This window comes from Phragmites australis, chromosome 12, assembly GCF_958298935.1.
Source record: "Phragmites australis chromosome 12, lpPhrAust1.1, whole genome shotgun sequence".
NCBI classification, from domain to species: domain Eukaryota; kingdom Viridiplantae; phylum Streptophyta; class Magnoliopsida; order Poales; family Poaceae; genus Phragmites; species Phragmites australis.
Genome location: NC_084932.1, coordinates 26,841,872 through 26,913,658, shown reverse-complemented (window position 1 = coordinate 26,913,658; position 71,787 = coordinate 26,841,872). Strand labels below are relative to the sequence as shown.

General features: G+C 45.3%; 4 protein-coding genes, 1 non-coding gene and 2 pseudogenes across 5 annotated transcripts; 3 read left to right on the top strand and 4 right to left on the bottom strand.

The window, feature by feature from the left end:
• Positions 1 to 16,515: 16,515 nt before the first annotated feature.
• Positions 16,516 to 22,717, top strand: LOC133886725 (CRM-domain containing factor CFM3, chloroplastic/mitochondrial-like; the record flags this gene model as incomplete). Its single annotated transcript, XM_062326518.1, has 9 exons — positions 16,516 to 17,217; positions 18,025 to 18,508; positions 18,598 to 18,728; positions 20,016 to 20,363; positions 20,788 to 20,944; positions 21,509 to 21,801; positions 21,947 to 22,006; positions 22,101 to 22,190; positions 22,295 to 22,717. Coding segments are annotated over 9 exons (2,622 nt in total), but the record flags the coding sequence as incomplete, so codon positions are not given.
• A 2,015-nt stretch (positions 22,718 to 24,732) lies between these two features.
• LOC133886458 (uncharacterized mitochondrial protein AtMg00810-like) lies at positions 24,733 to 26,482 on the bottom strand. Its single transcript, XM_062326158.1, has 3 exons — positions 26,165 to 26,482; positions 25,136 to 26,074; positions 24,733 to 24,744 (listed from the first exon to the last, which is right to left on the bottom strand). Exons 1-3 carry the CDS (start codon positions 26,480 to 26,482, stop codon positions 24,733 to 24,735), a joined length of 1,269 nt encoding a protein of 422 aa, XP_062182142.1.
• Positions 26,483 to 30,736: 4,254 nt separating this feature from the next.
• Positions 30,737 to 33,962, top strand: LOC133886030 (probable galacturonosyltransferase 4). The gene is made up of 7 exons (XM_062325747.1): positions 30,737 to 31,137; positions 31,295 to 31,359; positions 31,468 to 31,512; positions 31,731 to 31,966; positions 32,084 to 32,441; positions 32,821 to 33,339; positions 33,470 to 33,962. The coding sequence occupies exons 1-7, from the start codon at positions 30,999 to 31,001 to the stop codon at positions 33,740 to 33,742; spliced, it is 1,635 nt and encodes a 544-aa protein (XP_062181731.1). The 5' UTR covers positions 30,737 to 30,998; the 3' UTR covers positions 33,743 to 33,962.
• Positions 33,963 to 36,927: 2,965 nt separating this feature from the next.
• On the bottom strand, positions 36,928 to 38,042 carry LOC133886457 (barwin-like; annotated as a pseudogene).
• Positions 38,043 to 49,457: 11,415 nt separating this feature from the next.
• LOC133887011 (DJ-1 protein homolog E-like) lies at positions 49,458 to 51,352 on the bottom strand. The gene is made up of 3 exons (XM_062326919.1): positions 50,941 to 51,352; positions 50,398 to 50,847; positions 49,458 to 50,293 (listed from the first exon to the last, which is right to left on the bottom strand). The coding sequence occupies exons 1-3, from the start codon at positions 51,112 to 51,114 to the stop codon at positions 49,748 to 49,750; spliced, it is 1,170 nt and encodes a 389-aa protein (XP_062182903.1). The 5' UTR covers positions 51,115 to 51,352; the 3' UTR covers positions 49,458 to 49,747.
• Positions 51,353 to 63,440: 12,088 nt separating this feature from the next.
• On the bottom strand, positions 63,441 to 63,579 carry LOC133887570 (small nucleolar RNA Z247). Its single transcript, XR_009903607.1, has one exon. It is a non-coding gene; the product is annotated as a small nucleolar RNA Z247 (small nucleolar RNA).
• Positions 63,580 to 64,061: 482 nt separating this feature from the next.
• Positions 64,062 to 68,716, top strand: LOC133886456 (3-ketoacyl-CoA synthase 20-like; annotated as a pseudogene).
• Positions 68,717 to 71,787: the final 3,071 nt, after the last annotated feature.

The following is a 71,787-nucleotide window of genomic DNA, read 5'->3' as shown; positions in this document are numbered from 1 at the left end:
AACAAACGATTACGAGCACAAGTCCTTCCCGACCTCAAAATCAGTTCACGCAACACTACACACACGAGTATATTACATCATCTCCCGACCTCAAAATCAGTTCACGCAACACTACACACACGAGTATATTACATCATCTCTATGCTAATGTCATTATGCTCATGAACATTATCCTAATGTCATTATGCTCATAAACATTATCCTAATGTCATTAGTATATTACACAAGCGTATAAACATATCTAAGTAGAATCTTAGTAACTCATGAACATTATCCTAATATCATTATGCTAAGTCACTTTACTCTTTTATTATTCAAACTAATTTTTCATCACATGATCTTACAATCTTCCCCTTAATGAAAACATTGGCTAGCAACCTCTTAACATCCATGATTTGATTTTAAAATAAAACGCAAAGTAAAACCAAAAGACCAAAAAAATCAAGAAAAATTTCTGACACAGAAAATCTCTCCCCCTTTGAGAAAAAAAAATTTTCTCCCAAAATAAGCAACTCTCTCCCACTTTATCAATGATTTCATAAAAAATTCAAAAGAGAGAAGCAAATCTTTTTATTGTTTTTATCAATAATGAGCATAATAGATCAGCCACATATATAACAAATACTCAACCAAGCAACACTATCAAGAATATCTACACCAGCTCGTCTACACATGTAAAAATATAGTGTGAGCATAACTTATCAAATATCTTATTAATGATTTATTTGCAAGGCATGGTCTTACAATCTCAACTACTGAAATCCTCAATTTATATGCTATCAAAAATATAGATATTAAAAATATGTTACTGTTTTGGTTAAAATCACATATAACAAGATACCCATTGTGATGTCAAAAACATCTTGTATTCTTTTGCAAGGAATTATGCACCATCAGCCTTATTCTATCTAGCCATACCAAGCCTATGTCAAAAAGACAATCAGAAGCTTAAGATAATGGTTACGGTCATACACGACTTCTTTCAAGTTCATATCAAAGTGCAATGATAAGAAGTCTCGTAAAAAAGAAGTATGACAGTACATACTTACTTGATCTTTTACCTATCAACTATTATTCAACACTTTTTCATTTCTCTGAGTCTTTCACATATAGCATTTTTACCAGAGATCAAAGTAATCAAGAGAGTTTAACCATGATAAGATTTAATTTAAGTTGTGATTCGATTTAGAAAGTCATGGCAAAAACTATACCCTACATATATATACATATGAAGGTGCAAAAGCTCCCATGTAGCATAAGCATTGAATTTAAAAGTCACATATGTATCAGATATGATGCTCATCATATTTTATTGTTTTCTCATTTTTAAACTCTAACAAGTTCCAAGATATAAGAACTCCCCTCAAAACAATCCTATGGGATGAATAACGCCAAGTTCTCCCCGAAGAAAAACAAAACAAGAAGAATCCAACGGTCTTGTGAAAATGTCAACCAATTGGTATGCAGTATCCACACGAACAAGTTCAATGTTCTCTTCTTCAACATTGTCTAAAAGAAAATGAAATCTGATGTCAATGTGTTTAGTCTGAGAATGTTGCATAGGATTTTTAGTAACACTTATAGCACTAGTGTTATCACTGAAAAGTGAAATATTCTCTAAATTAACCTTATAATTTTTAAGTGTAATAACTATCCAAAGAGTTTGTGAATAACAACTAGTAGCAGCTACATATTCAGATTCAGGAATATATTGTGTAACAGAGAACTATTTTCTAGATAACCATGCAACAAGAGAATTACCTAAGAAATAGCATGTACCAGATGTACTTTTTCTATCAATTCTAGAACCTCCAAACTCAGCATTAAAAAAAAGCACTTAAGCTAATAGATGAAGAAGCATAAAGCCAAATGTCAAAATCTTAAGTGTCATGAAGATACCTGAGAATCCGTTTGACAGCTTGTCGATGTGAAACATGTGGAGAAGATTGAAATCATGCACACAAACATACATTATATTGTATGTCTGGCTTTGAAGCGGTGAGATACAAAAGTGATCTAATCATACTTCTATACTCTTTTTGATCAACTGGCTCACCATCTTTATTAGGATCAAGTGTCGTTGTTGCTCCAATGAATGTCATGATTTGTTTGTTGTTTTCCACCCAAAACGTACTTATTTTGATAAACAAAAGTACCTTCTTTGGTTTGTTTGACTTGAAGACCCAAAAAGTACGTTAGTTCTCCCATCATACTCATCTCAAATTCCCTACTTATCATTTCTGAAAACTGGGATGCCAAAGTATGAGAAGAACAACCAAAAATGATATCATATATATAAATCTGAATAAATAGTTGATCATTACCATACTTGAACACAAACAATATCTTGTTCACTTTTCCCATTAGAAAATCTTTTTCAAGTAAGAAAGTTTTTAACCTATCATACCACACTCGAAGAGCTTGATTTAAGCCGTACAAAGCTTTAGACAACTTGTATACATTGTCTGGATATTTAGGATTTTCAAAACTAGATGGTTGCTTAACATAAATCTTTTCATTAATACAGCCATTTAGAAAAGCACTTTTGACATCTATTTGATATAATCTAAAGCCTTTAGATGTAGCAAAAGCTAAAAAAATTCTAATAGCTTCTAGTCTAGCAAACGGAGCAAATATTTTCTCAAAATCTAGCCTTTCTACCTGTGTAAAACCATGAGCTACACGTCTAGCTTTGTTTCTAACAACAACATTATTCTAACTTTGTTTATTTTTAAAAACCCATCTAGTACCGATAAGGGTATGACCCGGAGGAGGTGCAACTAGTTTCCAGACTTTATTGCTTTCAAAATTTTCAAGTTTCTCATGCATGGCATTGATCTGAGATTCATCAATTAATGCATGTGAAACATTTTTGAATTCAATAAAAGAAGCAACAAAAGTTAAAAAGAGCAAGAGAATTAGAATCAATAAACCTGAACCGTGTGACTCGTTCGTGCAAATATCCAATCATCTGATAAGGTGGATGACACTGTTGAATGTGTAAAGGAGCATTGACTCCAGAAACAATCTCTTCTTTTCCTTCAACATGCACAGATGATGTAGTAGCTTGAGAATGTCCAAATGTAGCCGAAGTAATCGAAGGTGTCAAGGGATCTACAACTGATTGTGTCATCAGAATTAAGATCTCATCCTCCTCCTCATCATCATCCACAAATATGCTCTCAGACTCCCCCTAAATATATGTACCTGTACCTGCATCACTTGATTTAGTTTCAGGACTAGCCTCATCGAAAGTAACCTCACAGGTTTCAATAATTTTGTTAGTCTCCAAAACAAGCACATGATAGCCATGAGTATGAGCGGAATATCCAAGAAAAATACAATCAGTTGATCTAAACTCAAACTTATCTAAATTTCCATATTTCAGCACAAAGCACTTACAGCCAAAAACTCTAAAATGAGATACACTAGGCTTATGTCTAAACCGTAGCTCTTATGAAGTTTTACCAAATTTAGATCTCAAGAAAACACAGTTTAAAACATAACAAGCAGTAGATATAGCTTCAGCCCAAAATTTTCTAGGAGTAGAAAATTTATTTAACATGGTTCTAGCCATCTCCAACAGAGTCCTATTCTTTCTTTCAACCACACTATTTTGTTGAGGTACTCTAGGTGATAAAAATTGATGTTTAATTCCTTTTTCAGTACAAAAATGATAAAAAAGAATTCTTAAATTTAGTTCCATTATCACTTCTAATTACTCTCAAGGATCCTAGGAGATCAACACACAATCTAAAAACTGAACTTCTAAAATAAACAAAAGCTTTATTCTTAGATGCCATAAAGTAAATGCAAGAATATATAAAGTAGTCATCAACAATAACAAGCACATACCATTTACCTCTAACAGATTGAACTCTAGAAGGTCCAACAATACCAAGGTGTAAAAGTTGACCTAACGTAGTAGTCATCAACAATAACAAGCACATACCATTTACCTCCAAAAGATTGAACTCTAGAAGGTCCGACAGTATCAAGGTGTAAAAGTTAACTTGACGTATTTGTCATAACCATGGCAGTAGGTGGATGTGAATCTGAATGCATTTTAACATGTCTATAAGAATAGCAAACTAACTCGCTATCACCCTTAAGCTTAGGCAAACCACGAATAAGATACTAATGATATTAGGATAATATTCATGAGCATAATGACATTAGGAGTTGCTAACACCAGTGTATAAACATATCTAAGCAGCATCTTAGCAACTCATGAACATTATCCTAATGTTATTATGCTAAGTCACTTTACTTTGCCAATTTCATTATTCAAACTAATTTTTCATCACATGATTTCACAATCTTCCTCTTAATGAAAACATTGGTTAGCAACCTCTAAATCAAACGCAAAGTAAATCCAAAAGACCAAAAAAATCCAGAAAAATTTCCGACACAGAAAATCTCTCCCCCTTTGAGGAAAAAAAAATGTCTCCCAACATAAGTAACTCTCTCCCACTTTAGCAATGATTTCATAAAATATTCAAAAGAGAGAATCAAATATTTTTATTGTTTTTATCTATAATAAGCATAATAGATCAGCCACATAAATAACAAATACTCGACCAAGCAATACTATCAAGAATATCTACACCAGCCCGTCTACACGTGTAAAAATATAGTGTGAGCATAACTTATCAAGTATCTTATTAATGATTTATTTGTAAGGCATGGTCTTACAATCTCAACTACTCGAATCTTCAATTTCTATACTATCAAAAATATGGATATTAAAAATATGTTATTGTTTTGGTTAAAATCACATATAACAAGATACCCATTGTGATGTCAAAAACATCTTATATTCTTTTGCAAGGAATTATGTACCATCAGCTTTATTCTATCCAACCATATCAAGCCTATGTCAAAAAGACAATCAGAAGCTTAAGATAATAGTTACGGTCATACACGACTTCTTTCAAGTTTATATCAAAGTGCAATGATAAGCAGTCTTATAAAAAAGAAGTGTGACAGTATATACTTACTTGATCTTTTACCTATCAACTATTATACATCACTTTTTCATTTTTTTGAGTCTTTCACATATAGCATTTTTACCAAAGATCAAAGCAAACAAGCGCTTCTTTTTCTCCTTCTCCTCGTTTGATGTGTTCTTTGCAAGCTTAGGACAATTAGAATGAATATGTTTGAGATCACCACATTCATAGCATTTTTGAGGACCTTCATTTTCTCACTTCCTCATACGCATATTCTGCAATGGTCTTTAATGGTAGATGAACCTTCATGATAATCACATAGTATTTTCCATATCTCGTACGTTGATTTGAGATGTATCACTCGGTCCATGTCGCTCCTTCCCATACCTTGGATGATCAAGTTCCTTGCCTTATTATTTGCCTCGACGACTGACATATTATGTGCCGTCACTTCATTATTCACCGGAATCACATATGGCTTGTAGACATTCTCCTAAATTGCAAAGCCATATACTTGTATGTAGGCCTTCATCTTTTCTTTTCAAAACTAAAATTCAACTCTATTAAAAACACAAGGTTTTGTGGAATATGTATCTGAAGCCATATTTCTAATTACTGATTAAGATCAATTAGAAACGATTAAGTCTCTGATACTAATTATAGGATCGAATATGCGTAAAATACATAATCAGAGGAAGATGAATATTTGTAAAAACCAAATTCAAAGATTAACTCACCTAAATCGAAAATCGATTTAGACTCGGTATTCCACTCAAAATAGATTGTACATGCTATAGTAAAAACGATGTAGAAAAAAATATATTGGTTCGATTGCCCTTAATTTTAGACAGCATAAACTAGATTCAAATATGAAACTATTCTCATAAGAATCAAGCTAATCGAATATGTGGATCAAGAATTATACCTAGTTGAAAAAGACCATATCAACCAGAATCGAGTGAATCAAAACCTAGTCAAGTTTTGCTCTACCAATTTCATTATTCAAACTAATTTTTCATCTTATGATCTTACAATATTATATCTTTTGGACAGGGTTGTAGAAAAGAACAATATATTACAATGTTTTGGATAAGCTCTGAACGTATAACCAACCAAAATATGACTGTTCTCAAGGAGAGTTAAAACATTTCGACATGAATATACCTCTAGGTTGACTCGGCATTGCAAAGGTCTAGCAAATCATAAATTTGCCTAGTAGAATTAATGAAAACTCACAGGCAGCTAGTGGTAATCTTTGTAAATATTATATCTAGAAACTCATATTAGTCTATTACACTGAAAATGTGTAAATTGGAAACAAATTTAAGGCTGACGAATGACTTCATCCGTCGCCGAGACATCTGTATTATTTCCATGTACTTGCAAATTTGTGTAGTGCTGCTTAGGAATTTGCTCCATTATATCTCTATAACAATCATGCATATCGTCGTGGCAAATTTATTCTCTATTTATAATTTAATAAAGAATTTGAAGGAAAATAAGGTAGAGCATTGTACGTTCTAGATGCATGGTCTATTTGATTGTCAATATATACATATATGTATATTCTGCAGATATACTCACTGTAGTTTATATCTGTGCACACTCCACAAGTTGTAATTTACAGTGTTAGCTTCTCGTGTTGCAATTATGTATTTATAGACGTGAAATTGTAACTAGTCTACCTAACAAGTTGTAACTCACAGTGTTTCGAGTTGTAACTGGAAGATGTGCGCAATGCGAATAACAAGTTGCAACTCACAGTGTTAGCTTCTCGTGTTGCAATTATGCATTTCTGAACGTGAAGTTGTAACTGATCTACCTAACAAGTTGTAACTTACAGTGTTTCGAGTTGTAACCGGGGATGTGCGCAATGTAAATAGTAACTACGTATAGGCACAGAATAGCCTTGCCGTATATATATAGTGTCACGATATGTAACACGTAGCACTTTAAATAAGTATTTAACATGTTGGTCAACCCAACCTCGTCGAATCAGCCTGCGACTATGCTTGCTCTGGGGTTTCATGGCTTCTTAGATTTGTAGGCGTGAGTTGATTTAAGGCTAGTGCTCTTATGAATTGGTGTGTCCTTACTCTCATTTTATAGTTGGGGTAACTCGTGTATACTCTACCCGGACTCTTCCAGGTGTAATCTTTTTAAATTTATTGATCTTCGATCTAGGAGACCCTTCCCGAATAGCGATATCTAGGAGACATTTCTGGAATAGATAATAGCTTTACTATTTGATACGATTACCATTCTTTATTTTATCTCTATATCTTTCTCCGTGACGGTTACGATATACATCAGATTGAATAAGATATACAAAATCATCGTATAAGGATTACCATTCTTTATAAAATATATAATAATTATAAAATATATAATAATTATTATATATCCTCGTCATTTGCGCTCCCTGCATGGCTGTGCATCCTTTCATCGCACGGCTGACCAATGTTACATATCACGCCGTTGATCCATTCCTGGCTCTGCCACTGTGCACCAAAAGTATTGTTTTCTTTTTGGCGGCGCATTCTCTTGTATTTCATTTGAACTCAACTTTGATGCAGAGAATAAAGACTTTATGTTGGTAGACTAATAAGTATCTAGCAAGATTAGGATGATGAGGCCCATGCTTTCCTTTCCGCCTTTCTTGTTCACTACAATAAACAAGATTGTTCGTAGAATTAGGTTTTCATAGGGAACAGAAGGTAGCATAAGCTCTCACTAGCTCTTTCGTGGTCGATCATTTGGTTCACACGAAAAGGGAAAAGGATCAAACAAGACACGGGTGGGTAATCTTACGACCAACACTTCGGTTGAACTCAAAATTAAGCATCAGACAACACAAATTGTGGCCATAGCTATTATGGAGACCACTACCTAGTTTGCACGGCTAACCTGTGCCTAGGATGGGCATGAAAGCATGCAGATGCGTCTATGTGTCTGTTTAGACTTTTAGTGTAGGGAGTGTAAGAAAGGTATTTAACATCTGACCAAACGACACCTAGCTTGTGATATACTCTACTGGACAAATTTTCTCAAAAGGCAAATGAAAACGGATTTAAATGTCATAAATATGGATGTAAAATGTTAATTTTTTATATAATTAAGCATGCATGAACTACCCAAAAAAGGCTAATCCGCGACAACTATTTGTATCCGTTAATCAGGTCACTCTTAGTGCTAGTTTCTTAGGTATTAATTAGGCATCCACATAGGACAAAATATGATGTGGCAGAGTAGTTGAAGGAGAGAGAGGACGAATTAGGGTGCGTTGGTTGGAGGATAATATTGCATATGATATGTTTATCATGTGTTTGTTGGATAGGGTGATCCAATTTTTTGTTTGGTAGTATGGATAATGCGATCAAATTTCTTGTTTTGTTAGACCGATAGAACTTGGATGGAGTTAACCAAAATTTTATAAGACCTGTTTGTCATATATTTAGTTTTTTTATCAAAATATAATCATGTAAGATCTTGTTTTGTTGATTTAATTGCAATGAATACAATAGTCCAATTAGATTGCAAATCAGATAAATGGTTTAGGAGATAAAAACCTAGAATATGCTAACCAACCAGAACATGAATATGCTACATCAGCAATGATAAAACTCATCCAGAATATGAATGGTTTCATCCTGCCAATTTTATAGGATGGACTCATCCAACATATAAAGAGAATATTCTCTTTAGGTGGTCATCTCATCCAGTTTACCCTCCAACACACCTAAAAAACTAGATGATCATCTCCAATCCAAGGATATCCCTTCAACCAAGCATACCCCTAGTTTCTTCAGGAAGAAACAAGTTAGGCACAATATCTAAGAGCTAGAAACCAACAAATATTGATCCGTGAAAATCTAGTGTCCTTGAAGTGTGTTATCCTATTTAACAATTGGTCATGAGAAGTCACATAGATATGACACATCAACATTATGCATTGAGGTATTGTTTGTACACACTAATTGATGCACTCTCTTACCTCTAAGAAATAAACATAGACAATATGCACTTGGAATGGCATTAAGAACCAACACATATAATATTATCTACATTGTTTTAAGTGCTACAACCAGTCACATATGGCGTGGGAGCCAAGAACTGACACGGATAAGTCATTGGTTCATGAACCAAAACTGGTAATCCTGTATCATCAGTGACAGTGTATCAATATCGGGTCATTATGAACCGGTATCGAAGCGGTATTTCATTGTAGTGAACTAGTGATGCATTAGATATTTCAAAAAAAAAAAGATGAACCGGCACTAAAGTGATATTGCCTTATAGGGTGTGTTTGGTTGCTTGCTTAGGCCTAGCTTAGCTTATGGGATACATGTTCAACTTGTTTGGATGCCCGAACAAGCCTGTAAGCCAGGCCTAGCTAATGCAAAAACGGCCTCCAGGCCAGGCTCCATGAGAACAAAAAAAAAATTGTTCCCCATTGGCTTGGCCACGACTATGCAGGCGCGATGCAGCCGTGGGTGCAGGTGCGATGCTTCTGCTCACCTCCCTCTCCCATTCGCCTCTATAAGATACGAGAGAGCTCCAGGAAACGAGAGATCGCAACACTGCAATTGTATTGATCATGGATGTGCTTATATACATGTACACAAGCTAACTAACTCTCCTATGTGCTAGGCTAATGCTGAAGTAAGTGGATCACCAAGGACAAGGTACACGAAAGCATGCATCAACGGTTGCTTATAGCCCCTCGCATCCCCTCTCTTTTCCTCGCCTTGAGCTCAGCTAGCCTCATCCCCTCGCCTTCCCCTTCTTCAGCGGCGATGAGAGGCTCGGTGGAGCTTGGCCGGTCCCGGTGGAGCCCCTCGAAGCCGCCGCCATTAGATCTGACGGAACCCCTGAAGCCACCACCGCCAGATCCGATGGCCACGAGCTCACGACCACTGGATCGAGCCACCACGACGTTGGCGAGCGGCGGGGTGGGATGAGGGGCAGGAAACGAGCTCCACGAACACAAAGCTGACTTTCCTTTTCTTTGTTTTTTTTTCTTTTTTCACCGGTTTTATGAAGCTCCACAAACAAGAAGCGGTGGGGTGCCGAACTGATCTTGAAGATCAAAGCTTTGGTCCTCACTTGGTGATGATCGATCCGTCCATAGCACAACACAATGCAAACCCATCGTTAATGCAGCCAACTAAATACAATCCAAAGCAATACAACTGAGCTTATGCAGGCAAACCAAACACAACGTGGTTGTATTGCACTGGCTTGGCTTGGGCTGGCCTGGGTTACCTCTAGCCTGACCACTGCTTAGCAGGCAATCAAACACACCTGTAGTGAACTAGTGATGCATTAGATATTTCAAAAAAGACAAAACAATGTAAATTGGATTCCCTTTCTTACGTGTAGAAGTCAAAAATATAAGAGCAATGCCAAACGCATGCTTTTTAATTATTAAAGGTCTACACATAGACTATATAGTCCATTAGTCCAATTGGACATGATTATAAGATTTCAACCATACATTCGTACTCAGAATGATTAACATAAAAAAAATTAATCAAACCCATGATGTCTCGTAGACAAACAAATGTAAGTCAAATGCACGTGTGTGTGATTGTCATCATACGTGCCGGTCTTCAATTGTTGTACCTCCAAAACGAATCAGAAGAAATCAAGAGGAAATTGAAACAAGATTATAAGAATAATATTGCGTCACCAATCACACCATATATAATTTTCAGTGCTGAATATATATACGCGTCCCGTCGATCTCATCGTCATGGCCAATCATCACCTACTGAATGAATTAATGAACAAAATCATGTCTCTACACTGTGCTTGTGATTACGCAAGACCCAAACCACACCATGACTTGCTACCAACTCCATAGACACACATCATCACCTATAATTTGAACTTGATCGCCCAATTCATGAGCTAATATTTTTCTGGTACATTGAAATTCCTAGTCTTTTTTTTTATTTCAGTTTATTGATGATCGAGGGGGCATCGATCGGATCAACAGTCCCATCTCTGAAAGCTGCAACGGGTCTACAATGCACATTGCTGGTCCTTTCTCTCTCTCTCTCGAGTAACAATTCAACAGCATACCTTTTTCCTCTCTTTTCCTTTTTGAAACCAACCTTTTTCTTTTCTTGCAGAAGGTAGGTAATGCTGAAACATGAGTTTGGAAAGTGTACGTTAAAGGGAATTGAGATACCAGCTTTCATAATAATAAACACACGCAACCGATGGCTGGAGGGGCCGTTGGTCTGTAGACTGAAAGGTGGCTGACAATGGTGAGCTGAGCTACCTAGGTAAAGTAGTTGGCTAGGGCTTCGATCCATATCTTGGCCGGTGCCGGTGCCGGTGCATGCCCATTGGAGCCAAGAGTGCGAGCTAGGATATAAAAAATAGCAGTGATGCTTGCACGTGTGGAAGGCGTGCTTTTTTCTTGATAAATTTTAGAATTGTGGCTGACATGATGTCCATTAATTTTTAAGACTGCAAACTGGACAATTAAGACTAAAAGCTAGGGGTGTAAATAGGAAGGATATTTTCCGAGCCCGATTGTCCTAAGGAGTTCAAAGTAAATATAGGATGATTGGTATCTGTGTCTGATACTGTTTGACACTATTTGTATCCGACTCCAGATCTGAGAAAAATATAGGATATGATACAGGATGACTGGTATCCATCCGAAGTATTCAAATATTATATGTTACGAGAAAACATGTTATGATTTTACTTAAAAGCGTGATAATATATAGATAGATTGTCACACATCCATAGACAATTAATATTGAATGCTCTTGTTTTCATATCTCACCGACCACTCTTGTAAGGAACGGTGACGTCATGAGAGATGGGTGAATTAGGATATTTAGAAACCTAAAATAAATTGATTTCAAAAACTTCACAAGATAAACCTATATCAATTTGTATCTAAATGTACTCTAGATTTATCTAGTGTGTCTACTCTACCACTCAAGAGGATTGCAACCTACTTTAGCAAGGTAAATTACAAGTATGTAAATATGAAAATGTAAATAAGGTAGAGAGACAAACTTGGCACAAGAAATTTTTATCATGTGGTATCGATAACATGAATGCACTCATAATCTATATTAGAGCTCCACAAAGGATATGCTCTCGATCGCCAAATCTCTTCTGGTCATAACTTTTGAACTACTAAGTCACCAAAACAAGATCTCAAGCACAATGAGCCACCAAGACAATATCTCACCATTGATCTCTCTTCTGGTCACTTATCGCCGTAATCACTTCAGAGCTTAAGCCACCAAGGCAAGGATCTTCATGTCCTCATACATGTGTCTTGCTACCGCTCTACACTAAGTCAGAGTAGGCCCGGCCCTGACATTTCGGTAGCCCGGGGCGAGATTAAAAATGAGGCTCCATTATTAAATATAAATCGTACAGATCTATTTTTTCAGTTTTTTTAGACTAATATACACAGTATACATATACATATGGGGTCTGAGTTTTAGGGGCCCGGGCGGCCGCCCCGCTCGACCCACCCCCCCAGGGCCGACCCTGAGTCAAAGGATCAACAAGCTTGAGCCACCAAGACCCAAGATACCAGCGAGTCACTAAACTCTAAGTGCCAGCGTACCTCTCGGTACAAGCTAGGATCACTCATTGATCCTTTATTCAAATTGCAACACCTAGCTACAACTCACTCTAGGCCTATAAGCACTAAATACTCTCTAATCTTGTGTTTAATTACCTTGGATAATCACTTTAAGTACTTTGGTGGCTTGTATGTCTTCTTAAATGTATATGAGCTTCCTCTAGACTCCAGCAGTATGCCACACCTTTAAATGACTGAATGGAGGGGTATTTATAGCCTCAAACCTGCCAACTAGCTATTTTTCCAATGGCTCAGAAAAGCTGTTAACACTGAATGATCCGATGAGAACAGTAGTACTAACAACAGATCATCCGGTGAGTACAAACTCAGAAACTAGCCATTAGAACTCCACTCACAGTCTCTGTGAACACCGAACACTCCAGTGTGCCTTCAAATCCATCACCGGACCTTCAGGTGAGTTATCTTGAGTCATCCGAGCGTTTACAACTTCTCTGTGTAAAATGCTCTAGTACATTCATCTAATGTTCATTTCATTCATATCGGACCATCTGGTGAGTTAAATATTCAATTCTTTTCCATAGAAATACTTCGGTGAAACTATCTTTGTGATCACTGAACTATCCAGTGAATTGATCTTCATTCTTCAGCACTTGCAGTCGCCTCTATAAAAAATACTCCGGTGAAATACACCGGTGTGCACAAACCAAACATCGAACCATCCAGTGGGTTGATCTTTAATCTTTTGCACTTGCATTCTTCTATGCAAAAAATGATTTGGTGTTACCCTATACAGATCATCAAACTATCCGATGAGGTCCGCAGCATTCTTCCACTTTGTCAGAAATACTCTGATGAGTTCAACACATAGAGCACCAAACTATCCGATAAAGCTATCAGTCTCTGTACACAATGTTTCGATGAGTACAAACTCCTCTGCACCATCGATAATCTCCATGTGTACATGACACCATGATACATACGACGGTACGGGCATGTTAATCGCTAAATACTCCAAAGCTCCGGCCTCCTATATATTTCGACCATCTGATCAATTTACTATTAGCTTCATTTCATCTTCACAAAAGATGTAAAACAAGTTTTTTTTTTCGAAAGATCGTCGTCCATGTGCATGCACTACAGTAGATCGCACGACAAGTAATAATATAATAAAATAACAAAGGCATATTTACGCTTCATATGAGACTCCTAGGTATAACGTAACCATGTTACTAGTCGTGACATGGCACCTTCTTGAGCTGATCTCGGGTGAGAATATTTGCACCCGGCCGGCTGGTTTTAAGAGAGAAGTAAGGTCGATGACCAGCCCTCTAGGAATGTAGCCAGCACGATCGATGGATCCAGGCAAACTAACCCAACATGACGAGTTCACGTCCTTTGATTCCTATGATCATAGGCTAACCTAGCTAGGCAAATCAATCTTCACTATCGATTTTGCTTTCTATAGTAAATACTTAAAAATTGAGTGCTATCACTACCGATTATAAATCTGATAATAAAATTATTTTCTAGAAAAGAAAATTTTGACCTTGAGTTGGCGCTCAAGCCGAAGCCACTCGAGCCTGCCACCATGTCGCTCATCGTTGTGGAGCTCGGATCGCCGTTATGGACCTCGCTGAACACACCGTGCCGCATGAACCCCGCCGCTACCCACACAACTTGATATCCCACACAAGCATATCTTAGATGCGGAAACACGGAGATCATCGCCACAGAACATATTATGCCCCTAGCTCGTCGTCCGCTCTCGGCCCCAGCTCGACGGCGTGTATTTAGTATAGGAAGCAAAACCGCCGGTTCTGTAGTGCTTGCGGTACAGTCACAGAGCTGCGCAACCGCCGGGTGCATGCGCCATGACACATCGATCGACCGGCCGGCGCCTGGCAAGCGACCGATCGACCGATCGAGCCGCCATTAACGAGCCCTGCCGTACTAGCTACCTAGCTAGCTGACCGTGTAGACCGCGCTCGACGCCATAGCGGCAAGCGCGCAGCAACCCCTGCGCGCACGTTGCTCTTGGCGGTTGGCGCTTGCCGGCCGGAGCCGGATCGGATAGGCGCGTGCGGTTGCCGCGGTGCTTTCACGGGGCCGTTCCCGCTGCGCGGCGCACGTAAGCTAGCTAGCTAGTTGGTGCTGTAGCGGCAACCGTTCGGCCGCCCGACCGCGCGCGCGCGCCCGTGCTGGGGAAGGAAGGCGCCCGCCGAGGACCCGCGCGAGCAGGGCGCGCTCGTGATGGGGCCGAGAAAGGGAGAGAGGGGGCGGGCGAGTGAGTGAGAGCTACGCGCGCGCGGTCGTTGACGTTGAGAGCTACGCCTGTGCTTCGGCCCCGCCGACGAGCGTATGCGTCTCAATCGCCGGGCGGTTGGGTGTGGGTTCGGTTGATGTTGTTGCGTTAGGGTGCAGGGGTCGGCGACGTTATAGTGCATCTCACTGCAGAGATGTTGCTGTGTTGGTATTACAAAATAACATGATGGGTTACATAGCTTTTTATAAAAAATAGATGACGGTTTAATATTAGATTATAAATCGATGATTCACGTTTATGTGATCTTTTACGTTTTTATTGTCTTTCAATATTGAGCTTGATAATATAATAATGAATCAGAATTATACACTCATTCCATATAAAAGGCCAGAACTTTTTTATTGTCAAAAAATTACAAAATAGCTAGTAGTATTTGACAGTGGTACAGTACGAGGGATTAATCAGTGAATAGCTGACCGATCAGATCAGCTAGGCTCTCAGGTACAGCTAGATAGCCAGCCAAAGGGATGGTGCCGGCCGGTGCTATGCTGCAGCACGCACGGTTTAATATTAGATTATATGATCAATAATTTATATTGATATGGTCCATGATTCACATTTATGGCAACCTAGCGTTGGTTCGCTCGTGGCCGACAGTCGTTGGCGTGCGGATCGCGCCGGCGATTCAGTGGTCGATCATCGATGCTCGTGCCGCGCATGCAACGTCGGGGCGCCTCTTAAAGCGCTTCACTTCCACTCAAATCCGATCTGCGCTTTCATATCCAGCCCAAATCGGCGGTTGTAAAGTGCAAAGGCCGGCCTTGTGTGATGAGTTCAGCCCAAGTAATGTATCGGCCCATGAAGAAAGACCACTCCAGTTCATCCTCCTCCGATCCTCCCACATATAACGTATCCACGGTGTACATGGGTTCAAGGGCGGGCTCAGTAAGGATTATGTGTATACATGTACATCTAATTTTTTTTTTTAAAAACTAGTATATATCAAAATAACCAAGCCTAACAGCTCAAATGACCAAGCCTAAGACATTTTGGATGCAATACAACTCTTCTGTGTACTAACATCAAACAACTCAAAGGAATACACTATTCCATTATTTTTTAAACACACTTCTTAATCTTCGGACGCCTGAAATCACATGTTCAATTTCAGACGACCGTATGAACGTCGGTGAGTTTAGAGGAGATGTTGGGATTTAGGTTTCGAAGCTTACCGGTGATTTCGGGGGTAAAAGGAGACTGAGGTGACGATCGGCAGTGGGCTATAGCGTGGCAATGGCGCCGTCGAAGCCACAGACGATAGGCATGCGGTGGGAAGCTCAAAAATAGATTAATTAGCAAGGGAGGAACGGTAACAGCGGAGAAGCCACCAAAAACGGTGAAAAAAGAGACAGAGCAGGGAAGCGAGTCACATGAAGCAAGCAGTCATAAGGAGTAGAGAAACAAAATAGCCGATACGAGAGGAAGAAAAAGATTGAACATTTGTCAGATGCAAACCGAACGGCTGACAACATCTATAAAAAAAAGAAAACATACAAATGAAGAATAACACGACCCTTTAAAAAAAATCAAACAACTCAACTCTCATAAGCGTCGTCCGTTCCCGATCGGACGGTCTTGGATGACCGAAACATGAATCAGTCGGACAAAAATATCCCCAATCCCCTTAAACCCCTTCCTCTCCACTGCCCCATCCACCACAGGCGGTCATGGCCTCCTCCCCGGCCTTCCACCTCCGCCACCCCCCTCGCCTCCGCCTCCTCCTCCTCTCCTCCAAGCCGCTCTCCACCTCCTCCCCCTTACCATGGCTCGCCGCCTGGTCCCACCCCCGCCAACGCCGCCGCCTCCGCGCGCTCGACCTCCGCCCGGAGCCCTCCCCCTCCTCCGACTCCGACGACGAGGAATCCGTCGGCACCAGCCGCTCCACGGGCCACTCCACCATGTCCCTCATCCTCCACCGCCTCCAGCGCGCGGGCTACTCCGTGGAGGAGCCCCAGGCCGCTCCCCCGCACCCGCCGCGGGGCTCCGTGGAGGACGTGTTCCGCGCGGACGACGGCGTGCTGCCCAACGTGCGCGGGGGGTTCGACGACGACGCGGGTCAGACGCTCGGGGACGCGCGGTTCCCGTGGGAGCGCCCGATGCCGCCTCCGGAGGCGGCGCCGCGGGCGGCGCGGTCGCCGACTTGGATGGCGGAGCTGACGCTGCCCGCCGCGGAGCTCAGGAGGCTCCGGCATGCGGCCATGAGGGTCAAGTCGAGGATCAAGGTGGGGGGCGCCGGGGTCACGCGGGAGGTCGTGGAGAAGATCAGGGAGAAGTGGAGGACGGAGGAGGTGGTCAGGGTCAAGGTCTCCGGCACGCCCGCGCTCAACATGCGCCTCTTCCACGAGATACTCGAGGTGCGTCGCGGATTCTGCCGGAATTGTGTTTGCGTAGCTTGCATTGATGTGTATAAACTAGAAAGCAACACCAGCTGCAACATGCGTCTGTTCCGAAGAATTCTTAAGTATTTCATGGCTTGTTAGCATTACATAGCTTTCATGTATGCCTAGGAGATGCATGATTACTGGGGTCGCAGCATTTCTTTTCGAGAATACCCAAGATGATTGCACACCTTTGTATTAAACGGCTATGCGTTTTGTTCCTTCCATCTTAGGTGTTTGCAGCTTTGTCAAATTGTCCATTAGTTGCCCCTGAGCTATACTATAGTGTACCAAATAGCTTGTAAATCCCAGTTGAGGGACAGGAGAAGGATGGACCGCATCTTCGAGTGTCTGCAATCTTTAAAGGATTGATGTTTATAATATTAATTATCAAGACTGTTGCTTCACTTATTATGGTTCTGTACTGTAGTATTGAGTGAAAAATGAGCACTCAGCATCCTATTGCTATTATTAAGCCTAGTTTAGAAAAGATACTACCAAAACTGCATCAAATGTTGATAATATCATGGAAAATTTAGATAAAAATAGTACACTATATGAATGACACACAGTTGATGAGTTTGGTGTAAAATCAGATCTGAAGAAGGCTACCATGCTTTTCCAATCTCTGTTGCCTCCTTTATAAATTGAGTTGTTTGCCAAAGAAAAACTGAATATAGAGGCTAGCTGACTGATTGTCAACTTAATTCTGTTCAAATATCTTGAAGTACTTGTCATCTGACATCTTATTTTCCTTTTTTGTCTGTTGTTGGTGGTGATTAGAGAAAAACAGGAGGTTTGGTAATATGGAGGTCAGGGACTTCTGTTTCTCTATACAAGGGAGTAGATTATGATGAACCTGAACCCACTAAGGGGATAAACAAGAATTCACAGGCTCTTGGTATGAAGTCCTCAATTAAAGGGTCTCTTAGTCCTTCCTTGCTACCTACTGAGAAAGCGAACAGCACACAAGATAGCAATGGAGCTTTAGTTTCGAATACTGGGAAAGATGAAATAGTTGAACAAGCACCAGAAATCAAATATGAAGATGAAATTGACAAGCTATTGGATGAACTTGGCCCAAGATACAGTGACTGGCCTGGAGCTAATCCACTACCAGTAGATGCAGATTTGCTTCCTGCAACTGTACCAGATTACAAACCCCCTTTCAGAGTTCTGCCATATGGCGTTCGGCCATCTCTTAGCCGAAGGGATACTACCAATTTACGCCGTCTTGCTCGGGGACTGCCTCCTCATTTCGCTCTTGGTACCTTCTCTGTTGCTTTAGTTAACTTTTAACTTTTATGAATGATTTTCCTATCTTGTAGTGATTTTTCCCTTATCGATATATGTTAGGACGAAGCAGACAACTCCAAGGTTTAGCAAATGCTATGGTCAAGTTGTGGGAGAAAAGTTCTATTGCTAAAGTTGCTTTGAAGAGAGGAGTACAGCTTACTACCAGTGAGAGGATGGCTGAAGATATCAAAGTAAGTATAAAAAGTTTCTCTTATTAGAAAATTTACAATTCACGAAACATATGCAGCTTCAGAGCTTAGATAATTAGCAACGGCACATTGTGGATTCATATGTGCAACTAAAGTGCTTCTAGTTTTTTCTTTCACAGCTGTCATACTCAACCCTTTGTGCACCCTGACGTTTGTATTTCATTTCTTAGCATTCCTATATGAATATCACATGCTATATGTGTACTCACTTGTGCTGCTGAGCAATGAAAAGTTTGACTGATTTTGCAAGAAGAGGAACCATAGATTGCTCCCATGTACTAAATTGATGACAGTCATGGTCCTCCATGGAATATGGAACCAAAGTATTAGTCTTTACATTTAGGTTCCGAGTCAGAGAACAATCTTTTTGGCCTAGAATGTTAGGACAATCCTTGTGAGTTACTGTTTGCAACAGTAACACGGTCACGGTATCGGAAGTACCTCGAGTACTGTATGAACAGCACGTCGGTTACTGTAGCAAACTGACGTATTGTATCTGCAGTAGACCGGTTGCTAGCCTATAAATATGGGGTGAACCCCTCCCCCCTTAAGGTGTGCTGTCTACTCCCGGATGGAAACTTGGGATGATCTTCATCCGATTAGAGGCTATCAGCAGCTATAGGCTTTTGAATGTTGGAATAAACATCAGAAGCTGCTGGCAGCAAGAAAAGTACCGAATGTGCTCTGTCGGATGGAAGCACCGAATGTGCTCCGTCGGATGGAAACACCGAATGTGCTTCATCTGATGTAATCCGTTAAAAGCTGTTAGCAGCTATAGGCTTTTAGGTGTTTGAATAAACATCAGAAGTTGCTGACAGAGAGAAAAATTTATGTGTTCAGTGTGTGCTCGCGTGTGTGTTCTATCAACCCACCTCTTGCAGGATCCGAGTCCAACATAGAAGACCCGGAGAAATGCCTTTTTGGTAATTAAATCATGTGATCCTACAATTTAATGTGTGCAGATGGCGCATAAAACTGAACTGTACATCTTAGTTGTATAAATAAAAACTACAGGTGCTACATCGCACATCTTCATCAAGGTCTGGCTCAAACTTGGCTTCGTGTGCGGCAGCATTGGAGTTGCTCTCTTTTGTTTGAATTGGAATATATTATTTAGGTAGTCCTGCATAACATATTCCTTTGTGTGTGTGTGGGGGGGGGGGGGTTGTTTTGCTTCTGTTTTTTTTCACCTTTCCATATCTTCTTATTTTTGGTTGGTCTTCTAGTGAACTAATGATTCAAAGCTATCATTGTTTTGGTCCACATCAGAAATTAACAGGTGGTGTAATGCTTTCAAGGAACAATGACTTTATAGTCTTCTATAGAGGGAAGGATTTCTTGTCCTCAGAACTTGCAGAGGTGCTGCTAGAGAGAGAAAGATTAGCAATGTCCCTACAAGACGAAGAGCAAGCGCGCCTAAATTCAGCGTCTTCTTTTTCTTCAAACAGTGAGGCATATGTACAGTCCACTGTAGCTGGTACTCTTGGAGAGACTCTTGAGGCTAACTCTAAATATGGAAATAAACTGGATGAGAATCATGTGGAGAAGATGACAAGAACTGTAGAAGCTGCAAGGCATGCTGACCTTGTAAGAAAGCTAGAGTGGAAGCTCTCACTTGTAAGTGACCGAGTTTGAATAGTCCGAGTTCACTTTTTTAGATGCTATCTTACCAGTGATCTATTTCTATAAACAAGATGGTGTTTTTCCGTCTATCATAGTTTCCAGATAAAATTATCACAATATGAAGCATGGACTGCACCCTAAACTCGAAACAAATTACTATATTACGATACTAATTCAATAATATTTGATAAGGCATTATATAACTTGAGAAGTGAGACCTTGTAGGGAAGTCAACCTAGTTCTCATACTTTTTTTTCTTTCTGCAAAGTGCAGATGCACAATTTTAGTGGCAGGCAACTGTATACATGCTCCAACTGAGCTAATGTGGTTTAAATGTTTTGCATGCATCATATGGAATGCACTGAAGATGCAAGTTATGCAGTTTGAACTGAACTTATTTCTCTTTATTTATGTACAGGCACAGAAAAAGATGGAGAAAGCTGAAAGGGTGCTAGGAAAAGTTGAGACAGCCCTGAAGCCAACTGAAGATACCAAGCCACCTGAAACAATAACAGATGAAGAGAGGTTCATGTTTCGGAAACTTGGTCTAAGGATGAAGGCGTTTCTGCTGCTTGGTACTTCATTCATTCTTTTTTATTTGTTGTGTTGGACCTTTGCACACTTTATAAGAAAAAGGCACGAGATGACCATGTCCCTATAAATTTGTCTCTTGCTATCTCAACTGTTTGTGTCTTCAACCATTCCTTTTTAATCTTAGTAGCGAAAGAACAAAAGATTGAGTTTTATAGATATAGCATACACTTATGGACATTTTAGGAGATGTAAAATATGTCTATTATCAACCTCCTGTAACATCAAATAGAAAGTACACTTCTGCATCCCTAATACATCAAATAGAAATTCGTTTCAAAAACTATCAAATAGAAAGGAACAGTCTCTAGCAACATTCTCAGGGTCATTCAGTCCCTTTCCATTCTATAGTGATGTCGAAGGTATTTGGATCTCAGTTATATTATTTCCTTGCGATTCCTTTCCTTTTCTTGGAAGGACCAGCATGCCTTATGTTCAAATCTGACCAGCTCTTTTACTCGCACGAAATATGGTCTCCTTAAACAGTTCCTATACCACATTTTAGCTTAATTTACTTTCTAAAGTTTTATTCTTCTCACCACTTTCAGGTAGAAGAGGAGTTTTTGATGGCACAATTGAAAATATGCACTTGCACTGGAAATACAGGGAACTGGTGAAGATTCTGGTGAAAGCAAAGTCTTTTGCAGACGTCAAGAGGATAGCATTGTCACTTGAAGCTGAAAGTGGCGGTATTTTAGTTTCTGTGGACAAAGTCTCCAAAGGTTATGCCATTGTTGTGTTTCGTGGGAAGAACTACAGGCGTCCGTCTACACTCAGACCAAAAAATCTCTTATCAAAGCGGAAGGCTCTAGCTAGATCCATTGAACTCCAGAGACATCAGGTACTGTTTTGTTTTTGCCAGTGTTTACTCAAAATCCAACTTGTGTCAGGTGCTAAAAAAGAAAGGAACAAGTTCAGTTTTAATTGACATCGGTCATCAGGGAAGCAAATTTTCACTTATACCATTCCTTGTAACTCTGCGACAGGCCCTCAGTCGTCATGTTGCAAAGTTAAACAAAAAAGCGGAACAGCTTAAAGCAGAACTGGTACGCATGGCAGCCAACCGATTTACTCGAAACAAAAGATTTGTTATGCTAGATACATGCCATGATGCCATGCTATACCTTGATTCTTTTTCAGGTTCAGATGGAAGCCGTGAAAGACCAAGGAGACGAGGAGTTGTACGCCAAACTAGATTCTGCGTATTCGAGTGACGAGGAAGACGTGGAGGTGAGTATCGTGCTGGATCCATGGCCATGCTCGAGCCCGACTCAACGGTGAACGGACCGTTACTGATGGATTTTTTTGTTACTGTTCGCGGTTTTGCCGTGTAGGATGAGGACGATGAGGCCTACCTCAAGAGGTTTGACAATGTGGTTGCTGGTGGCACCGCTGAGGATGGAACCTCCCTTGATGGCAGCAACTCCTTGTATGATGAGGATGGTGATTACTCTGAAGAAGATGATGCTAACGATTACGCTGAAGAGGACGATGGCAGCGACGGCGATGAAGATGAGGCGAGAACCAGAACTTCCGACGCTGATTTCCACGGCGAAATAGATCTAGATCTTTCTGGTAGAGAAAATTACAAGTTAGAAGACAGTGACCCGGACGGAAATGGAAGTGGAAAGTGTAACGAGGCAAGTGACAATAGAAGCTCGTACAGTGAGCTGCCATCTGAACTCTTGTAGCTAGAAGCTCTGTAGTCTGTACCGTACAGCGAGTAACAAATGATGAGAGCACCAATCGTTTGATCTTGGTCTTGCAGTTAGAACTTCCAATGGAACGTGGCAGGATATGGTTGGCTCTCTTCATGCTGTTTGCCGTTCTCTGTTGCAGCGGATCCGGCGGGGTGGTGCCCTGCCACGCGTGCGGATGCTCTGCGGCTCGTCAGCTCACAGGCGGATGCTCTGCTCTGTGGCGCATCGCCTGACGTCCTCGTACTCCGGCCCACCGCGTCGGGAGCACGAGTAAATAAATCCGAGCACCTCTGTATTCCGACCACAGCGCTCGATCCGATGTGTGAAATTGCAAGCTGTGCCCCGCACGACGCATCCCCCGGAAAATGCTCTGCCCTCAGGACACGCCGTACGCAATCTTCCGGCCAGGGATTCTGCCTCTGGAGCACAGCGCTCGATCCTATGTGTGATTTTTTTTTTTCACCCTAGTGCTGGTGCATCATACAAACTACATCTAGTTCTGCCTCTGCTTCTGGCCGGAATAGAGTAAAATTGCCAGATTCGTGCCAGTTCAAGTACACTGTGCCAGTTCAAGTACACTGTGCGAAGACATCTCCTAGCCCTAGCTTTTCAGAACCTGCGTGTAACAGAGGAATAGAAAGTAGAGGATCGGAATCCAAAGAAAAGGCTTGAAAGAGGTGTTTGAAACACAGGAATCGGAAAACATGTGCACACTGTTCACTGTGCAACAAAGTCCTTATCCTCTGCTCCTGAGAGGAATGATACATATATACGTGAATACGTTAAGTGAGGCTATGTTTTTAATTTTATCTAGACATGTGCTAGGACGCACTCACGTGAATATGTGTGAGGGTGGCGTGAGTTAGAGGAGGCCACGACAGCGGGTTGCTTGGGAGGGTAGCGCAATGCGAGCGAGCCAACCAAAGGACAACGGCGTCGGCAATCCGATTCAGTCTAGTGGCTTCTTTCAGCTTCCCCCACCATGACCAGGTCTCCATTTCCTCTCTCCCTTGCCTCGGACTGGATGTTTAGATTCATGCATTTTGTGGAAGAAAATAATATATGAGGACTCAAAAAACAGCCGGCTAGGTGCAAGATGTTTGCGTCTTATCTCTAGTAAACCCGTGATTTGGTTTTGAGAGGTGTCATATTCCTTTCAAATAGAGGTGAAAATGGTGATAGGGATCCAAGCGACCAATGATCGCTTCGTAAAATGAGAAATAGGAAAATTGAAGTAAAAAATCATAGGAAACAATAATGGAAATGTGAGAGCATATTTTGGATCAAATAAATTGTAGGTATACCACATTTACATGATTTTTTTTGTTTTTTGGCCAAAATTTCAAACAGTCAGGGCCCACATGCTAGTTAGCCAACGGAGCACTGAGCCCATGAGTAGTCGCTTTGTATGAAAAAATGTGGTTATGGTGAACGAATTGTAAGTTGCATAGTGTGAGCGAATATTTGTGGTATGTACTTAATAATCATACTTAGTTGAACGCACCAAGCTATGGAATGGACCTATACTTGTACAGTTTGGTGTTTCCGATGTAAATTATCATGCTTAATAATCATACTGTTTTCGATATTACAGTTTCCATTTCATGTTTAATAATCATACTGTTTCCGATATTATAGTTTTCATTTCATTTTTGTTTCCAGCTTTATCGTTTTCGAGAAGAAGAAAAAATGTGGTCTAGGAAATGATACTAGCAATTCCCTATGGTTTTCACCCTTACTCTCAAATTCGTCCTCTCCGAATTTTATTTCTCTAACCCATCGATGCTCCTTTTCCCCATATGTTCTCCTCTCTTTGGATGGAAGTTATACTGGATTCTTCGACCATAGCGCCGCCGCCGCCGCTCAACATCCTCACCTGCAATCTGGTCACCACTTCGATCGTGGATTTCAGCAGGAGCATGGAGACTGGAAGTCCTCTGGCCCCAGTAGTTGTAGTGCCTCCTATCGTAAAAGAAACTATCCTTCATTTGTGTTGTTCTCAATTTTTCTGCAAGGCTGACTAGCTAGATTGGCCTGCGTTGTATTGAACTTTGTTCATCCTTGCACTCCGGTCAGCCACGAAACTGAGCAAAAACACCATTAAACTTTAGACCTATGATTAAGGTTTGTGTAAGAGGAAGGAATCGGAAAACCTCAGGTTCCATTGATCTCTGAGTACAGTTCATATACAACTGCCGAAGCAGTGGTCACCGATCGTGAGGATCATGGTCAGCTACATGCCTAGAAGTTAGGATCGCGTAGGATTACAGTTGTGAGCCGTTGACTCAGGAGACGCCTATCCTATCTATCATGACCAGGTCGCTGACACCCCCCCGCAGTTTGAGCTTCGGTCGATCGAATGCACAGACTGTCTCTGAATTCTTGGAACAATGGCGTTGGTAATCCCTTCGTCATGATGTCTGCAAACTGATGGCGGCCAGGGACCTGCAGAACGCGAAATTGACCAAGGGCTACCTTTTCTCGGACGAAGTGAACATCAAGCTCGACGTGCTTAGTTCGACGATGATGGATCGGGTTCTCGGACATGTAGACCGCAGAGATATTGTCGCAGTAGATCACTGTGGCCTTGTCCACCTTGACATGGAGCTCCTGAAGCAGATTACGAAGCCAGCAGCATTCTGCAGTTGCATTAGCAACTGCTCTGTATTCCGCTTCAGCGCTTGATCTTGACACAGTTATCTGCCTCTTGGAAGACCAGGAAACCAGCGAGTTGCCCAGGAACACACAGTAGCCGGAGGTGGAGCGTCGTGTGTTCAGGCAACCAGCCCAGTTCGCGTCAGAATAAGCCTTTAGCTCGGTAGAGGAGGATGCCGAGATGTTGATGCCGTGGTCGATTGTGCCGCGGAGATAGCACAGAATCCGCTTGACAAGATTCCAGTGGGTGTCCGTGGGCGAATGCATATGCAGACAGGCTTGGTTAACCGCATAGGCAATGTCGGGGCGCGTTAGCGTCAAGTACTGGAGAGCACCCGTGATGCTGCGGTAGAACGTGCCATCTTGCGTCGGCGCGCCGTCATGAACTGACAGCTTGGACTTGGTGTCGACGGGTGTGGAGGCCGGCTTGCAATTTGCCATGCCCGCATGTTCCAGAATCTCCTCCGTGTACTGTGCCTGCGTCAGGAAGAAGCCACGGGCGTCGCGTCGCACCTGAACGCCAAGGAAGAACCTTAGGGTACCGAGGTCCTTGATGGCGAACTCGCGGCGCAGTTGCTCGACGATGTGCTGCAGCAATGCCGACGAAGACGTTGTGAGGATGATGTCGTCGACGTAGACCAGGATGTAGGCAACATCCGAACCCCTCTGGAAGATGAAGAGCGAGGAGTCGGAGCTTGCAGTGGCGAAGCCGATGGAGTGGAGATGGGCACCGAGGCGCTGGAACCACGCGCGCGGTGCCTATTTCAGTCCATAGAGGGACTTGATCAGCAGGCAGACGTGGTCCGGGTGGGTCGCATCGACGAACCCAGCCGGCTGGTGACAATAGACCCGTTCCGCCAGATTGCCGTGGAGGAACGCGTTTTTGACGTCGAGCTGGTGCACAGGCCATCGGCACGTCGCAGCAAGGTGCAGGACCGTGCGGATGGTGCCCGGCTTGACCACCGGGGAGAAGGTCTGGTTGAAGTCGATGCCGGCGCGCTGGGAGAATCCACGGACAACCCACCGTGCTTTGCGGTGTTCCAGCGAGCCATCCGGGTTGAGCTTGTTCTTGAAAAGCCACTTGCCGGTGATGACGTTGGTGTAGGGTGGCCGAGGTACAAGTGTCCACGTCTCATTGGACTGTAGCGCGTCGAATTCCTCTTGCATCGCGGCGTGCCAATCGGGATCCCGAAGCGCAGCACAAACTGTTGTTGGCGGCGCTGTCGGTGTTGGCGTTACCGCGACATGCACATACTTCGGGTTGGGCAGATGAATTCCCACGCGCGCCCGCGTGACCATCGGGTGGCGCGGCGCATCCGGGGCGCCCGTAGGAGCCGCATTCGACGTCGTGGCCGCGCCCGTAGGAGGCGTGCGCGACGTGTTGGCCTCAGCCGGAGGATGCGTGCGCGACGTCGTGGCAGTAAGCGGTGTGGTCGAGGTTGGCGCTGGCGATGACGGCGGAGGAGAGGCCGGCGTCGAAGGAGCCATAGGTGTGCCTGGCGCTTGTGTCGCGGGAGACGTCCCGACAGGAACTGCAGCACGGCGTGGGGCATGCGGAGTGCGCGGACGACGTGCTGAAGGCACCGGCAGCACATCGCCGAGGCACGGCGCGCACCGGTGTAGATCTGTTGACGTCGACGGCACCACCTGCGCAAAGGGAAAACACTGCTCGTCGAAGTAGACGTGCCGTGAGATTATGACACGTTTGGTGGATAGATCATAGCACTTGTAGCCACGATGGTCCGCCGGGTAGCCCAGAAAGACGCAGCGGACAGAGCGGGGCGCAAGCTTGTGCACAGCAGTGGAAGCAGTGTTTGGGTAGCAAAGACACCCAAATACTCGCAAGTGCTGATAATCCGGAGGTGTGCCAAACAGGAGGGCAAACGGCGTGGCATTGTCGCGGGGGCGGCATGGCCGATGATTAAGCAAGTAGGTAGACGTGAGAAGAGCATCAGGCCAGAATGATGGTGGGATGGATGCCTGAAAGAGGAGAGCGCGAACGCCATCATTGATCGTGCGAAGGACGCGTTCAGCGCGCCCGTTCTGCTGCGATGTGTAGGGGCATGTCAAGCGGAGGGCAATGCCGTGGGTGGCAAAGAACGCGCGGTTGGCCGAGTTATTGAACTCTCTGCCATTGTCAGTTTGGAGACACATGACCGGAAGCTGAAAACTGTGTACGAACAAAAACATGGAACGAGATCAGAGTTGGCAGAACATCTGATTTGTGTCGCAAAGGAAAAGTCCATACAAAGTGAGAGTAATCATCGAGAAGAACAAGATAGTATTTGAAACCAGAATTACTCACAACCGGCGAGGTCCAAACATCACAATGTAAAAGTTGAAAAGGAATTGAAGATACATTATGAGAATCACTAAATGGCAGCCTGACATGCTTGCCAAGACGACAGGCATGGCAGGTATGGGCGCTGGATTTGGAGCAGGAGAAGCCAATGTAACGAGAGAGGCGCTGGAGCGTGGCCTGGCCAGGGTGACCAAGTCAGGCGTGCCAGAGCAGCATGTCTGCTGATGCGAGGAAGGCCTGTGAGAACGGCGGGGCACCTGGCCGAGGACGCAGGGGGTACAGATCGCCTGAAGAATCACAGCGGAGGAGTACCGTCCTGGTTCGAAGATCCTTAACAGAAAAACCCCAAGGATCAAATTCGACAGAAACAAAATTGTCACGAGTTAGAGCGCGAACAGAGATCAAATTCTTGACTAATTGAGGAGCAATCAAGACATTTTGCAGGTGCAAAGGAGAAGAATTGGTAGGGGGAGTAGTGCTGCCAGTGCACTGCACAGACAAGGTGTGCCCATTGCCGACAACAATTTGATGAGGAACAGTAGAAGGAGAGTGAGTGGCAAGAATACCAGGATGTGAGGCCATGTGAGAAGTGGCTCCAGTGTCCAAGAACCAGTCGTCACCGCCGCTGTTGGAGTTGATAGACATGTTGTTGAAGGCGGAGTAGAACGCCGGTGGAATAGTCGACGCGGATCCGGAGTAGGGAGCCACATCGTGCTGAGGAGGCGGCGCGGTCAGGGCAGTCATGGCCTGAGGCGGCTGGACGCCCGGGCGGGATCCGAGGATGTTGGGGCGCCACGCGTTCAGGGGCCACACCCGAACCACGCCTTGCCACGGGTTGTACAGCGACGCCCACTGAGGAGGCTGGACGGCGTTGGCGGTGTGGGAGGTGGTGTTGCCGCCGGGCACGGGTGGACGTCCGCGGGCGTCGGACTTGGGTTTTTTGCAGCGGTCGCCATCGCCACCGCCACCACCAGGGGCTGCCTGCTGTGGAGGATGAGTCGGAGCAGCGAGCTTGGGTGGGGTCGAGGTGGTTCCAGCCGCCAGGAGCGCCGTCTATGCCTCCATCTGCAAGGAGTGGCGGATCCGATTTTCCTCCTGCACCAGGTAAGACCGCGTGTACAGGAACGTCGGCGGCGGCGTCATGGTGGAGAGGACGGCGATGGCCTGACTGAACTTGTTGTTCAGGCCGCGCAAGGTGTTGATGACGAGCGCCGGATCAGAGACGGCGGCGCCACAGTCGTAGAGGGTGTCGGCGAGACGCTTGAGGCAGCCGCAGTACTCAGTCACGGACATGTCGCCTTGGAAGAGGTTGTGGAACTCCTGCTGCACATAGATGGCACGCTGCAGGCTGTTGTCGAGAAACTGGCCTGTGATCGCCGTCCATGCAGCGTAGGCAGTGCTGCGTGGCTTGTAGACGTCGTTCCATATCTCCTTGGAGATGGTGGAGTAGAGCCAGGAGACGATGCAAGAATCAATTTGGAGCCATTTCGGATCGTCAAACATGGCGGCGGCATCGACCGTGCCGTCGACATGATTGACAAGCCCGAATTTCTTGAACGTGAGGTCGAAGAAGGAGCGCCATTGACGGAAGTTGCCGTCATCCGCAGACAACGTGACGGGAACGTGGCTGTGGATGTTGAGAACTAGCGTGGAGGCTGGGGGTGGAGCAGGATCAACGGCCAAGGCGAATGGGTTGGTGGAGGAGGAGGATCCTTTCGGGCTCGCCATGGCCGGATGCAGCGGAAGAAGGAGGTCGGATCAGGAAGATCGCTGATACCATGTAAGAGGAAGGAATCGGAAAACCTCAGGTTCCATTGATCTCTGAGTACAGTTCATATACAACTGCCGAAGCAGTGGTGACCGATCGTGAGGATCGTGGTCAGCTACATGCCTAGAAGTTAGGATCGCGTAGGATTACAGTTGTGAGCCGTTGACTCAAGAGACGCCTATCCTATCTATCATGACCAGGTCGCTGACAGTTTGTACTTAGCCAGTCCAAGGCCTAATGAACCAATACTTCACTTGACCCCAGATGATGATGAAAGGGACAAGATAAGCCCCTGGATCCAAGCGAAGTGGGTTGCACGTGACCATGACCAAGCCCAGTTTCTTGTTTGCAAGGGAAAGAAAAAGGTCCAGTTCCTTATAATTCCTTAGAAAAAAGATACCCGTCCGTTTACGATAACTGATAACCATGGGTGAAGCCAGACCAAAATGTGTACCATGATGGGTACACGTATGGTTACTGTTTACAAATTTACTGTTCATTATAGCTATATTTAGTATCAATTTTGAATGAGACCGCCTCCCACAATGTGGCTACGCCACTGCTCACAACTTAATTTAATTTTTACTATTTATATTTGACTAATGGTAACCTTGAAACATCTAGTAAATTAGAATAGTTAAAGTTTTACTGGACTTACCATCAAAAGTACTTCAAAATTACATTGTTTGCTCGTGTATTCGTGAGAAAATGTAATAGTCAAACTTTAAACAATAAAGTCAAAATGGTCTAATTATCAGTAAACGCGAGGGGGGGGGGGGGGAGGGTTAAAAGACCGGTGAGTTCCATTTGATCTCTCCGGTTTTTGCCGCTCAAGGTAAGATATGGGAAATTTTCGTGACAAAAATCCTATTTGACTCGTAGTAAAAACTCTCTCTTTAAGAGATACTCTCTTCGTTTTTCAATACTTATCATTTTTGACAAACACGCATATCAAAACATATCAAAGATAATACAAAATTTAAATATGAAATGACAAAAATATCCTTAAAAACTAGCTAAAATATTCTAGAACCTACCGTAAATAAGTAAGTGGAAAAGAGATATTTTATAGGAATAAAATTAAAAATTACGTATAAAAAATGAGAAGTGATAAATATTTAAAAATAAATAAAATAGTCAAAAGTGACTGGTATTGAAAAATGGAGAACCAGTGGACCCCACTGGCAGAATGAAGCAGGACAAGCATGATTGCTCCTGCAATGAAACTGGAAACTCATCGCCATTCCAACATTAATTGTTTAACCTATCAGGCTCTTTCTCTTGCCGGTTCGTCAAAAAAAAAAGAATTTCCAGACCTCCCGACGAAAGGCAAACGCCTCCCGCACCCGGATCGGAACGCCCTATGTCCGGCTGCCAGCGGACCCTCCCTCTTCTCCCAGGACCCACACGTCAGCGAGACGAGACCACGCCCCCATGTTCCCACGAGCACCACCGCGCCGCGCGCCCCCTCCTTCCAGCCTCCACTCCACCTGCGCTTTCACACTCGACTCGCACCAGGAGCGCGCTGCTCGTAACAGCCGTAGGCGAGGACCCGGCGCCGAATTCGGTTGCCGGCGCGGCTCTGCGGGCGCCGCGTGGCGCTGTCGGCGGCGATGAGGGTGGGCGGCGGGAGGGAGGCGGCGTCGGCGCTCGCGCTCGCGCTGCGGGTGCTGCTGATCGCGACCGCCTGCGGCCTCGTCTTCGCGCTCCTCAACCTCCCCTCCGACGGCCGCGCCCCCTCCCCCGGTCCCGGTGAGTCCAGTGATTAGCCTCCCGTTGTGGAAGCCCGCGCTTTCGTGCTTAAAAACTGGCGCCTAATCCGATAGGCGCTGTGGGATTAGTGGCGTTTTTTGGTGAGCACGCTGATAGCGACGGCGCCGTGTGATTGGGGTTTTTGCTCTGCTTGCAGGTGGGGAGCGGGAGCGGGAGCGGGAGCGCGCGGGTGGGGGAGGGACCCGGTTGTCGGTGGAGCAGGTGAGCCGTCCCGATCCTGATTCCATTTTAGTTCACTTCCGTTTTGGCAAATCCGATTTCGGTTGGTTTCGCTTTTTTCGAATGTGAATTCGGTGCTTGTTTCCGCAGGGGCAGATTCGAGAGGTCAGGAGACTGAACGTCGTCGCCGAAGAGGTAATTTCTCTGCAAATTTGCGGTGTCTGTCTGTTTGGTTTCATAACTGCGTATGGAAGATTGTGTGGTTTTCTCTCTCTTGAAAACAGGTTTTTGTTTGATTTTGGTCCCTGCAAGTAGTTTTGTTGGATGTCGTTATAGAGTGCAAATGTTTAGTAGTAGTTGTTTGTTCAAGTCATAACTTAGAAGATGCTAATGTCGGTCATTTTTTTCTGCAGATAGACGTGCAAACTGATGAAATTGCTGCAGAAGAAGATGAAAGAATATCTAAATCACCTCCAGGCACTAAAGAGAAGATATGGATGATGCAAGATCAGCTAATTATGGCCAAGGCTTACTTGCATTTCGCTTCTTTGCATGGCAATGCACATTTAGTTCGAGAGCTGAAATTGAGGATGAAAGAGATTGAAAGGGCAATAAGTCACTCCAGTGGGGGTTCTCATGTACCTGGCAGGTAAGATTTTTGACAATTCTTGTTAAAGTAGTCCTGTTTAATCATGCAATTGTTTCATAAAAAACCAATTTTATGACTGAAAGTCTGAAACAAAAAAAAAAAAAAACCGCCATACAGTGCATTGCAGAAAATCAAGGCAATGGAAATGACCTTATCCAAAGCTCAGAGGAGCTACCCACGTTGCTCTCAGATGACATCAAAGCTACGTGCAATGACGCATAACAGTGAAGAATTGGTCAGAGCGCATCGAAGTGAATCTTCATTCCTTGAGCAGGTTGCTGTGAGGACATTACCCAAAGGCCATCACTGCCTAGCAATGCGACTTACCACAGAATACTTTTTGTTAGATCCTAAGGAACGTGAGTTCCCTAAAAGATACAGCAAGCAGATGGATAGCTTTTATCATTATGCAGTATTCTCTGACAGTGTGCTTGCAAGTGCAGTGGTTGTCAACTCTACAATTGCTGTGTCAAAGGTATGACCTTAGATTCGTCAAGCACTAATACTTTACATACTTTTCTTGGAGTTACATACCTATAGTATGCTTTGTAGTTGCAAACGTGTAGACAGGTGCTTTTTTTGTATGCGCATTTCTGCATGTCTATATTTATTTTATCTTTGTGTTTCTATAACTACGAGGGACACATTTGATAGTTTGTTTATCCTTTAATGATCTTATTATTCATGTGGTATGATGAACATGTACATGCAAGCAATACGGAACCAAGGACTGCACCATGATTTTTTTGGTGTAATGTGTTCAGTGGGTTTAATTCATGTCTAAAATGTTCTTTTGATTTGTCTTATTATCTTTTTCTTTTTTTGAAAAGAATTTGTCTTATTTTCTATAGCAGGATCCCAGAATGATGATGTTTCATATTGTAACTGATGCATTGAATTATCCTGCAATGACGATGTGGTTTCTGACAAACCCACCAACCCCAGCAACAATCCAAATTGGAAGCCTGGAGGATTTGAAATGGTTGCCTGGTGATTTCAATTCTAGATTTAAGCAGAAGGGAATTCACGATCTAAGATACACTTCTGCACTTAACCACTTGCGCTTTTATTTGCCGGATGTGTTCCCTTCTTTGAGCAAGGTTCTGCTCTTGGACCATGATGTTGTAATCCAAAAAGACCTGAGTGGATTGTGGGACATCGATATGAAGGGTAAAGTAATTGGTGCTGTTGAGACATGCAATTCTGGCGACAGTTATCATCGATTGGATAGTCTTGTTGATTTTTCTAATCCAAGTATCTTCAACAAATTTGATGCAAAGGCTTGTGTATTTGCATTTGGGATGAACATATTTAACCTCAAGGAATGGCGCAAACAGGGTTTAACTGTGACTTACCATAAATGGTTTCAGGCGGTAAGTGGAAAATATCTTGCTTATTGAATTATTTTGAAGGAGCAACAGCTTTTTATTTCAAGTATTTCTACACCATTTTGATCAATATTGTTTATCAGTACCGTGTATCTCTTTGATTTCCAATTTTCAGGGCAAAAGGCGGAGGTTATGGAAGGCGGGAAGCTTGCCACTGGGCCAGCTTGTCTTCTACAATCAAACAGCGCCTCTTGATCACCGATGGCATGTTCTAGGTCTTGGCCATGACATTAGCATAGGTAGAGATGAGCTTGAAAGCGCCTCCGTCATCCACTACAGTGGGAAACTCAAACCCTGGCTAGAAATCTCCATCCCAAAGTACAGAGACTACTGGAACAGGTACCTTAACTATGATAACCCGTACTTGCAGCAGTGCAATATCCACTGATAGAGGCAATGGGGGCAACAAGACTCGCACGAGGGCTCATGGATACACAGTTTTGCTATGTAGTACTCCGTACTTAGTAAGCTGATCTTATTCGTTTTTGGGCATCTGTTACTGGATGTCCTATTCTGTATTAGGGTATGCACTTTAACCACTTGTTCACAATCTGTGCAAAATGTACGAAATAACAAAATCGAATAAAAAAGGGCTATAATTTTACTAATGATACCAAAGTTTTGAACAAGCTGCTGACAGTGTCAATAGAGGATTGTTCTCCTCTTCTGCATGTTGCCAAGGTTGAGTTGAGACATTGGTGCCCAAGATTGGTGTTTACTTTCCTGGATATTATTTTTTTAATCTTTTTTTACGAAGAAGATATTACTATTATCATTTAGAAAAACATGGAACGGTGCTGACATTGCCTTAGCTTTTTCCTTTTTTTCTTTTTAATCAAATGTTTGTAGAGTACACTGAATGGGTCTGTACTGTAGATATTTTTGTGGAGTGAAAATCTGAAAGTATGTTGCGTAGCTACAATGACATCTCCTTTTTTTTTTAATCTTTTGTTTCGTTTTCTCTTTGAGTCGAATGAGCAATCATTCATTTCTATTTGAATAGTGGTTCAATATCATGGTCGAAATTATACAGGATATAATAGAATGGTCAAAATTATACAGGCACAGTAAATTTTCGGAATGAGTAGCTGAGATTTTTTTTCTTTGAAACGACGGCATGAGCTTTGCCGATTTTATATTAGAAAAAGAGAGTTGATCCAATTTATGAGGTAAACCAGACCCGAAAATCATACAACTACACAAGACGCACAAACGACCACTTGTACACTACAATTGACAGAATCTATCGTAGGTTATTGTTGCCGAGCACGACTACATCTCTAACTTCCTACGATGATCCGCAACTACTGCCTTAATCCACCAACTCCGCCACGGGGGAAAGCCGTGCATAGTGTCATCGTTGCCAAGCTCCGTCGCCCTCCTACTCGACGCAGCATCTCCGACTTCTCCACTGCATGGCTAGCTCCACGCGGAGAGCAACACCAATGAGGCAAATAACCCGATAAAAGAGAATGTCTAATCAACTGAAGGTTCGGAGTGGTCGAAGCTATCGCCGAAAGATCCTTGCTCATGCCCAAGCTTGCAGCCACACGAAACCAAGAAGAGACCTCCATTGTGATGCCTCTAAGGAGGGAATGACGTTTGTAGACGCCGTCATCGCTTGTCCGTACAACCAGAGCTCAGTTTTCACCCAGAGAGTCCTCAATATGGAGGTGGGGGCATCATGACAACGCCTTCAAGAAGGGGAGTGGCGCCTCAGGTGTCACCGTTGTCAACGTCGACAAAAAGCCAAGCATGGCTTTCACCCATGGCCCCCACACCCCAACCGATAAACCATAGGTAGAACTCCACGACAGATCAACAAAAAGCAACCACCCCCTCCACACGCGCAACTCCGAGCCACCACCATGCCGTCAAGCTCCTCGTGGGCCAGATCTGCCAGAGAGGAGATAGATCTGACAAGGGAAGGAGCACCAACAACGATGAGGGGCTAGGAGGCGAGCACAGAGGGGTGGAGACGGCAGGCAGCCATAGCCCCGCGGAGCACCAGCGCAGTGCAACACCTGGATCTCCACAACGCAAAATGGCTTTTCCAGGGCGCCTCCAACAGCCAGTGGCAGGTCTGTTGTGGATTCGCAGCCCATTGACGTCAGCGGCCACGGCAGCGCAGGCGTGGCGACCGCCAAACAACACCCAATGGCCAAAGAAACACGTTACCCAGTGTTTGCAAAACACCAAGGTTCCACCGTTGATCGTATCAGGCGCCAAGTCGACCACGACAGTGGCAGAAGCTATTTGGTCGGGTGCGGCCAGGTCCGCGACGACCACCAGTGACGATTTGGCCCTGGTGCAGCATAGCACAACGTCTACGCCGGCACTGGGTAGCTTGGCTGCACCGAACCCCCGTGCGATGTCGTTCGGTGTGGCAGGGTAGGGGGAGAGGATGGAGGAGTCAGCGAACAGCGGGCGTTCGGGCACCAACACGACAAGTGGGTTGGCGTGCGACCTGAGCACGATGCTCACCTCCACCCTCCGCGGCACCCATGCAGATCCGTGCGGATCTGTCCTAGCTCACCGCCGATCCACGATCGGTCAGCGCCGGCGGTCCCCTAGATGGCGGGGAAGAAGACCGGCAGTGCAGGCATTATTTGGAGAAAAAATGAAGCTGAGAGGAGAGGGAGAGGTAGCCAAACTACGTTGCGGGCCGCCGCCACCTCTGACTGGCGGCGGTGGTGGCCACACAGGGCCACCGGGAGGGGGGTTCTAGGCGACGAAGTTGGAGTTGCCCCCGAGTCACCACATGGACAACGCGGGGTTCCTAGCGTATGGTATGAGTAGCCTAGATGACCACACATTTTTTGTTGTTACAGCTCTTGCTGTGAACCATCCATCACAATCTTGGTTAATTCTTCCAAGGTGGCATGACTTTCTATGACAGATCCAGTCAATCCAGAGAGCTAGTTCGGGTTATCTGATCGCGATGCCATATTTGGACTTAGTATATCATCACAGACCCATTGTTTGAAACAGGGGCGGACCGAGGAGAGGCCTAGCAAGGGCATAAGCCCAACTCAAATTCTTGTTTTTTAATATATTTTAGTGAACTTATGTATTTTTTATGAAATTACAAAGGTCCGGTAATTAGTATATCCTTGTTTAATTTTTAGACCGGATCTGCCCGTGGTTTGAAACTTTGAAGAGGACATATTGGACGAATTGGGGACTGGATGGACTTGTCCACAAGGTTTCGTATCTGGAAGCTCAAGCGAATAAGTGACATGATAAACCTTTCGAGTTTTGAACATTTCATCGCCACGTTTCGCGTTCTGACAGAGAAACTAAATTGAACTGGATATAAAAAAGTGTAGAATCTGGTTTGGCATGCTTGAAAGTAAATATAAAAAATAAATCATAAGTGACACGAGAACAAATATCGGAAGTGTACTTTATTCCAATATGGTTCCATTTATTTAGCAGCATAATTCATCCAGGCATGCACAGTCGCAGGCTTCTGGTCCGGTCTTATACTCTTATTCCATCCAGAGTAGCACACGTCATGGCTTATTCCATCCAGAGTACCACACGTCAAGGCTTCTGGCACGTCAGGGCTTGTTACAGTCCGTGAACTCTGCAGCTGACGAACTGGTAGTCGACGTTGAGGTGGCCCATCTGGTAGCCATGGCTGTCGGTGTCGATCTTGCTGAACACCGTCTCGTAGTCCAGGTCCAGCCCTCCATTGCTACACTGGTCCACGATCCTCGCCGTGATCGCCGCGCCTGTCCGACGGTTCGTCACCTGTAGAATCCATGTTCACCGTGGAGTGTCAAAGTATAAGCGTATTGTCTAATCTATTATATTATTTTTTAATGTTAAAAAGAGTACATGTTTGTTTTTAAGATCATAAAATTACCACGTTAATTAGAAAAAACTAGACTACTAATTATTGTGAACATCTAATAATTTAGATTAAACCAAGCTAAATTTGAAATTAAAAATGATGTAAAATTACAATTCGATTTCCGTATAGTTTGATAACAAAATATATAAAAAAAATATAATAAATAATAATTAAAATTAAGATTAGAATAAAAAATAATTGAAATTACGATGAGACTACCCACGCTATTCACGTAGTCCGCTTGCTAGTTCTATATTAAAAAAGATTTTTTTTCTTTCATAGAATTTTGGTGGCACTGTTCCTACCCGGATACACCTGCCACAGGCATCTTGGCCTGCGGGCCCCGCAGGATCACAGAAGGCGGTCCAGCCGTACCGCTGTCGCCACGGGAGCGACTTGTGGGCATCCCACGTGGCACAGTACGCGCCGACGCGGTTCAGGTTCCAAGCCGTTCTGCGCCGGGTTGTACAGGTGGTACGTCGCCCGCACCTTGGACGCTTGCTGTGCCATGGCCATGGCCGCGGCAGCGCAGAGAAGGACGGCCACCGTGAGTGCCCTTGCGCCGGTGATCGCCGCCATGGCTGTCGATCTGAATCTGGATTCAGACCAAGTCAGTAATCTATGCATGCATCAAGCAGCAGTTTGAGGCGATGAATTCATGGCGAGGAAGGAAAGGAAAACAGAAGGATTAGGATCTTGGATGGGCTCGCATTTTACTCATGCAGGCTGTAAGCAAGTGCAGTGCAGTGCAGTGCTTACCCTGTGAGCTCCCGGTGGCTAATACCGAACTTTATGTAGAATGCAATGGAGAGCAGTATAGAACGATCGATGCCTGTGATTTTGATGTGGAGGTACGCAGCCAAGGTTGGGGTTTTTTATCGAGGTCTGGGTGTGCCGAGCAGTGTGGAATTTCCTTTCAAGGACAGAAGAAAGAGAGCTCATGCTACAAAGCTAGGGTCATAACTGGCATTTCGCCTTCATGGCCGCAAGTATGGTTTTCCTACCGTAAGTGAGTGGGACGATAGCTTAAGAGACATGCATAAGAGGAGAGACGCATCACGTGAAACTTGAAACTTGTCGCACCCGCGTGGAGCCTACGCAAACAGAGCTCACTGTCTTTTCATAATCTCTTCTCACGTGTGTTGGGGCCACATGGACACCTTTCTTCATTCTCAGTGTTAATTGGATAGGACACGGGTTTTTTATTTGGAAAAAAAAAATACACGCGAAATATAATTTGAAACCAATATGGATATCAAAATCGACTCAAATTCAAAACGTTCGATTCGACAAAATTTTTAGACACAAGTATCCAAATAAACTCCACATTCCTTTTCGGAGTTTCACGCACCAAAGAGGATAAGAGACAGAGGAGCAGCAAGCCAAGGGGAAGCATCCAGGAGATCTCGCCGATGGCAGCCTATCGCCCTCCGCGCTCCGGTGTGGACCAGGTCAAGTATTCCTGGCACTGCCACTGATCCCGATCTCTTTTTCTTTTACTTCTTTCTCTCTTTTTTTTGCAATTTGAGAAAATTTCTAGAATAGTTTTCTCAATTTTTTTCTAGAGAAGATCTCGAAAACATTTCTTGGAAAAAGTTTTGGAAAATTTTCTCAAAAATGTTTTGTTAATAATTTTTTCTCAAAACTTTTTATCTAAAAATATTTGAGACAAACTTTTATGTAAAAAATGAAGAGGTTGTGTTAATTGCTTTCACCCTAATCGGAAAGAGGGAGGAGCGGGGACGCGTTGTTTGAATTCTGGAGAAAATAAAATAAAATTGAACGTGCTGTTGGTCGATCAGAACTTAATTTCCAGTTTGGGAAGAACAAAAACTGTTTGGTTTGAGTTCAAGCTGAGGTCCGAAAGGGACACGGTTGGCAGCGACGTATGCATGCAAGTGTGCTGGGTCAGGTGAAGCCAAACACGGGTCATTGTGTGTGCCAAAACATGTTACGCACGTACGGCTCCAATACTGATTGATCGGTGACCGACGAACTGATCAGGATGGCAAAAAAATGGTGACCAGATTATTGTCACATATTTGTCCTTTCTCTTTTTTTAAACAAAAATATAAGTAAAGAACCTGATTCGACATGTTTGAAACTAATTAAAAAACCAGAAGTAGCATAAGAAGAAATATCGAAAGTGTACTTATTTTAATGTGGCTCCATTTATTTGGTATTTTGCATATAGGCCTGCACAGGAGCAGGCTTCTGTTCTTCCATATTTCTAAGGATGTTAATGAGGACCTGATTTCTATTTTTTCATAGATAATTCCCCTATTAGCTGATGGAATAGAGAGATTTTATCTCCTACGAACTCATATGGGGACGGAAACGGAAAAACGCTTGTTGTCCCCGCTCCTCTCTATATCTCCGATATCTCTCTCTCACACACACAATATATACACACATATGTTTTTCTTAGTTTATAAATGTATAAATATTACATTATGTAGAGTAAATAATAAATTACTATTATTATTTTTGTCTAAACCACGATATTTAATCAATCTTATATTAATTACTTATACATCAATAAATTACATATTTATACAACATACATATTATTAATATATAGAAATAATCAAATATAATTCAATTTTACCTCCTGTTTATAGATCCGATTCATATAAAATTCCCCGTGGGGATAGAGATAGGAGAAATCTCCTCTCGATAGCTAAATAGGGATGGGATAGAGAAACATTCCCCAATGAAGATTGACCCGTTGCTATCCCTACTTATTTCTCACATCTGATTATCACAAAGTTCATGAGTCGCTGACTCAGCAGCCGACGAACTGGTAGTCGACGTCGAGGTGGCCCATCTGGTAGCAGTGGCCGCCGGTGTCGATCTTCTTGAACACCGTCTCGAAGTCCAGGTCCAGCCCGCCGTTGCTGCACTGATTCACAATCCTCACACCTACAATCATATAGGAGTATTCACTATCAAGCGGGTGTTGAAGTTTAGGTTTTGGTGTAGTTTCGGCTCTAAATTTTTTTAACGCATATGAGTGTATTGTCTAATTTTCTCTAGCAAACTAGTTTTTGGTCCGCAAAGTGTTCCTAGCCGGATGCACTTGCCACATGCATCTTGACCCCTCGGCGGATGCATGTGGATGAACAAGCTTTAGACGGATGCTTAATTAGAGCTCTCAAAATAACCATTGATTTCCCCTGTGTGAGTATTATGTACTCGTCCGTGTATTGTACTGAGATTTTTTTTTGAAAAAAATAGAAAATAAACCAGATTTTTATCGACCCAGCCCAAGATTGGCCTGGCTATTTGCTCAGGCTTACTAACAAGCCGGGCTATTAGAGTCTTGTGCTATTTATCTAGCGCACTTTAATGAGCTGAAGTCGAAAAAAAGGTTGCTCGGCTCGGCTCTGTAGTTGAGTCTTGCCGATTGAGCTTCAGACAGAGCCCGTAATGAGCTCGAGACAGAGCCCGTAATCGTCAAAATGGAATTTGATAGCACCCTGCATTCTTTTCAGGAACGTCTATACGTGACTCGAGCGTTTTAAGTGCATCTCGTCTGAATTTTCTCACCACTAGATCTACGATATACGGCTTGGATTCTGCATATCATGATAGAAGTAACAAAAATTCAAGTGATATTGAGGTGGATCTTACCTAAATTTTATTTTACACCAATGATACTTGAAATTACACAAAAAAGTGATTGTAACTCTTTTGTAAATCAACTGTAATTCCAATATGAAACTAACTGTACCTGACTAAAAATCAAGGTGTTAGTAGCCCATCCCAAAGCACAAATCTTGGCATAAACTCAGTTGTAGGTGAGAATTTAGCAATCCTTTTTTTAAATAATAGAAAAAACATACGGGGCCTCTGCATCGTCGCATGCACACAACCAAATAAGGAGGTTTTTACACGAATTCAGCTATCCCTCTTCGTGCCCAAGATTTTGGTTCTCCGTGTCACGGCACGGATACAACTCATACAAGAATCTTGCGCAGCATTCGCATTTCGTCCTCCAGCTCTGCACTTTCTCCTCCAAATCTCCTTGCCTTGCTCAGATCTGGCCTCCTGGGCCACGCGCATGCCTGCCTTCTTCTACCTTCTCTCTTAGTTTCCTCCATATGACGCGCTCATGCTCATGCTTCTTCCTCTCTTGTGACGATGCCCTTGCTCTGTATCCATCTAGACCTGCCAAATTGCTGACATGTTGTGTTCTCCTCTTCTTGTCATACACTCCACTCCGCTTTTGCAACCTCAACTGACGCCATTGCAGCATTAGAACATCGATCACAAATAAGATCCCACTAACTGCTCATATCTTCTCTCCGTCTCCTATATGTGATTCTTGAATTGTTCTCACTTCATTTTGTCGAAGCTAAGGCACAGCTCTACAGTCTCCACACGTGGCAACATGTCCTCATCTGCAGTCTATTCCTCATGTCCCTACTTGTCAGTGCCAGGCATTGGAAGTCTGAAGAGATCTCTGCGTCTATATAATGTTTATACATGGAAGGAGTGTGGCAGCGTGGCGAGGCAAGTAGTTGAGAGCAGAAGCTAAGCTTGCAGAGATGTGAGAGAAGCAGCAAAGGGTGCTTGGAAGAAGCCATGGGACATGGGAGCTCCATCACAGGTGCTCCCATGGCCAGCCTCCAGCGTTGCTACATGATTTGGCGCTTCAGAGTTACGATGTTGGTGCTGCATCTCCGAAGTTTTTGCTTCGGTGGTGTGACGAGCTGAGTCTCAACCTGCTCGCGCGTGCCCGGTTGCTACTCCTTGTTAGTCTGAATATGAATTTGAACTAGCTACATGCTACTCTGCACTATTTCTACTTCTTCTTTTGAATCAGTATTCATTCCGTGATTCCGTGAATGAAATAGCTTCTCTGTTCTTGCTCTTGCCTACTGATAGCTTGCTAAGAAATCGCCATGTAAGAGGAAAATAAGTTGTATGTTGGGTATAGCGTACTCCTCTCCATCTGTCCATCTGCTATGGATGACGTGGTTAGTGAATGAAGGTTTACCTATGTCTTGCATTGCTTGAATTCGATACGTTTGTCGTGCTGAAATTACATTTTTTAATAACTAAAGTTGCGTCTATGTCTTTCTTTCACCGCTTCATCTTACAAAGCCAAGTTACAGTCTATGCATTGTAAGATCGCATTTGACTAGTACTATTTGATAAGGTAATTTTTTTTAATTAACCCACAAATAAGGTACAGTTGCCAGTTGGTGCCAACAAGATGTACTATTACAAAAGAAGAATGTCGAAGCCAAACAAAAGACGACATTGAGCAAACAAGTTGTCCTAATACATGCGCTACCCCATTTAGGTGTCTACTACAAACTCAACCTCACGGAGCTCATCATTGAGCAATTTAACTTCCTGCAGCATGTCAGAAAAACGCCGAAGTTCCGACGATTGAACGTCGCCGGCGAGATCTCGGAGAGTGGATGCACTCGACACGAACTCTGTGGAACACACGTATTTTTGTGCTGCGAAGCGGCAGCGTTTTCGACTCTTGTATTTGCTATATAAAAAGAAAACAACCGATTCCTACAGATCGTGGCCATTACACCAACGATAAGCACGCCATGTCCGCCATAGGGCGCCATGCACTCCTACACTTGCGCTCCGGTGAGAACGAGCCCACCTCGAGCCTACGACGTGCTCAACCAACAAACTCGGTCAAGCACTGATAAGCAACAAACTGATATACACTAAGCGGTACAAGATTTATTCTAACAATTCTCCTCCTAAGTCTTGTATCGCTGAAGCTTACTGAATTTTCTGAAGACCAATCTTGTCGCAAACTTCCTGAAACTTCACTCTGCCCAGTGGCTTCGTCAGTACATCACCCAACTGTTCAGCCGTCCCAATGAACTTCACTTCAATTTGGCCATTTTCTGCAAACTCCCGGATCACATGAAATTTGATGTCAATATGCTTGCTCCGGTCGTTTAGCACTGGATTCTTTATCAATGATATAGTGGACTTGTTGTCCACCCTGAGTAGCGGCCTGCTGACTTCTGTCTTCAACACATCAGCAAGTATTCGAGCTAACCACACTGCTTGGCAGGCAGCAGTAGCAGCAGCAATATATTCTGCTTCACAACTTAATTGGGCTACAACTCTGCTTCACTGATTGCCATGAAATTGGACTGCTGCCAAGGAAAAAAATTATGCCTGATGTGCTTTTCCTGCCATCAACATCACCAGCAAGATCACTATCACTATAGCCAATTAACACTGGCCTCACTCCTTTCTTCCTTGCATAAAACAGTCCTTTGTCCTGTGTCCCAGCAACATATCTCAGGATCTGCTTGACAGCTGCCAGGTGCTCTTCATGTGGCTCCTCCATAAACCTACTCACATAGCCAACAGAGAATGCAAGATCTGGACGAGTATGAACCAAGTATCTCAGGCTTCCAACTATGCTCCTATACATGGTTGCATCAACCGGTGGACTGTTACTCTTCTTGCTCAGCTTCAGTCTTGGCACCATTGGTGAATGACAAGGATTACAACCTGCCATCCCAGCTTTCTCCAGAATCTTTGCTGCATATGCTCCTTGACTGAGTGTGATTCCTGCCTTCTGTTGCTTCACCTCAATGCCCAAATAATAGTGGAGCATACCCAGATCACTCATCTTGAACAGGCGAGCCATCTCCTGCTTGAACTTCTGAATGATGTGGTTACTTGTACCTGTAATCACCAAGTCATCCACATATACTCCCAACACCAAACGATCAGCCCCATCTCCCCTGCAGTACACAGCATGTTCCGATGGACTTTTCTTGAACCCCAAAGCTATTAGGCTCTCATTCAGCTTCTGATTCCACGCCCTTGGCGCTTGATGCAAACCATACAGTGCTTTATGGAGCTTGTATACCTTGTGTTCATTGCCGGTGTCGATGAAAACAGGTGGCTGTTCAACAAAGACCTCCTCTTGAAGATCGCCGTTCAGGAACGCCGATTTGACGTCCATGTGATGGACCTCCCATCCTTCATGTGCTGCCAGCGCCAAGAGAAGGCGCACAACCTCCATACGCTCAAATGGAGCGAACACCTCGTCGTAGTCGATGCCGTGCCGCTGCGCGTACCCCTTCACGACAAGCCGCGCTTTATGCCTCACCACAGCGCCGCGCTCGTCCTTCTTCACCTTGAATACCCACTTTAGGCCGATCGCTCGCTGGCCTACTGGGAGATCAGTGAGTGTCTAGGTCTTGTTCTCGTCAATTGCTGCCAGCTCTTCCGCCATGACCTTCTTCCAGCTCGCCTGCTGTGTCACCTCAGCTAGTGATGCAGGCTCCTCCGCACTCACAGCATAGAGCTCGCCTCCTTCGAGGACGCGCGGTGCACGCCCAGGAGGTGTCGCCTGCCCAATGATGTTGTCGAGGGCGCGGAAACGCAGAGGCGTGTCGTCGTCATGTTCTCCGTCGAGGTCGTCGTCCTCGATCGAGCTCAACGGAGTGGCGAACTAGATCGGCAGTGGAGGGCAGGCTCGATTGGTGCCCCCGGCATTGCTCCCGCCATCGGCGATGCTGGCGCGTCTTCTGCTGCAGGTTCACCCGCGACTGGCTGAGCTGGCACCGCGGCCATGCCCTCTTCTTGCACACCGTCGGTGTACACCGTAGTGTACTCCACCGAGAAGGACCCATCGCTGCCGGCGTCCTCATCCGCTGTGCCACTCCAATCCCACTGTGCAGCTTCATCAAACACCACGTCCCGCGTCACACAGACACGTTTCGTGGCCGGATCGTAGGCACGATAAGCCTTTGATCCACGCTCGTACCCGACGAAAATCATGTGCCAGCTCCTATCTTCTAGTTTTTTCAGATGAGGCATTGTGTTCTTGACATGCACAACACAGCCGAACGTGCGCAAGTGATGCACCGCCGGTTTCTTACCATACCAAGCCTCGAAGGGAGTCATTCCTTCCACACTCTTTGTCGGCGTCCGGTTGAGGATGTACACGGCGGTAGCTACCGCTTCTCCCCAAAACCAGCCTGGAAGTCCCTTCGCTTTGAGCAAGCTGCGGGCAGTTGCCACCACCGTGGCATTCCGGCGCTCTACCACGCCGTTTTCCTGCGGCGAGTACAACGCCGTCAATTGCCTGCGCACACCATTCTCTGCACAGTACTCCATGAAGCTGACCAAGGTGAACTCGCCGCCCCGATCAATGCATAGCACTCCGAGCTTCTGCCCGGTTTCCGCCTCTGCTACAGCCTTGAACTGCTTGATGGCTTCCGCAGCTTGATCCTTCGAGCGCAACATTGACACCCACATGAAACGGCTTCGATCATCAACTAGGAGGATGAAGTATTTATTCCCGCTCGGCGTTGGGGGCGAGATAGGCCCGCACAAGTCTCCATAGACCAGCTCCAGCACATGTTCAGTGCGGAACTCTGCTTCCGCCGGGAACAACGTTCGCCTCTGCTTGTCGACAAGACAGCCTTCGCACAGCTGGTCCACATGTTGAACCGCCGGCAGGCCGCGCACCATCTTCCGCATCGCCTGGAAATTTAGGTGGCCAAGTCCGGCATGCCACTTCTAGGCCTCCTCCTCTGCTCGAGCACCAAGACACACAGGTTGTGCAATGTTGAGATTAAGCACATAGAGCCTGTTAGCACCACGATGTACCTGAGCCAGCAATTGAGTACTAGGCTCATGAATCTTCATCACGCCATCATCAATCAGGATCTGGTAGCCCGCCTCATCCAGCTGCCCCACACTCACTATGTTGGCGGTGAGTCGTGGGATGTAGTAGACGTTCGTGAACACCCGGTGCTCACCATTCTTGCAGACGAACAACACCGTGCCGCATCCCTCGATCCGGGCCACCGAGTTGTCGCCAAATCGGATGGTGCCGCACACATCCGTGTCCAGCTCGACGAATGCCGCTCGCGAGCCGGACATGTGGTTTGTGGCTCTGGTGTCAAGGACCCATAGTTTGGAGTCGTGGTCCTCTTCACCGCCGAGCTGGACGAAGACTTTCTCCTCTCGCAGCTCGATCTGCTTCTGTGGCATCTAGATCTCCTCCGCGGTATGGACCAGCGCGCGCTGCTGCGGCGCGCCCGCGCCTGCCTCCGACGACAGCGCACGGATCAGACCGAGGGTGGCCGTCACCAGCAGCATCGAAGCTTCCTCTTCCTGGACAAAATGGGCCTCAGCCTTCTTCTTGGACCTACACTCTCTGGCCCAATGGCCCATCTTACCGCAGTTCTTGCATCTATCGCCAGGCCTAGCTCGGCTCACGGGATCGTCGCGCGCGCTAGTGTCCCCGCTGCCACTGCCACGCCCCTTGCCGCGACCTCTGCCTCTGCCGCCGCGGCAGCCATTTCTGGACCCACCGCGCGAGCCCTCCTGAATCTTGAGACGAGCAAGCCACTCCTCTTCGGTGAGAAGAAGGCAGCCGCTGCCATCCTTGATCGGGGTCTCCGCAGTCTTCTTCCTCTGCTCCACGGCGCGCAGATGGCCGGTGGCCTCCTCAATCGACATTGTGTTCAGATCGAGGAGGGTTTCGATGGAGATGGCGACCTGCTCCAGGTTCTCAGGGACCGAATGCAGCAGCTTTTTCACGACCTCCTTATCCGCGATCTCCTCACCAAGAACCCGCAGTTGGTTGGCGAGTGTGGTGAGACGGAGCGCGAAGTCCTCGACGCCCTCGCCAGGCTTGAACGCGAGCTCCCCGAATTCTCGGTGGAGTTTCTCGGCATTGGCTTCCTTTACGCGCTCGACGCCAACTCGAACGGCCTTGATCGCTGCCCACGCCTCCATGGCAATCTCCTTGACGGCGAGACCCGCCTGCATCTCCAGTGGCACCGCACGGAGAATGGCGGCGAGAGCATTGCGGTCGTCGCGGTACTCGCCTCTCCCGGTGTTGACGACTTCCCACAACCCCAAGGCCTGCAGGTTCACGCGCATCACTAGGGACCACTCGGTGTAGTTGGTGCGCGTAAGGATGGGGTAGGTGACGGATGCTGCCGACTTCTCGATCACCCGCTCGATGATGAGTTCACGCCCACCCGCACGGTGGCGCGGTCGACGCGGTGGCGGAGACGGCGACTCCCAGCGATCACGCCGCGGAGGCGACCTCGAACCGTTCCTTTACTGTCGTCCCGGAGCAGACATGGCGCCCACGGATCACAACAAAGCTCTGATACCAATTATCAGAAAAACGCCGAAGTTCCGACAATTGAACGTCGCCGGCGAGATCTCGGAGAGTGGATGCACTCGACGCGAACTCTGTGGAACACACCTATTTTTGTGCAGCGAAGCGGCAGCGTTTTTGACTCTTGTATTTGCTATATAAAAAGAAAACAACCGATTCCTACAGATCGTGGCCATTACACCAACGATAAGCGCGCCATGTCCGCCATAGGGCGCCATGCACTCCTACACTTGCGCTCTGGTGAGAACGAGCCCACCTCGAGCCTACGACATGCTCAACCAACAAACTCGGTCAAGCACTGATAAGCAACAAACTGACATACACTAAGCGGTACAAGATTTATTCTAACACAACAGCATAGCCAGGCGTCCTCTTGAAGATTCATTGGATTTAAGGGCTAAACAGACCAATAGGCAGTCAAATTCTAGGGTCACTGGACAGAATAGCCACTGAATCGCAAGATTAATACCTTCACGACAGGCTAGTAATTCAGCTTCCTCAGCATCTGCACAGTGAAAAATAACACATCTGCATGGTAAAGCTATCTTCAGCGGATCCTTAAAAACTCGTCCATAATAATATTATTATAATATCTCCTAACACTATTATAAATTTTTTTTTATCTTCAGTGACTACTATATTTCTACCTTCTATTACTCTCTATTTACATTCAAACCTATAATCATACTTTATGATTAGTGATAAAGATGAGAGAAAATTGACAAATATACTAATAAGAGAGGAAATCCACAGCACTGTAGCGGTGGAAAAGGAATCCGCTAGAGCTCGTTTGCAGGACGCACGTTGCCGTATCAGACACCGTAGCACACGAAATCCACTCCGTTGGAGTTAGCCTAGGGCAGCTATATTTGTTTCATTGAAAAAAGTCACATCGACATTCACCTTGACTCGTCCAGCGGACGGTGCCTCCCAACGTGATTTGGAGGATGCGTTGTGTACAGAATTCCTTTGCCCACAGATCGATTTCCCTTTCCTATCAGCTTGCATGTCATTTTGCCAGATATTGTACAGTGAACATATATAGCTTCTTGATTGAACGATCCAATCCTTGATAGCCGTCACCCGTCCTCTATAGTTCTCAAAGAAATACATCTCGTCCAATAAAAAAATCATACATGCTCATTACTTCTATATATAATAATTAGTATTAAGTGAATCTCGTCTATCATTTTAAGATCGGGGACAGGTGACAGCCATTTAGATGGTACTGCAGGACGCGTTGCATACAATTTTTTTTCCAAATCCTTTGGGCCATCATGTGTGATAAGGTAATTTGGCCAGTCCTGTTTGCGGTAAGCTGGTAAAGACGTTCGTTCGTAAGGAACCCATATTAACAAGACTGGAAAGAGGACAACAAATGTCAAATGCAGCTTTCATAGTCTGCCGTTCCTAGCAAAATAGTTACCTTTTTGTTGGAACACAGAGCTTAGTAGCAACAATGCATACATATTCATCGACAAAAATGCCAGATCGATTATTCTGGAAAAAGCAATGTTTCATGACGACTTAGAGCTTGAAAGCCTACTGCATTTGCATGCAAAATTGCAAGATAAGAGAACATTAGAACCACTAGTAATGTAGCATTGTTGCAGCAAGACCCATACGATAGACTTTGGACTCTAAAAAGACTACTAATATATCTCTAAGATGACACACCGTCACATAAATTTCTCTCTGAATCTTAAATGTTACAATTTGATTCCGCTGAACAGAAGATTGCTGAAGTTGAAGTTTTGCTACTGTGCTCCTTCTCTGGATGAGAAAGTGGAGTGATAATCGTTATGTTTCTTATTTGTTATTTGAACTCTGTTTTGGTTGTAGCTGAACCTCTTGTGGATAGTGAAAAGGGGGTGCAACTCAAGTGCAAATGGTCTACCTTTTCAAAACCATGCAAATTCGTCAGAAAAAAAGACAAAATTCTGGTGTAATACCACAAAACTGGATTTGATGGGTTTTTTTTTTTTAAAAAGGAAACGAGGGTATGCCCTCTTATCGAAAAAAGGAAAAAAAAATGCCTCATCACTATGCCACAATGCAAAGTTTCAGACTAGTGTGTGACAATTGGGGACAACAGGAAATATTTTTTTGAGATGAGACAAGTGGTGCAGCGAGTTTCTTATTGACAGTACAAGTGCATAGTTCGTCAGAGTCACCAGTTCAGCTCTAACTAGCGTTCAGTTCATATGGCGATTCAGAACTGTCAGCAATTCAGTGATGCACCGATGAAAGATGCAGCTTTTATTGTTCAAAAAGATACGATTTCTCTCTCAAAAAAACAGGGGCGCAGTTCAGAACTCGGCGGTGCTCAGAGTTCACTGTTCAGTGCTCACAGAGATGCAGAGCAGAAATGCAATGCCACTTCAGAACGAGACGGTGATGCCGAGGAGGTCGACGAGGTGAGCCACGAACTGCGTAAGGTCAGGCCAGCTCGCCGCTGTCACGAGCTTCCCGTCGGCGACGGCCCCTTCGGGCTCCACGGCCTCCGCGCCGGCCAGCCTCGAGATCACCCTCATGGGCACCCCGCTCGCGCACTTCTTGCCCTTGAGGAGCCCCGCCGCGGCGAGGAGCAGGTGGCCCTGGTCGATGCCGGCCACCACCTTCCCCTTGTCCGCGAACTCCCTGACGAGCGCCACCGCCTTCTCGTGGGTCACCAGGAGCTCCGGAGACCGGCCGCCGGGGACGACGACGCAGTCGTAATCGTCGGCGCTCACGTCGGCCCAGTCCGCGGTCACCACGAAGTTGTGGCCGCGCCTCTCCTCGCTGACCGCCGAGCCAGCCGGCGCGTCGTAGATCGCCGTGACGCAGGATTCGCCCTTGCGCTTCGTCGGGCACGCGGCCTCGACGCGGCACCCCACGCCGGCCAGCGCCCGGAACGGCACGTTCGCCTCGTAGTCGTCGACGTAGTCCTGCACGGTCACGGCACGAGACGAGAGCGAGAGTTAATCGGCGGCGCCACGGGCGTGTGGCGCAGGCAACAAGAACGACAGCGAGGGGGGCAAAGCTAACTCACGGCGGAGAGGATGAGGATGGCCTGGCCGCGCCCGCCGTGCACGCGCGCGCCCATGCCGGCGAGGAGCTCCCTGATGATCTCGGCGTGCGCGGGCCAGCCTATGGCGGTGAGGACGTGGCCGTCAGCGACGCAGAGGCTGAAGGGGTCCGGGTCGACCCACTTCCCGCCCGCGAGCTCGACGACGGGCTTCATGCTGAAGAACGCTGTGCACCGGACGCCGCCAATGGCCCCCGCGGCGGCGAGCAGCAGCTGGCTGTGACACGTCAGCACGACGGGCCTCCGCAGCGCTGCGAACGCCGCCACTAGCCGCACAGCCGCGTCGTCCGTGCTGAGCTGCTCCACGAACCGTCCGCCCGGGACGATGAGCGCGTCGTATCGCGATGGGTCCGCCGCCGCCGCGGCGAAGTCGGAGGTGACCGCGAACCGGTGCCCCGGGAGCTCCGTGTAGAGCTGCTCGACACGCCCATGATTGAATCAGCCAAGAACGGGGTAGAAACCAGTGAATATTCATGGTACGCGTAGGATGATGTGACAGTTGGTTACCTCGAAGCCGAGGAACTCGTGGACGGCGGTGAGGCATGCGTCGCCGGGGCGCTTGCCGGGCGCAGCGCAGTCTACGGCGACGCCGAGGGCGGCGAGCGCGTGGAGCGGAACGGCGGCCTCATAGTCCTCCATGTAGTCGCCGCACAGCATGAGGACCTTCTTGTAGGGCGCCATGGATTGATCCGATCCTCACTTACCTAGATGAGTTCGTAGCTAGTGCAGTTCACTCTCGATCTGCAAGCGTGAGGTAAAAAGAAAGATTTGTGCGTGGCCCAGAAAGAGCCATAGAGATTGTCAGCTGATGGCTAATAGATGTACATCCACGGTGCAATCAGATCTAGATCTCTGCAGATCAGTAAGTACTACTCCAGATCACCATGAACCAGCCAACCAGGACACGTGCAGAATAAACTCATCGACGGTTCATACTGGTCCAACCTGACCAATTAGCACTGGCTGATGTATTCTTGCTCTGCTGCAGTCAGCAGTACGTCAGCACTGGACACGTGCGAATGCATGTACTAATTGCTCGCACGTACTAATTGCAAGGGCTCTAACCGCCTTTTTATGTCGGCGTGGGCGGGCAGGTTCTAGCCGTTTTTTAAGAGGATGGTTAGGTTATCCATCCCCTCGTAAGAAGATCTAATCATCTTGTTAGAGGGTAGGGGTTACAGTCGTCTAATTTTATAATTTTTCTGATAAAAAATCTATTTATTTAAATTTTTAATAAAAAATATAAAAATAAAAAAAGCTCGGCAACAAGCTGCTCCGCAAGTGTCTGTATACATACAGGCCAGAGGCATGGCACAGCCAGGCCACGGCCCGATCCACCATCTGGGCCTCGGCAGCAAGGAATAATGATCCAGAAATTCGATTTGATCTCCATCCCATCAAATGATCAAAGAATTCAGCTGTCTTTACGCGAAAAAACAAAAGAATTAATTCAACCGTGAGCTACACCGTCCTAAATCTGAGAGTTACACCATATGCAATGACATTTACCACAGTGCAGGGCTGCAGGCAGGCAACTGATTCGATCGGGTTCATAAAGGTTTTGGAGGGGGAAAAACAAATTAGGTCTCCCAACCAACTAGCTAGTGATGCTACCAAAAGTTGCCAGGAACAGCAGCCAACATTGCTGGGAGCTCATTTCAAACGATTAAAAGAGAACGAGTTCACGCGCGCTTTCGACAAGGACTATTTCTTTTCTCGCATGTTACTCCCTCCGTTTCATAATATTTATTCATCAACCTTATGATAATGGTTGCTTTTTTATTTTCAAAAGATTTTAAATACAAAGTAGGCTTTTAGAGAGAAAAATCAATTCATGTAGAACAACTAAGGTAGGTTTATGAGAACCAAGTTTTGTTTGAGTGGTTAGTGGGGGTAGCTGTATCCAAACCTCAAGTTTGTTACTTGTGTGCTTTATTAATGTGGAATTTTCTTTCAGCGGTAGGTGGCATACTCATCGAGGCACTTTATCAATTTTTAAACTTCGCATTTTCGGTCTTCAGTAAGGGTTGTATGAGTATATACGTGTGATGGTATAAATATATGTGTGCATCTACAAGTTGCACTAATGTTTGTAAAAAAATAATCTAAGATAGGTTTACATGTTTCAAAGGGGTGACCACATAATTTTAGAGGTTTTATTGTATTTTTGCATTATTTTTACACGGAAGCAAACTATTTGTTCTTGAGGGCAAAATGTACAAGCAAACTACTGATGCGTGTTATGTTGTATTGTAAAATACACGAAGTCGCGGCTAAAGTAGTTACACAGTACACGTATACACTCCACAAAACAGCAGAATCAAATAAACATCCTAGCACAACGAGGAGGCCCTGTGGAATGATTTCATGTAAATTTTGTACAAAAATACATACCAAACACACAGGAGTCGACGCTCGTATTTGTTTTCCTGACAAGAGCCTTGTTCATACGTAATCATTTATTTTGATTAATATGCCGGGCCTGCAAGCTACTACGAGTCTGTTCAAAACGTACAAACAAACACTTGCCACCACGCATGCTGCGTCTCCTGTTGTGCTACACAACCACGTACTGAACCACATTCAACACACACAAACCGTGCGTCCTTACTCACACGCGACACGACTACACCATGCATGCATGTGGTTGCTCGAACTGAACGCAGCACAGCACAAAGTCCACAGACGACAAGGCAGCAGCCATCGGAGGCAAGAAAATTGAAGAGGCTTGTTGGTTGGGAAGGTGGCCGGCGAGAGGAGGAAGAAGACGTAGCTAGACCCGCCTCTCCCGCCGGGCTCGATACGATCGATTCGGACTCCAAGCTGACTCTATTTATGACTCCGAAAAATCATTTGGTGGGGAAAGCAACATTAACACACCTGCTCGGGTCTGCCATCGAGATTAGCATGATATCAATCATACATTACTACAGAACACAATATATATATCGGTTTATCAGTATCGATTCAACAGTAATCAGTACTGTTAATGTATCAATACTGATTCTTAAACTCCCACGCGCGATCAACCAATGAGGAGTTAAGAACCGACACTAATAGTGTCTATTAGTGTCGGTTCTATATACCAACCGGCACTGATGGGTCACTACAATATAAAGCTCCACCTTCTCCCCTAAGTGCGACCAGCGCGACCAGAGCCGCCGTAAGCCCACCAGAACAGTGCCGATTGCCATTTTTGCCATCTCTACCATCTCTACGGTTGGAGGATTCAAGATTTAGAGGAGTCAAGTACTCTAAGGTTAATAAGATGATCTATATTTCTTTTTTAGATAGATTTACTTGGTAGATTGCTCTAGGGTTGATGGTTGATGCTAGTTCTATGGTTATGAATTTAGATGCAATGAAAATCTAATTTAGGAAAAGTTTACAACTATGTTATTGTTAGATGTATAGAGATGATCTACATTTAATTCTTAGTTGGATTTAGTTGCTATATTGCTTTAGATTTGAATTTAGCTGGTTGTTCCTTGGTGTTGAATTTTGGAATGAGCAAGAGCTCTAATATGATATAAATTAGAGAAATATCGATATTTTGTCATTGTAGATGATTTAAGAGTAGATTAATAGTCATAAAAATCTATGGACAAATATAAATTTGCCACTACTTGAACCGTTATTGCCATTAAAAAATTAAAAAATACCACTAGAACTATCGAGTGGCATCCTTGCAAAGAATAAAAAAATCAGGGAGGTATTTGCAAATGTCCCTAAAATCTAGCTCCAATTTTCTAGTATGCGGTTTGTGTATATTTTTAAAGTCTTGAATTTAAATAATAATCCAGTGGATTTTCTCTGTTCATTAATTAACGTAGTCAATTTAACACAATTGATAGAATACTGTATTGTAGGGATGGCACGTCCACCAATAGGTCGCAATCGGACACGGCAACCTTTGGAAGGTGGGTCCCCTGACCCGATCCAAGTACCGGAAGGAGATGAGCCCTCAAATAGGGATCAATCAAGATGCGAGGTAATTCAATGAATTTGTTCTAGATTTTGAAATGTTTATTGATTTTAAGTTGAATATGTTTAATTATAATGATTTGTAGATGGATCAGTCATGGATGTACAAGGATCGAGGGCCAGAGTTCTTTGTTGGCGTCGATGATTTTTTGAGGGCTGCCGCAGTGTACAAGAAGCCAAAAAGGAAGCGTGCCGATCACTATATATGCTGCCCGTGTGTCAACTGCAAGAATGAGAAGTAGTTTTCAAACATAGAGCAGATCCGTGCACACTTGATTCGCATGGGTTTCAAGGCTGACTATACTCGTTGGACTGAGCACGATGAACTTGAAGATGTTGTGCCTGAAGGGCGACCAACAGTCGAAGAAGACATAAGCAACGATATGACGGCTAACGAAGACTTTCAATATGTTGGCATTTGAAGATACTTTTGTCGAGAACGATGGAGGGAACATTTTTGTTGGCAATAATGAAGATGGCTTAGAGCAAATGTTGCGCGATGGGGAGGGGGACTTCACCAGTTAAAGACAACATCAAAAGTTCCAACGCATGGCAGAGGACTCTAAAACACCAATTTACCTAAGCTGTAAAGATGAGCACAACAAGTTGCATGTGGTGCTGACACTGTTGCAAATAAAGGCTAGCAATGGTTGGGCTGATAAGGGTTTCAATGAATTGTTAGAATTCTTGAGGGAATTGCTTCCAAGTGGGAACGTGTTGCCCAAAAATACGTACCATGCCAAGCAGGTTGTCTGCCCATTGGGATTGAAAGTAGAGAAAATGCATGCATGTGGAAAAGACTTCATGTTGTTTAGCGGCGAGGATGCATACTTGGAAGCATGTCACGTTTGCAATGCACCACAGTACAAGCGCAACGTTGATGATATCGAGAGCGATGGTGTAGGGGTGAAGAGAAAGAAGAAAAGACCCCCCATTAAAGTGGTTTGGTATTTCCCTATAATCCCCCGTTTGAAGCGATAGTTTGCTAACAGAGCGAATGCCGAGTTGTTGCGATGGCATGCCAAACAGCGCAAGAAAGATGGAATGCTTAGACACCCTGCTGATGGCATGCAATGGAGGAGATTCAATTCAAAATACAAGAAATTTAGAGATGAAGTGAGTAATATAAGGTTCGGGTTGAGTACGAATGGGATGAATCCTTTCGGCAACTTGAGAAGTACTCATAGCACTTGGTCCGTGACTCAGCACCTTGGATGTGCATAAAGCGAAAGTACCTTATGATGCATTTGCTGATTAGTGGGACGAAACAGCCAGAAAATGATATCGATATGTACCTCAAACCATTGGTTTAAAATCTTCTTGTATTGTGGAAAGATAGCATACGGGTATGGGATGAGTACAGACATGAGAATTTCACCCTGCGCGCAATGCTATTCGTAACGATCTCAGATTGACCCGCTCTTGATAACCTATCAAGCCAGACTGTAAAAGGGTACAATGGATGTGTTCAGTGCTTGGAGGAAGGGGGGGGGTGGCTGACGAACAATCGGAAAATGATCTTCATGGGTCACTGTAGGTTCCTTTGTCCAGATCACCATACCGCAAGAATAAAAGCGCTTTTGACTGAATAGTGGAGCATCATCAAGCTCCAAAGATTCGCACTGGAGAATAGGTATTTAAGATGGTAAAGACACTTAGAGTTTGTGGGGGGTCATTATTAAGGACCCCCGACGGCCCCTTGGCTTAATTAGCTCAGCCTCCCAAAGGCTGAGCCTGTCTTCGCCTTCCAAAGCCCCGGCCTTCCGGAGCCCAACCTCCCGAAGGTTCGGTCTCTGAGGCTTCGGCCTCCAGAAGCCTCCCCCTTTCGAAGCCCTGGCCTTCCGGAGCTCAGCCTCCCGAAGGCCCGGTCCCCGAGGCTTCGGCCTCCCGCTGCCCGGGCCAGCTTCCTGGAGGTTACTGGGTGAGTCATCAGGCCTCAGGAAAAATCTACCAAAAGGGAAGAACCAGTCGTACTTTGTCTGCGTGGAAGTGACCGGCATTAAATGCCTAGGCTAGTGGACGCCGCTCTGACACCCTAGCACGATGGTACCTATCCTGACACCCTTAGCGGTGTGGCACCAGGCCGCAATTGGCGACTGGCTCGCCCCCTTCAGGGGGCAGGCACCACGATAGTTACTACGGTGGATATTTATCTCCCAAGAAGGGTAGAAAGTAATTATCCGGGATAAGGCCCAGTGATTCGGTCAGATCCCAGATATTTGTACATTGTGATAACTTATATGCCAAGCTACGCATAGCCCTATAAATAGGAGCTCTGGTCGTCTGGGCAAAGGGGAGGGTGAGACGGCAGAAAGACACAGAGGTGGAAAAACACCAAGTCATGCTGTGATACTCCCCCCAGATTGATCCATTTTTTCTACCATCAATACATTCGTGGTGTTCCTTCATCTTAAACTTCGTCTCCAAGCTCGAGTCTTCTCCTTATAAGAAACTCTCGCCGTACTTGCTAGGGCAAGATGAACTCTTGCTCCAATAGAGTTGTACTTAGAAAGGAGCCAGACAATACAAAAACCCTGGCTGGGCAACATGCTCCTATGTGGAAAAAGTTATTAATATTTTGGTTGTTGCCTTATTGGGCGTATCTTATGGTCCGACATGCAATCAACGTCATGCACGCGAAGAAGAATGTGTTTGATAGCTTGATTGGTACCTTATTAGATATATCCGGAAAAACAAAAGATACACTAAATGCACGGTTGGACCTGGAAGAAATGAACCTCATGAAGGATCTACATTACATACAATTAGACAACGGCAAAAAGAAACTTCCCACAGCTTGCTACACTATGAGTAAGGAAGAGAAGATCCGTCTGTGTGGTTGCTTATGTGATGTCAAAGTTCCGACTGGTTACTCCTCCAACATCAGGAGCTTAGTAAACATGAAAGATAAGAAGTTAGTGCATGAAGTCTCGTGATTGTCATGTGATGATGACGCATATGCTTCCACTTGCAATTAGAGGTATTCTGCTGAATAAGATTTGAGACCCAATCATAAAGTTGTGTTTGTTCTTCAACACAATTTCATAAAAGGTCATTGATCCGAAGAGACTGGCAAAGCTGTAAGAAGACGTGGTCCATACTATATGTCAGTTTGAGACTATTTTCCCTCCGATATTTTTTGATATAATGCCCATCTAATTGTTCACATTGTGGGTGAGGTAAAGAGCCTTGGCCCCGTGTTTCCGCATCAGATGTATCCTTTCGAAAGGTTTATGAGGGTTCTGAAGAAATATGTTCGCAACCAACGTCACCCGGAAAGTTGCATTACCCAAGGGTGGAGTACGGAGGAGGTCATTGAGTTTTGCGTTGACTACATGAAACTGAACGCGATTAGTATGCCTATATCTTGCTATGAGGGGAGGCTAAAGGGGAAAGGGACGATAGGTCATACTTCAATCCATATCAAAGATCATGTTTCATTCACTCAAGCACACTTTACAGTTCTGCAACAGTCACTTGTAGTGAGCCCGTATGTTAGTATGCATGTGAGCATACTATGCTCCACAAATCCAATGAAGTCAGATGGTTGGATCGCAAGAGAGCATAGAGATAATTTTTGGTAATTGGTTACGTCAACAAATGATGGGTAAGGATACCGATGATGCTCTGTTCGAGCTGCTGGCTAATGACCCGTCAACTACGATTCACACATTCAAAGCATACGAGATCAATGGCTATACATTTTATACGAGAGCACAAGACAACAAGAGCACTAATCAAAATAGCGGTGTCCGTATTGATGCCTATGACCGCGATGGAAACATGGAGACCTACTATGGATTCATAGAGGAGATTTGGGAGCTTGAATATAGGGAGTTGATTGTCCCTCTGTTTCGGTGCCAATGAGTCAGACTCCCAGGGAGAGTTAAGGTCGACAAGTATGGTATGATTACCGTGGACCTCAAATCGTTCAAAACAGTAATCGAGTGTCTAGTGAGGGACCATGTTGCAATCACATATAGAAGTTGGAGAGGCAGACGAGATGACATATGGGTGGTTCCCGATAACATCAAGGATCTTATGTGGGGCAAGTTGGTGGCAATGTTTGAATACCCTAAAGGATGCAACATGGCCAAAGTGAAGCATCATTCCCTATCAACAATAGTCATCGTGTTCAAGAATTTCAAAGGTAAGTTGTGGAGAAATTATTATTTGGTGGCTCGGACACCAAAATGGGATGTTTATCCGACAGTGGAACCATTTTGGAACAATTTCATAGAGTACATATGGTTAGAGAAAGCACAATGACTATGTGAGGTAAACAAGGCTAATTCCCACAAGAACGTGTACCCCCACAGAACTGGCTCACGTGGGTATGTGAGGAAATATGATGAGTGGGAAGAGATGGAAGAACAAGTAATCCACAGTGGTGCCACACCTCAGACGGCTGACTGGATTGAACGAGTGAAGAACTATATGTACGCGAGAAGGGTGACTTTGTTGGTCGATGGCAGCCTAATCTTCAAAGGCAACAGAGAACATGAAGTGACACAAAGAATTACAGATGCCCACACCCAGTCTTCCCAAGGCTCTTTCAGGCCAGAAAGAGAGAAATACTAGCTAACCTTGGCACTGAGAACCAAGGAGCACCCATGTTGCACCAGAGGCAAGGGTGTGGTGCCTTGGAAAGAGGGATTCCCAGAAGTCACTGAAATTATAGGAGTCAGAAGAGAAGGAGAGAAGAACCGGAAGAGCTGTTGGCTTTAGTATGACAAAAACTTGTACAAAAGCGTCAGATGACAGATGCAAAAATCAAAGAAGCACTTCAGCAAGGAAACATGCAGCAGCAAGGTGAAGAAAATGTTGTGAGCCCTGGTGGTCGTTGCAGTAGCTACGCATCCGCTGGGTTTGCAGAAGAAGAATTGGCCCGTTACCCCGTGGACGACATCACATAAAGCAAAGTGTGCAAGCTGGTTGGACGTCGTTATCTTTCTGTGATGTCGTCCACGGGGTATCAGGGTAAGCTGACTGGATGTCATTGACTCCTCTAAATCTTGAATCCTTCAACCTTAGAGATGGCAAAAATGGTGATCAACGCTGTTCTGGTGGGCTTGTGTTGGCTCTGGTCTCGCTTGGGGGGCTCTGGTCACGCTTAGAGGAGAAGGGGGGCTTTATACTGTAGCGTCCCGTCAGTGTCGGTTGGTATATCGAACCAGCACTGATAGACACTATTAGTGCCAGTTCTTAACTCTTCAGTGGTTGTTCACACGTAGGAGTTTAAGAACCAGCACTGATACATCAACATTACCGTTTACTATTGAATCGATACTAAGGAGGTGCTACATATATGGTGTTCTGTAGTAGTGAGCATGCATGATGTTGCCGTGGAGTACTCCTTTAGATATGGATGCACGGCTGTGGTTGTTAGGTTTGAGGTCAGCTGATGATCATCCATTTGATACAACGACAACTGCTCTTGTCACTCATCGTGCATGCACCGAAAATAATTCAAGCAACAGATAACAGATAGATCTTGTCGGACGAAAGGACGGTCCGATCCGATTGAGCCACTGATCAATTGGCCTAGCTGGAGAGTGATCCCAATTCACGGTAGAGAAGCCTGGTCGAAACATGCTCGGCAGCGACGTGGCCACACCTTCATTTCGTGCGCCAGTGACGTGCTGTTTCCTACCGCGATCGCGGGACACATGAGCTCATCACACGCAACACACGCACACGGGGGCCATGGACGTACGACATGTCAATTCGTGCTTGGCTAGGTGATTGATCGGTCATTGTAGGCGATGAAAGAATTGTTTGTGAAGCGTTAAACCTTTTGGGCCACTCTGCATGTTAATATAGGATGGGAAACACTCTCACCGTGGTAAGTACAAATCATCAGAGATATGTAGGAGATCAGTTTGAATAGATAAGGACTATACAATCAGAACATGCCAAGTTTATCTCTAACTACCAAAACAAACTTTTCTCCTGTATCTCCTATATCCATACACTAAAAACAACTCAAAATCTAACACTCCCCCTCACTCACAACTTTGCTAAGTTGAGACTGTGCTTGAATCCTTCTAGATCTCGAGTTGGTAGAGCCTTTGTAAACTCATCGGCATACTTTTCTTGAGTCAACAATATCCCATCTACAATTTTCTTGACTTCTATCCCAAGGAAAAAATGCAACTCCCCAAATCCTTTAGTGCAAAATCATTATGAAGGTCTCGAAGGAGTGCTGAAACATCTTATTTAGAGGAACTTGTCACTATGATATCATCAACATATATAAGCACAAATATCATTATATTTGACTTATTAAAGATAAATAGAGATATATCTGACTTGGAAGGTATAAAGCCAAGATTTTGAAGCTTTGAGCACAAACGAGAGTACCACGCACGCTCTTGGCGCTTGTTTTAATCCATAGATAGCCTTATCTAGCTTACAAATGTGATGAGGAGAATTTTGATCTTCATACCCAGGTGGTTGTCTCATGTAAACCTCCTCTTTTAGAACACCATGAAGAAACGTGTTATGCTCATCTAGTTGTCTCAAGCTCCACCCCTAGATACTGCAATAGCCAACACAAGTCTGATAGTAGCAATTTTAACTACATGATTAAAAGTGTCTTCATAATCTATACCATATCATTGTTTGAATCCTTTTGCTACTACTTTGGCTTTGTACCTATCTATAGTGCCATATGCCTTCTTTTTGATCCGATACACCCACTTGCAATCAATAACATTTTTACCTTTATGTGCCGGTACCAAATGCCAGGTTTTGTTCTTTACCAATGCTGAAAATTTATCATCCATAGCTGACCGCCATTTTGGATCTTCACTTGCCTCTTGTAAATTTTTAGGCTCTCCTGCAGAACACAAAAAATTGTACCTTACAGTGCCATCCTTGAATTGCCGACGCTTGCTAATCCTAGCCTGCAGTTGTGTGCGTGGCCGAGCCATCTCTGGTGGTGCTGGAGCTACTTGCTGCGGAGCTTCCACAGCCACTTGCGGAACTTGTTGCGGAGGTTCCGTAGCCACTTGGGGAGGTCCGGCTGTTGGTGCAGTAGAGGGAGTCCCCGCAACCAATCCGGATTTAGATGTTGTTAATGGAGATGATCTATATGAGGCGGAACCAGGAGACGACGCGTTCGACCAGGACATAGGTGATCTCTCTGGGATTCAACACCTGCGCCTGCTCCAGTTTCATCCGGTAACTACTGGAGGCTGAAATTCATAGAATCATAGAATTGTGCCTTGATTTCTGCAGGATTTTCACTTTGCTGCAAGTTATCACTAAAGGCATCAATAGCACGGTTAGGATCATTAGTCATGTGATCAATACGTTCATCACCCCCTTGATTAGAACATGAGAAATTGTGAAGATGTGGTGGAAGAAGTAAGATCTCATTCCGAAAGTGAGCTCCAGCATATGAATGAGTATGCTCAAAGGGAAAATTAGCCTCACCAAAAACTACATCACATGAGATGTATACACAGCCATTAGAAACATCAAAGCATTTAAAACCTTTATGAAGAGAACTATATCGAAGAAAGACACATCATTTGGAACAGAAGGCAAGCTTGCGCTGATTATAAGGTCTAAGGTTTGAGCAACAAGCACAACCAAAGATACGAAGAGATATATAGTCGGGTTTCGTACCAAGAAGACGTTCCATGGGGGATTGGAAGTTGATGACTTTGCTTGGCAAGATATTGATGAGATGTGTGGCAGGAAGGAAAGCTTCGTCCCAGAATTTCTGTGGCATGGATGCTTTTGCTAGGATTGCAAGGCCTACTTCAACAATATGATGATGTTTTCTTCAGCTGAGCCATTTTGTTGATGAGCATAAGGACATGGTACATGATGAGCAACACCAATTTTTTGGAAAAACAAATTTTAGCTTCTCATATTCTCCACCCCAGTCGGTTTGCATGGTAACAATTTTCCTACCAAACTGATGTTCAACAAGGTTATGTAAATTATGAAACACTTGAAACACATCATACTTCTTTTTAAGAAGATAGATCTATGTATATTTGCTGAGGTTATCTATAAAGCTTACATAATAAGTATGCCTACCAATAGAAGTAGGGGCAGGTCCGCACACATAAGAAAATATGAGTTCTAGAGGAACAGTAGACATACTAGAAGACTTTGGATAGGGAAGTTGAGGACTTTTAGCCTTTTTGACATGAATCACAAACCAACTCTTCACTAGACTGATTAGAGCAAGAAAGCTCATTATTTCTCAAAACATGCTCAACAATTGAAAAAGAAGGATGACCTAAATGACTATGCCATTTTTTTTTGGGAAAGGCTTGGAAGCACTATAGGCTTGATTATTTGGACTTGGACTTGAAGCATGCGGCACTAAAGGATAGAGACCCCCTTCACATCTGCCTCGCATAATTGTTTTCTTCGACACCTGATCCTTGATCAAAAAAGAAATTGGGGTGAAATTCTAGAAAAACTTTATTGTCAGTGGCTAGCTTATGAACATAAACAAGATTCTTTCGAGCACTAGGAACATGGAGAACATTTGTTAGATGAAGCTTACGACTAGGGGTATGAATGAACGCATTGCCAACATGACTAATTGCCATACCTGTACCGCTAGCTGTGTGGACTTGATCATGCCCGTTGTATTTGCCATGGGTAGTCAACTTCTCATGCTCTCCTGTCATGTGATCAGTAGCACCCGTGTCGGTGTACCAATTTGTGTCTACTCCATAGGACGTGGTGGCCACTCTTGCAATCTTCTCCTACTGGAAGTTTTTGGTCAAAATGGTTCCAACAATCAAACGTCGTGTGACCAATCTTGCCACAGATTTGGCTCATAGGACAGTTCCCAGAGTTGTGTTTTCCTCCACGACGTTCACCATTGCCATGACCTCCTTGAGTACTGCCTCCATTGTCACGGCCGTTTCCACATCCATGACCTCCACACCCCCGCTGGTTGTAGCCACCACCATGACCACGTGAGGCATAATTTGCCGAAGATTGGAAGTGGCCTTCGTTGTTGGAGCCCGGTAGGAGCTCCATTCGAAGATTGTAGCTGAGTAGTTGCGTGTACAGATCACTGAGAGAGATAGGATCTGTGCGCGCAACAATGGAAGACACCAAAGGGTTGTAGTTGATGTCAAGGCCGACCAAGATGAAGGATACCATCTCCTCATCATCAAGGCGCTTCCCAGCAGTGGCGAGTTCATCACCAATGGCCTTCATCTTGTTGAAGTAGGCATCCATGGTCATGCTTCCCTTTTGGGCATTGGTGAGCAACATTCTTAGGTTAGTGTCCCGAGCACTCGATTGTGATGAAAACATCTCTTGAATCGCAGTCCACACCTCGGCTACACTCCTCATGGTTGCTACATGTGTTAACACCTCCTTGGAGAGCGAGTTAAGCACATAGCCCAACATTTGTTGGTCTTGTGCCAACCATAGTGCATACGCAGAGTTTGGCACCATCTCGGTGCCCTTGTCACTCTTGGTGACTTCAACGATCCTCGAAGGTGCTGGCGTGGTTCCATCTAGAAACCCGGTGAGCTGCGCTCCTCGCACAATAGGAAGCACTTGCACTTTCCAAAGAAGGAAATTGTCCATTCTCAACTTCTCAGAGATGGGAGGACCAAGAGGAGATGCCGATGCCATTGAGGAGGAGGGAGTAGATGTATTTGGAAGAGGATAACTCTGATTACCATGAAAGAATTGTTTGTGAAGCGTTAAACCCTTCTGGGCCGCTCTGCATGTTAATATAGGACAGGAAACACCCCCGCCGTTGCAAGTACAAAACATGAGAGATATGGAGGAGATTAGTTTGAATAGATAAAGACTATACAATTGGAACATGCTAAGTTTATATCTAACTACCAAAACAAACTGATCTCCTGTATCCATACATACTGAAAACAACTCAAACTCTAACTAGCGGACGGATGAGTGGCCGCCCGCGTGGTGGCGCACATAGCTAACCGAATGGTTTGTAGCTGGGAAACCGCGTGGCACGGCAAGGCTCGGGAAACAGCCAGGGCTGCCTCAAGCTGCGCTACCACCTCGCAGTTGCCACGTGCTCTACCTCTTCCTAGCCCCGGTGGGCAGCAGCGGTGGCCCTGCGCCTGTCCCGTCACACCTTCTTTGACCTCGCCGTCAACCTGCCCCTCACCATCGCGTCGCTCGGCATCCTCGCCGTCCTCACTACCGCCTACCTCATGCGCCACCCGCGCGCGGTGTACCTACTCGACTTCATGTGCTACAAGCACGGGCCGGAGCACACGATCTCCCGCGAGACCTTCATTAGGGAGTCGGCCGCCACGGGCGTCTTCACAGACTACAACCTCTCCTAGTTCCAGCGCAAGATCCTCGAGTGGTCGGGGCTGGGCCAGGGGAGCTACTTCCCAAAGGTGGTGCTCAACTCACCCAACCTGTGCAAGGCGGAGGCGCGCGCCGAGGCGGAGGCTGTCATGTTCGGCGCCATCGACCAGGTGCTCGCCAAGATGGGGCCGGGTGTGCGCCAGGGGTATCGGCATTGTTGTGGTGAATTGCATCCTGTTCAACCCGACGCCGTCGCTGTTGGCCATGATCGTCAACCACTACAAACTCCACGGGAACGTCGCCAGCTACAACCTCGGCGGCATGGGGTGCAGCGCCGGGCTCATCTCCATCGACCTCGCCAAGCAGCTACTCCAGGTAGCTTACAACTTCATTAATTGAGCTGAATAAGTGCAATTAAGCATAAGCATAGAAAGTTAGCAGATTTTGGCATTATTAAAGTGTGTTAACAATAAAGCTTTTGTATATTTTTTAAGGTAGTACGTGACCCTTACTAGAACCAACAAACTATTTATTTCGTACAAAATCCGCTCGTTCATAAGATTGCCAAAAAATGATTAATTAGTTTCGTATCACCCAAAAACTATGCTATGAATTGGTCATGCACACATTTCTACACTTTTGGCGATAACATTAGCCCTGTTCATAAATAAAAACTATTATAGGAGTATATGAACCAATCAGTGCTACTGTGCTAGTACTCAGTCTCCACTGATTAATGATCATCAGCATCCAATCACCCAAAAATGGTCATGGCAGGAGCATCTAGAACACGTTGACATGTGTGACCATCTTCTTCTTCTTCCCATCTGTTCATTTCCCTTTCTCTCTTAACTTGAATGGTGAGAGCGGGGCGAAGGAACGGGCCAGGTTGACGACTGCGACACTTCAGCTTATCTCTATCTGATGCGTGCGTGCGGCAGGTGCACTGGAACACGTATGCGCTGGTGGTGAGCATGGAGAACATCACGCTCAACTGGTACTGGGGCAACAACCGCTCCATGCTCATATCCAACTGCCTCTTCCGCATGGGCGGCGCCACCGTGCTGCTCACCAACCACGACATCGACCTCCGCCGGGCCAGTACCAGCTCATGCACATGGTCCGCACCCACCACGGCCCCGACGACCACGCGTACTGGTGCGTGTTCTAGGAGGAGGATGAGGAGGGCCACGTGGGCGTGGCCATCTCCAAGGAACTCATGGCCGTCGTCGGCGAGAGGCGCTCAAGACTAACATCACCACGCTTGGCCCGCTGGTGCTGCCCATGTCGGAGCAGATCCTCTTCCTCGCCTCGCTCATCAGCAAGAAGGTCCTGGGCCTCAAGATCAGTTCTACATTCTGGACTTCAAGATGGCGTTCGAGCAGTTCTACATCCACGCGGGCGGGCGGGCGGTGCTGGACACCATCGAGAAGAACCCTGGACCTTGTTGTGGCAGACCTCCAGCCACACAGATGGATCGATTAGCAAACACACTCGATCCTGGATGGAACTCAGGCGATGTTGGATGGAAGGAGATGAACTCGAGCAGAGACGTACTGGAGCAGAGATGCTTTTGATGCTGCTCTCGGAAGACAAACACGTAAACACAAGAGTTGCGACCACGAATACCTTTTTGTTTTCTGTATTTGACTCATCAAAATAAACCACAGGTACCTAGCTAATATAGCCTTGCTTACATGCATACAAAAGCAACTACTGCCCATGTCTCATGCGCACGCTCGCACGTATTCGCAGCTTCCGGGCCACCAACTCATATGTTGTGTGTACGCCGCATGAAACGGTCCACTGACCATGCATATAGCTAACTACTTGCCACACTCTACTTCCTATTTACATGTACTTAGCTAACAACCCTGGAGACTAACTCCACAAGTACATACGACTCGTGACGTGCTAAATAGTAATGCACTAGCTAACTAGCTAGCTGATGGATCCATGCAAACACTGCGTACATGACCCACATGCATACTGCTAACACATGTAAAGACTCTAAAAGATATGTAAGTCAAGATTAGTGCTAACAAATTCCACCCTAATCTTGACTTGTATTCTCAACGTTTCATCACAAGAGACACGGCTCGTCGTCGATCGTCATGAGGAGAGCCTCTTCATTCTTTGGCTTACGACATTCCTTGGCAAAATGCTCACGAACACCACAGTTGTAGCATTTGCCATTCTTCCCCTCGGACTTGTGCTCACTTAAGTTGGAGTAGACACTGGTGTTGTCGTCGTCGTCATCACGGCTGACACTATGGCCCCCACTAGCCTTGCCACGACCACTACCACGGTCACGGTCCTTCTTTGCGCCGCTGCAAAACCCTTTGCTCTTCTTCTCTTTGGCGAGAGTCTCTCATTGCGTGCGCGTGAGCAACAAATGCTCATTCTCCTTCGGGTCACCAAAACTGATTCGGTCACGCTCGTCGTAGGCCTTGTACCACCCGACAAGGTCTTCAATGGTGAGGGTCTTCAAGTCCACGCACTGCTCGATGGAGATGATGAGCTGCTTGTAGCGGGTTGGGGCAGCACAGAGAAACCTGTGAACAACATCAATTTCTCCCACCGTGGTGTCGCCCAACGCGTGGATGCCGATGATGACTGACGTCACCCGACCAGCGAAGTCATCCACGGTCCCCCCTTTCCTCCATCTTCAGCCCCTCAAACTCCTTCTTGAGGGTCTGCAAGTTGGCCTCATGCACACGTTGGTGCCCCATATGCGCCATCTAGATCGCCTCCCACGCCACCTTTGTCGTGTCTTTTCCAGAAAGGGAACACATCACTTGCTTCGGTACAGACTGGTAGATGGCTTACAATGCTATTCAATTATTCTCGTACTCTGTGGTACCCGGCTCCACAGCTTCCCACACGTTCTGGACCTGAAGAGTGACATGCATCTTCTTTGCCCAAACAGTGTAGTTCGTGCAGGTGAGCTGTGGGTACGACATCGTCGCCGAGCTCTCCCTCATTACCACTTGTGAGGTGGACGAACCACCTTGCAACAGGCGTCACTTGTCGAACAACAGAGACAAACTTATTGCTTCCCTTAGCATCCTCTCCTTGGCTTTGATACCAAGTGTTGTGGTAGACCTCCAGCCACGCAGATAGATTAGCGAACACACTCGATCCTAGACGGAACTCACGTGACACTGGACAGAAGGGGACAAACTCAAGTAGAGATGCTTTTGGTTTTTCTCTTGGAAGACAAACACGCAAACACAAGAGTTGCGGCAACAAATGCCCTTTTTGTTTTCTGTATTCGACTCATCAAAATAAACAACAGGGTACATGGCTAATATAGCCTTGCTTACATGCATATGAGAGCAACTACTATCTGGGTCTCATGCGCTCGCTCGTACATATCCGCAGCTTCCAAGCCACCAACTCATATGTTGCACGTGCGCCGCTTGAAACAGTCCACTGACCTGACCATGAGCCACGCCACAACGTACCCAACTGACCATGCATGTAGCTAACTACTTGCCGCACTCTACTTCCTATTTGCATGTACTTAGCTAACTACCCCAGAGACTAACTCCACGAGCACATGCAACTCGTGATGTGCTAACTAGTAAAGCACCAGCTAACTAGCTAATTGATGGACCCATGCAAACACTACATACATGACCCACATGCACACTACTAACACATACAAAGACTCTAAAAGATATGTAAGTCAAGATTAGTGCTAACAGACCTAGGCAAGTGTCACATGGAGCCATTGCAGATGATGTTGTACCAATGGGGGAACACGTCCAGCAGCTCGCTATGGTACAAGCTGGTGTACACGGAGGTGCATGGTCGGGTGCGGTGCAGCCACAGCGCGTGGCAAATCTTGTTTGGCTTTGGGCTCAAGTGCAACAACGCGGTGTGGCGTGCGTTGCAGACCATTGACTCGGCCAAGGAGAAGGCCGGCGACAACCCCTGGGCAAAGGAGATCCACCGGTTCCCCATCGAGGTGCCCAAGGTGGAGAGCGTCGTCGCAGCGCCATCGTGAGAGTGTGCAGTGCAGTGGCTCACTCTTATTGGGTGGACAAACTACAGGGTTGCTAGTTTTTTCCCTTCCTTTTCAAACATGAGGTATATGTCAAGTGTACAAGTGTATGTTGATTCGGTGTAGGGGTAGATAAGCTGTAAAAATACAAGTTTGATGGTTTGAACTTAGCTAAATTGGTTGGGGGGTATTGTAGCCTTGGAATAAGATTAGCAACTGCACACGTGAAATCAATTCAAGATATAGCAATCCGAAGAAGTAAAAAACTAGCATAACATAAGATAGATTGTATACATGAAATTCACAACACGATTGTTGTTGCTGGGGAGCGCACACACGATCTCGTGGACTCACTCACACATTCTGGACACTGAAGGAAGAATAGAGTATTTTGGCGCCGCATCAACTGTGGAGCCTTTTTTGGTCTTTATATAAACCGTAGAAAGCTGTACAAATCATGGGCTAACGATGCCCGGTTTTGCAGCTGAGATCCATATCAGTTGTGCCATCCCACTACCCACTCATTCCAGGTGCCGCTACTCTAACAAAAAATGAAATAACATGGCAGGCATCACGGTTCATGCACACGCCACTAAGCTAACATGCAGCGTTCAGTCAGAACATGCTTATTTGCATCAAAACAAAAAATCTAACAAACTACAAGGCATCAGCGATGAGATTAGCCAACAAATCACCCCCTTAAGCTCGTTGCTCCTCACCATCTTGCTTGATGCTAATGTTTTTGCTGCATTTGAATGAACTTGACTCGTCCAAAAGCCTTTGTCATAATATCATATCGGCCAACTGGCCGTCCGTCCCAACGTGATCAATGTCCAATTTCCTAGCCTCCAAAAACTCTCGGATGAAATAAAACTTTGTGTCTATGTGCTTGGTCCTCTCGTGATGAACTGGGTTCTTGCAGAGTGCGATAGACGACTTGTTGTCGACCAGCAGCTTGAATGGTAGTGGTGTGCACTCCAATAGCTCGTCCATGAGACGATTCAACCAGACACCTTGACATGTCACGGTTGCAGCCGCAACGTACTTGGCCTCACATGGAGATAATCCAACAACCTTCTGCTTCTGTGAGGTCCAGGTGATGAGGCCGGCGCCGAGGTAGAAAGCGATCCCCATGGTTCTCTTCTGATCGTCCACATCCCCGGCAGGATCACTATTGCTATAGCCGATCAAAGGAATTTCTGCTCCGCTTGATCTGTAACAACAACCATAGTTCACTGTGCCTTGCGCATACCTCAAAATTTGTTTGGCTACTGCCCAGTGTTGTGTACTCGGAGCTTCCATGAAACGACTAGCGATGCTGACTACATGTGCAATATCTTGTCTTTTGTTGACGAGATAGCGGAGGCTTGCAGTCACACTCCGATACTTCATTGCATCCACGACAAAGTTTCCATCCTTCTTGCTCAGACGAAGCCGATTCTCCATTGGCTGACAGGAATTGTACATCCCCATCCCTACATGCTCCCGGATTTTGTCCTCATAAGCTTCTTGACTCAGTGTGATCTTGCCCATTGTCTGCCTGACTTTGATCCCCATGTAGTAACTGAGGAGGCCAAGGTCACTCATTTTGAATGTCAGCTGCATCTGGGCTTTGAACTAACCAATGTCCTAAACACTTGTTCCAGTGATGATTAAATCATCTACATAAACCTTGACCAATAGAAATGATCGAGCATCACCTCTCCTATAAATGGCATGCTCCAAAGGGCATTGAGTGAAACCAAGAGAGATGAGAGAGACATGTAACTTCGAATACCATGTGTGTGGAGCTCGTCGAAGACCATACAATGCCTTTATCAATCTTTGCACCTGTTAAGCACCTTTCTCATTGACGAAGCCCGATGGTTGTTGGATGTCGACTTTCTCGACGAGGTCACCATTAAGGAATATGGATTTTACATCCATATGGTGCACCTCCCACCGCCCGTGCACCACCAACGCCAGCAGCAACTAGACGGTCTCCATCTTGGCCACTAGCGCAAGCACCTCCTCGAAGTCCACCCCAAACATTGTGCATAGCCATTCATCACCAGCGTCGCCTTATTCTTGATGATGTTGCTGGCGGGATCTTTTTTGACCTTGAACACCCACTTGACTCCAATGGTGTGGTGTCTTGCTGAGAGCATGGTGTGCTCCAGGTGTTGTTGTTGGTGATGGACCTGATTTCTTCTTCCATGGCTTTCCTTCACGAGAGCGTCACCTATGCTTGCCAGTTCCTCAGTAGCCAAGAAGCACAGCCCACTATGCTCATCGCCAACCACATCAATTGTATTATAGACATTCTTGATGAGCCTGTACCGACGTGGCTCAGAGTCGGTGTCGAGAGAGTCATCGTGAGTAGGTGGCATTGCCCATTCAACTTGATTTGACACGGGTGTTGGCGTGCGAGGCTCTTCTACAGATGTAGATGCCATGACTGCAGGATAATCCTAGAAGCACCCACCGCCGCGTTGCCTAGCTCGATGCCCACTATCGTGTCGCCAGGTTCGATGGTGTACACCATTGTAAATGTGGCTGGTTCATAACCCACCTTGACGCCCCCTGATGACAACCACTTCCAAGCCCGGTGTTCTTCGAAGATCACATCTCGAGTCAAATATAGCTTGCCTGCCATGGGATCATAGACTCAATAAGCTTTCGCCCATTCCTCATAGCCGAGTAGGACTCCCGGTGTTGAATGATCAGCGAGCTTGTCAAGCCTCGGCCTGAATTCCTTCACGTGCGCCACACAACCAAAGGTTTGAAGGATATAGCATCCGAAGAAATTAAAAATAGCATAACAAAGGAGAAATTTGTATACACGAAATTCACAATATGATTATGTAATTTTAGAAGGGAAGAGAATGACAAGTACCTAGACATGAGGGTGGAGGGGGATGTATCGTGTAGAGTTTGTCGTCCATAGCAACGCTTTGAGGAGGATCAAGATGGTGACAAATTACATCCTCCGTGGTAAACGGCGGTGGAGGCGACGTGCTGACGGTGGTGCACCCTCTTCGGAAATTCGATGTTGTAGGCAAAGTATGGGAGGCGGCACACCCTTTGAAGAAACC

Coding starts and splice junctions, on each gene's coding strand:
- LOC133886458 (XM_062326158.1), bottom strand. CDS start 26,482: ATGCAAGAGGAATTCGACGCGCTACAGTCCAATGAGACGTGGACACTT. Junction 26,075..26,164: donor ACGGCAATCTGGCGGAACGG/GTCTATTGTCAC, acceptor GGACTGAAATAG/GCACCGCGCGCGTGGTTCCA.
- LOC133886030 (XM_062325747.1), top strand. CDS start 30,999: ATGAGGGTGGGCGGCGGGAGGGAGGCGGCGTCGGCGCTCGCGCTCGCG. Junction 31,513..31,730: donor TGAACGTCGTCGCCGAAGAG/GTAATTTCTCTG, acceptor TTTTTTCTGCAG/ATAGACGTGCAAACTGATGA. Junction 31,967..32,083: donor GGTTCTCATGTACCTGGCAG/GTAAGATTTTTG, acceptor ACCGCCATACAG/TGCATTGCAGAAAATCAAGG.
- LOC133887011 (XM_062326919.1), bottom strand. CDS start 51,114: ATGGCGCCCTACAAGAAGGTCCTCATGCTGTGCGGCGACTACATGGAG. Junction 50,848..50,940: donor ACGAGTTCCTCGGCTTCGAG/GTAACCAACTGT, acceptor CGTGTCGAGCAG/CTCTACACGGAGCTCCCGGG. Junction 50,294..50,397: donor CCATCCTCATCCTCTCCGCC/GTGAGTTAGCTT, acceptor GTGACCGTGCAG/GACTACGTCGACGACTACGA.